Source organism: Malus sylvestris, chromosome 15, assembly GCF_916048215.2.
Source record: "Malus sylvestris chromosome 15, drMalSylv7.2, whole genome shotgun sequence".
Taxonomy (NCBI): domain Eukaryota; kingdom Viridiplantae; phylum Streptophyta; class Magnoliopsida; order Rosales; family Rosaceae; genus Malus; species Malus sylvestris.
This window is the reverse complement of record NC_062274.1, coordinates 36,047,487-36,119,075: the sequence shown is the minus strand read 5'-3', so window position 1 is coordinate 36,119,075 and position 71,589 is coordinate 36,047,487. Positions and strand designations below refer to the sequence as shown.

The 71,589-nt window shown below is 38.4% G+C and overlaps 4 protein-coding genes and 1 long non-coding RNA gene across 9 annotated transcripts; 1 reads left to right on the top strand and 4 right to left on the bottom strand.

Annotated features, from left to right (window-relative positions):
- Window positions 1-33,737: 33,737 nt before the first annotated feature.
- On the bottom strand, window positions 33,738-35,238 carry LOC126601442 (uncharacterized). Its single transcript, XR_007615737.1, has 2 exons — window positions 34,924-35,238; window positions 33,738-33,929 (listed from the first exon to the last, which is right to left on the bottom strand). It is a non-coding gene; the product is annotated as an uncharacterized LOC126601442 (long non-coding RNA).
- Window positions 35,239-39,025: 3,787 nt separating this feature from the next.
- LOC126605379 (uncharacterized) lies at window positions 39,026-44,267 on the top strand. The gene is made up of 2 exons (XM_050272762.1): window positions 39,026-39,406; window positions 43,696-44,267. The coding sequence occupies exons 1-2, from the start codon at window positions 39,026-39,028 to the stop codon at window positions 44,245-44,247; spliced, it is 933 nt and encodes a 310-aa protein (XP_050128719.1). The 3' UTR covers window positions 44,248-44,267.
- Window positions 44,268-44,298: 31 nt separating this feature from the next.
- Window positions 44,299-54,963, bottom strand: LOC126605377 (pentatricopeptide repeat-containing protein At4g19191, mitochondrial-like). Its single transcript, XM_050272759.1, is given in 3 exon segments — window positions 44,299-46,324; window positions 46,326-46,579; window positions 54,848-54,963. Coding segments are annotated over 2 exon segments (2,034 nt in total). The 5' UTR covers window positions 46,388-46,579; window positions 54,848-54,963; the 3' UTR covers window positions 44,299-44,352.
- LOC126605376 (protein ACTIVITY OF BC1 COMPLEX KINASE 8, chloroplastic-like) lies at window positions 53,017-65,151 on the bottom strand. Of its 4 annotated transcripts, none has more exons than XR_007616931.1 (22): window positions 64,503-65,151; window positions 62,339-62,474; window positions 60,892-61,058; window positions 60,618-60,738; window positions 60,361-60,461; window positions 59,741-59,839; window positions 58,499-58,609; window positions 58,336-58,415; window positions 58,166-58,235; window positions 57,595-57,668; window positions 57,426-57,495; window positions 57,168-57,256; window positions 56,662-56,786; window positions 55,720-55,800; window positions 55,501-55,561; window positions 55,331-55,385; window positions 55,143-55,241; window positions 54,970-55,059; window positions 54,286-54,345; window positions 54,060-54,183; window positions 53,686-53,736; window positions 53,017-53,528 (listed from the first exon to the last, which is right to left on the bottom strand). XR_007616931.1 is itself a non-coding variant. In XM_050272757.1 (21 exons), exons 1-20 carry the CDS (start codon window positions 64,968-64,970, stop codon window positions 54,067-54,069), a joined length of 2,274 nt encoding a protein of 757 aa, XP_050128714.1. In that variant the 5' UTR covers window positions 64,971-65,146; the 3' UTR covers window positions 53,017-53,528; window positions 54,060-54,066. The 4 variants fall into 4 exon arrangements, 2 of the variants coding, with proteins under 2 accessions (XP_050128714.1, XP_050128715.1); XR_007616930.1 differs by lacking the exon at window positions 53,686-53,736 and having other exon boundaries at window positions 53,017-53,222; window positions 53,395-53,528; window positions 64,503-65,146; XM_050272757.1 differs by lacking the exon at window positions 53,686-53,736 and having other exon boundaries at window positions 64,503-65,146.
- Window positions 65,152-65,826: 675 nt separating this feature from the next.
- On the bottom strand, window positions 65,827-69,684 carry LOC126605378 (uncharacterized). Of its 2 annotated transcripts, none has more exons than XM_050272760.1 (5): window positions 69,311-69,684; window positions 68,136-68,879; window positions 67,375-67,784; window positions 66,253-66,322; window positions 65,827-66,154 (listed from the first exon to the last, which is right to left on the bottom strand). In XM_050272760.1, the coding sequence occupies exons 2-5, from the start codon at window positions 68,873-68,875 to the stop codon at window positions 66,091-66,093; spliced, it is 1,284 nt and encodes a 427-aa protein (XP_050128717.1). In that variant the 5' UTR covers window positions 68,876-68,879; window positions 69,311-69,684; the 3' UTR covers window positions 65,827-66,090. The 2 variants fall into 2 exon arrangements, with proteins under 2 accessions (XP_050128717.1, XP_050128718.1); XM_050272761.1 differs by having other exon boundaries at window positions 68,136-68,906; window positions 69,311-69,683.
- Window positions 69,685-71,589: the final 1,905 nt, after the last annotated feature.

The following is a 71,589-nucleotide window of genomic DNA, read 5'->3' as shown; positions in this document are numbered from 1 at the left end:
TTCTTATTACGGAATAGAATAGGAGTTGACAAGGGGGTGTGATTTGAATCTGAAAAAACTGCCTATTATCTCCAAGAAGGATAATCAAATCACTGGTGTAGTTCATTAGAAAGACGAGACAATTTAAGTTTGACATTAGAGATCATCTTTGACGGATAACTTGTGGTGAAGCGATAAAGAGATACAACAACATTTAAGACTTCTAGTAATATAGCCTAGGCTTGATGATATTCCATCTTTTGGTAATTAGTGTTTTATCCATGCGCTGCAGATTACAAGTTCCTTTGCCTCCTACCCCTACAACTTTTTATGATCCTTTCTAGTTTGCTCTGAGCTTGCATTCTCATGGTACATTTGTGTTCTTGACGACTTCTCATTAGGACTAGGCCTCCGACTTGAAGGCTTCAAGGCTTAAACCTTTGTTATAATATGACTGGATTTGTTATTGGTAGGCAACAAGCCAGACTTGGCGCACTCCCGACGTTCTTTGGCAAAGTTGAGGTCAAACTTTAAGATTCCAGTGTCTTCTGAGGTAGTTCATTCCTTGGTGTACAAGTTAGGCATTGCGGTAACTTAAACTGGGATGACAATTATGTTCTATTGGCCATGGAGAACAGTGTTTCTCTAGTTGCTTTTCGAGTAGTCATTTGGTATGCCCATAAAACTCCAGGAAATTCTTTTGGCCACTTGGTTTTTCTTCTCTAGCTTCTTCTTTAGGCATTGCAAGACAATTTTGTTCGAATCTTCCACTTGCCCAATGCCTTGCAGAGATCGCGGAGTAGAAGTGAGATGGTGAATGTTGAGCTTCTTGTACTAGCCTATAACTTTGGAGCTGGTGAAATGCAGCCCATTATCTATGAGTATGGTATGAGGAATTCAGAAACGACAAATGATGTTCTTCCAGACAAAGGATTTGACTGTTGTTTTTGTGATTCTAGATAGAGGTTCACCTCGATCTACTTAGAGAAGTAATATGTAGCCACTATTAAGTACTCATTCTTTCCTTGAGCTTTCTTTAGTGGACTGACACGATCAATGCCTCATTGCATGAAAGGTCATGCCTAAGTTAAAATGTTAAGTTCTTCTGCATGTTGATGGTTTATTAGAGCGTTTTTTAGGTGAGCAATCTTTTGCCAGTGTGATTTCCCGTATATGTTAGTGGATGTCGTTGGATTTGTAAGCCCATCTCTTGTGTGAAGAACATAGGTTGAAGTTTGGCATATGAACACCGATAGATCTTTCTATGTGTGATGGTGTATCTTGAAGCCTTTTTGACCAAATTTTTGGTCAAGTGGCGTTCTTCGGACAATCTCTCATCTTGAATGTAGCCGATGATTTCGTCCATCTAGTTTCCCCTTGTATTGACCTTGGCAACCATTTCCGGTTCTAGTTCATCAATGCGTACGGTAGCAAGGTACTCGAAAGTGATTATTCGACAATCGATGCAATATTTACTAATGCATCGGTATGACTGTTTTCATCCCTTAGGATCTGTTGGATATTGTACCTTTTGAATCATTCGAGTAGTGCTTTGGATTTGGCTTAAGTATAGTCTCGTTGTCGGATCGTGAGCTACGTTGTCTCCTTAACTTGGTTAAATATCAGCATTGAGTCATAATGGACTGAGAGCTCTCTAAGTTAGAGTCCCGATTTAATCATATGTCAGCGAACAACGCTTCATACTCTGCCTTAATGTTGCTTGCTTTGAATCCAAGTTTCAAGGCTTACTCAAGTATGGATTCGTCCATCATCATTAAAGACCATTCTGCCATTGCTCTGTTCACATTTGATGATCCATCTATGTAGAGTTTCCAAAGATGATAATTCTTGAGCGCTTTCTGTTGATTTGTGAAGGTTGGGACATCTCGATTTTTTGAGGTAAACTTTGCTATAAAGTTCGTGAGCACCTAGGCCTTGATCAAAGTTTTGGGCCGATAGATGATTTCATGTTATCCCAACTCGATTAGGGGTTGGCAAACGGGTATAGGAATCGCGGGTCGGGGTAGGCAATCAAGGTTCGGGGAGGGTACGAGCCGGTTCCAATTTTTTAATAAGTGAAACGGGGCGGGTAGATGAAATTTTAGTGGTTCCAGATGTATATAAAAAAGGGGCCCTGGACCGGCCTGTTTGTAATTACAATGGACGGACGAGATTAAAGAGATTATCTTTGTTGGGTTTTTACGGCTCAAAATTAGGATGATGCAAAGAATTAGGTTTGTGTTACCTATTTGATTTTGGTGTCCTATTTGGGTTTGGATTTTGACTTCTTAGTTGGTTTCCTTGGTGGAGAGATTTTGTTAATTACCTATTTGATTAGGATTTGGATTTACTTCCTATTAGGATTCTTATTGTAACCTAAGTCCTATGCACTATAAATAGGATCTTAGGGTTAATGTATTTTGTGTGGCTCATTCGTGTGGCAGTTTGGTGAGAGTCAATTTGTGAGTTTGTGAGTTAGAGAGCAATTTGGGAGAATCTTCTCCGTTTGTTTGAGTTCTCTACTCGTTTGGTTTAGGGTTTGTAATTTGTGGGATTTGGGTTATGAGAGTATAAACACTATTTTGTAATCTTCATATGTTTAGTGAAATTCCTTGCCATGCTTCTCCTGTGGAGTAGGCTTTACGCCGAACCACGTAAATCTCTTATGTTAGTTTGAGATTGTTTGTTTTGGCTTTCACCTACGACGTTGATATTTGGTACTTTGTTATAATTCACTTCCGTTTGCACATAAAAGTACAACAATCTTTCCTCCAATCTTAATCGTTAATTTTACCCTAGGTCTCCTCGTCCTCAACCTCAACTCTGTCACTTGAATCCTCGAACTCAATTCTCTCTTGCCGTCCCAAATACATGTCTACCTAGATACTTGTCCTCGACCTCAACTCTGTCACTCGAGTCCTCGAACTCGACCTCAACTCATCTCTCACCTCATGTTTCTTTCTCTTAAAGTTTTTCTCCCTTAGATCCTTAACAAACCTTGTCCTCTTCTGCAACAAGATCACCTCTGTAACTTTTCATATAATTCCACATCTACCATTTGAGAGAATTCAGAGATCCTTCCATTTTTTTTTTGTACAGCCAAAAACCAATAACATAAGAAGAAGGAATATGAGAGAGGGAGACCCACAAATCCCAATTGCTGTGAACGACTTTGAGGGTCTGCTGGCCTCCAATTTCAGCTTCAAGCCCTCCGGCAAATCATCCCCAATCACCGAACCTAGACCATCCTACTCCTCTGCCTCTTCCTTCTCCCCACCGATGTTGTTTTCCTGGTTGTGGGCACTGCCTGATGACCCACTAAAAGGTACTGTTGCGTGGACGAGTGGGCCTCAGCACTCCAACTTGTTGAATTCGAGAATGCTCGAGTGGAAGTAGATCCATACCAAAGCGTCCTGAAATTCTAGGTAGTTGTTGAACAAGTTGATGTCCCCAAGAATAAAGATGATGTGAAGAGGAGAAAGAAAAAAAGAAACTGGTAGTATGCCTAAAAAAACCGAAAAAAAAAAGTAATTAGACCCGTGGACCCGCCCCGAACCGGCCTGTTTGAAACAAGCCTGGTTAGGTTCGATTCCCAAACTCAAAATCCTTCTACCTGACACGGCCCACCCCGTTGCATTTTAAAACGTGTAGGGTTCGGTTCCTCCAAATTTGGGCCCGGCTCTACTTGTGCCCAGCCTTAAACTCGATAACCCATTTGGTCATTCTAGATGATACATTGAGACTATGCATGATAGATCAGAGTAGGTACTATGTCATGTACACCACTCTGAATGACTGGAAGTATGACCAAAGCTTTCTGGCTACCGTTTTTAGTGCAAGGATGAGTTTTTGCATTTTCTGATATAGGGTCTCTAGTTTGAGAAAAGCTTTAGACACAGTGTATCGACTTTTGTGTTGGAAATGTGCCTTAAAACCAATCATAAGATGATATTTTATGGACATTTCACATGTTAGACTAAACTAGTTTAATATGAAGGCAAATAATATTGTTTAAAGCCATCTCATTAAATATTATACGCTTAAACGATAAGTCCAATAAATATGTAATCAAGAGAATGCGATTTAAAGAAATTAGATTCTTGAGGTCTTTCTCTTGCATAAACACTCTGAATAGATTAGTACATACTATGTCTTATCTTCCATAAAGTGACTGATCTCGAGTCATTGGTGTGATGACACCAAGACAAGTTTGTAAGTGCTCAATAGAAAGTGAGTCCACTAAATGTGATCAACGAGAAGTTCTCATACTCATATCACATGATATGATTGGGATAATGCAAAGTAGTCATGTGACTTGAGACATCATAGTTATCTTGTGGTGATGTCCTTACTCTTTGAGTATGTTAAAGGCATTCCATTTGAGGATGTCCACGAAATAATTGGGGCTACTTAATCATTCGAGCATGTGAATGTACAATAAGGGATGTCTAACTTTCAACCTGTTGAGGGAATATACTATATGATATTATTAAGAATCTCTGGCTAAAATATGAATGAGATTTAGGAAGTTATTCTAAATCACATTCAAGGTAATCATATAGATAAGAGAATAACATTAGATAGTAGACATGAATTAACGATCAACCAAACAATGTGATCAGGAATATTAAATTAGCGAAAGGTTGTGTTGCATTGTAACTTCAAACTAAATAGGTTCTCGAACCTTTTCTGATTAGCTTGGGTAGTTATGACATATCACTAGGTGTCACTCATGGTATGTGGAAACCCTGAACATGAATAATCACTAAAGGGAGAATTAAAAGTAAGTTTCAATTCACAATCGATTAGTAAGTGTTCTAAATGCCCATTGCCTAACCTAATGGATGTAATGATTGAAGGATTTAACAGAGTTGATTAAAGATAATTAATAGTTTAATTTTTCATGGTTAGGATTAATTAATTTGCTAATTAATCAAATGAATAGTTCTTTTTAGACCTCGGGTTAGTTTTGGGTGTCAGAGCCCAAATGGGCATTGAATAGTCAAACCTATTAGCTTGAGTTGTATGATAACTCTCTAGCTAGAGAGGTTGGGCATTGAGAAGAAAAGTGAGGTTTAGTCTTTATTACAAGTTATGCCACTCAAAGTAAGGGGCTATATAAGTGACTTTATAACCTCACGCTTCATTAGGGTTTCTAAGAGGCAAAGAGAGAATACCCAAAGCTCTCTCGACCCTCAAAGGGGCCGGCCATCATGGGAGGAAGTAGTTAGTAATCTCTTCCTCCCATGTCACTCATCTTCTTTCTTCCATCATCCTTGGTGTAGGAACATACATGCCTCCAATTTTGGAGGCTTTGGAGAACCATTCAAGCAACCAAATCTAAGAATCCAAAGAGGCATCAAGATGAAGATGAAGGGCATGGAGTTCAACTCAAAGAGAGGAATGAAGGGTTTAGAGGAATCAAGGAGTTCAACTCAACAAGATGAAGATGAAAGGCATGGAGCAAGATAAAGATGATACTTATGCAAAAAGGAACTTCAAAGGTATAAAGGAATCTCAACTCTCTTTGTGATTTAGAGTTGAGTCTTGGTTCATCACCACTATTAGGCTTTGAATTTCATAGTTTAAGTTTGCATACAAGCATACTTCCGTCATTTAATAGTTAAATGCATATAATATGTTCCTCAATGAACTTAGTTTATAAAAACAAATCCCCTTCATTTTGCTCATTCAAGTCTTCTTGAATTAGGGCTACATTGACCACGCAATTTGCGATTCACTACTCGCTCCAGGAGTGGTAGAAGCACTTGGCAGGGGGTTATTCGTTCTTGGAATGAGGGATGCATCAAAAGGTGGGTTGTATCCACTAATAGGGTTAACCAAGCTTTCTTTAGCAAACATGCTTATAGTAGAGTGATCTAGCCGAAAGGAATACGAGGGAAACATTATTCACAAGTAGACCAACGACAAATTCTAACCGAAAACCATCCAAATTCTTCTGGGAAACCGGGTTTCTAGGGTTCTAAACACTCAACTCTAAAATAAATACAAAAACACAAACCAAGCATACCAACTTGAAGATTATGAAGAGTAGATGAAGTTTAATACCTCACTCGAAAGAAATGGTTGCCGAAATCATCGGAAAAATGACAAAAATCGCCAGAAACCCACAGAACTTTGCTGCCTCGAACTGGAAAAATGGATAAGAAAATGAGAAATATAACACTGTAGAGATGTAGGGCTCGTCAAGATCTTTCCATGGACACCAAGATCACCCAAAACGAAGATCGGATGAAGGAGATATGAGCGGATCAAGTTTGCGGGTTAACGGGTCTAATTTGCCCCAAAACGGGTCAGAATCAGACCCCCTCCCTTTTTCTTCTTTTTTTATTTTTTAATTTTTTTAGAAACCTTCCCCCCCCCCCCTTTAATTTGATTGGTCATTCTCTTTCTAGCTGATTGGTCTTCTTATTTTGCTTACATCTGATTAGGCTTCTTCCTATGGAAGTTTAATTGATTTAAAATCTATAGTTTAGTAGAACAACTTCCAATGTCCGTAACTATACCGTTATAATTCGGACTCGCAAACGGCCTTCGCCTATACATTCGTGGTTTCAAGATCTATTCGAAAATATAAATTGTGACCTTGAAAGGTCTACGGATTTTAAATAATTAATTTCCAAACTTCAAACTTCGTAACTAGTTTAATTAAAATCTAAATTCAAACAATTTAAAATAAATTCTCGAAAAATAATATAAAATATCAATAATACAAATACGTAGATTATAACAGTGAAATCCAGGAATGGGATTTCACATTTCTCCCCCTATTGTAACCCAAATATTTCCCAGCCTCTCTCAGCCGCAGATCGCACACCATCCACCATTATTTATCTATTATTTTAAATTATGTTTTGTTTTTTCAAAATTTTATTAATTAAATAGGGGTTTAACAGTCTTCTTTTAAAAGGATAAATCTCAGCAACATTTTTATTAAATGGTGGGTGGGAAAATAAGAAACAGGGATGGGAAAATCAGTACTCTTTATAATTTATTATCTATTTTTTCTTGTCATTAGTAGATTTTTTTTGTTTTGCGGATATTTTTGTTCAAATATTTTGTCGAAACCTATTTCACCCAACCCGGCCCTGGCTTTATAACAACACAAATATAGATATAGAGTTAGCCAAATTGATTAGAGCAATAGTGTAGATGTCTTTAGGCCTCCGGCAAAATTAGACCCGACATTCGTGTCATGTTTTCCGTGTTCGTGTCATTTTCGTGTCATATCTGATATCTTAATGAGTCGTGTCATGTAACACCCGTTATAATAAACGGGTAAAATGACCCGACCCAAAATCGACCCAATAATATTAACAGGTAATATGACCTGACTCGTTACCCGTTAAGGAAAATATATTTTAAACCAATAAATAATCAAATGAAAAACATAATACTAAATAAGTATATACATACCATATTGTCACATCCAAAACATAAAAACACATTTTTCTTTTATGTATATTTTTGCTTACCTAAATTGATTGCTCTAGTCTTTTTCTTTGCAAGACTCGTATTTGTATTGCCTATACTTTCGCTTCCGATATCTCGTTCTGTTCCCATTATAATCTCCACGGACTCCTCATCACTAAGGTTTATTGAATTTGAATCTCTAGCATCCATTGCTTCTGAAACAAAATGGGTATAAATTAATTAATAGCTTAATTAATTAAGTAAAGTCTTTAATAGCTTTTTAATTAATGTAGAAGTGTAAAAAATATAGAAAAAATATATAAATACTCGTAATGACAAGCTTTACAACTTTTATGAAGAGTTTAACTTCGAAATTCGCCACTATAATCATATAAATCATAGATCAAAATTTAACCGTTGATTGTTGTTTACATTTACGCATCATTGTTCTCAATTTTTTTTTTTAAAGATTTTCTTTTTTGAAAACATGATTTATTAGAGGATGCATGAAGATGAACGGTTTGGATCGTTGATATTATATTCAGAGTTTTACAATTAGTGAAAATATTGCTTAATGTTTATAAAGTTTCTACAAACTATATGACATCTACTCATATTTCAGTTAATCGTAAATATTGAAAGGTGATATCAAAGATTTGAATCGTTCATGTTCTTACATCCGCCAAATGATCATGTTTTAATAAAAAAAAATTTAAAATGAAGTTCAGTAAAAAGAATAAAACGTAAATGACAATCGACAATTAAATATAAATTTAAGGTTTATGGATTATAGTGTTGGATTTCGAAGCTGACCCCTTCATGAAAGTTGTAAAACCTATCACTATAATTGATTGTATATTTTTTTTTTTTTACATTTTTTACACTTCTACAATAATTATTATTAATTTTATTATTTTTTCCGTCAAATAAAAAACATTATTCATGAGGGTTTGGAGGATTTTAAAAATCTAAACGATAATGTAAGTGTAACCATTATCTACTCGTGAATGAATAATGATGAATCATGAGTGTTTATAAATTCTTTCACATTTTTCATACTTGTATGTATATCTTCTTAGTTCTTGCCTATACAAATACTATACTGGTTTATTTTAATTTTGGACAATAAGTTAAGTAAAATTTATCCTAGTAATGATAATAAGGAACTCTCATAATAAAAATAAATAATGACTATTTTTTTAAACTTATATAGAATAATAATGCAAACTATATATTTAATATAGAATATATTGTATATATTAGTATGGCTATTGTATTTTATAATAAATCGTTTAGTAATTAAACTTTAAACTTATCAAAATAATTTTTTTCTTAATGGATCGAAACAGGTTACCTATTTGTTACCCGCGTGTATACCCATTAAGAACCCGTTAATAATGAGTTCTTAACGGATCACCCGATAATGACCCGATTAGTTATCGTGTTGACCTGAAACCCGTTATTTTTGTATCGTGTCAAAAACTGCCGGGTCTACGCAAAATCCTCTCAATCAGTCCCTAAAATCTTATAATTTGTCAAGGAAATTATTTTCTTTTTGGGTTATTTCTTCAGCAAGTGCACCAATTTGCATGGGACAACTGATTCCCCAAATAGATTTATTTATTTATTTATTTTAACGAAGTAGTTAGGCCATGGAAATAGCTTCTATGTTTACCAAGTACACTATTCCTTTATATTAAAGAAGCAAAAATTGTATTATGCTCAAAAGTATAATATGCTATGGGTTTTTTTTTAAAGGAAAACTAATGAAAAGGGCTTGAAAACTTTAAATGTTAATAAAAAACCATGTACTAACTTTATTTAATGGTTAGGATAAAGCCCAACACTAAACCAGTCCAATTAAAATGGTCCAAATATTGACTTACCGATTTTGTCCCTGACGGCAAAGACTACGTCCGTCTAATTTCTCCCTTCATTTTTTGATCTCTCTGCTATTCTCTTTCTCCCCCATTTCTTCCTAACATTCAAGACCTTCCATTTTTCTTTCTAATCTTGCATCTCAGCTCCTAAACCCTTATATCCCTGGCATTCAAAACCTTCAACTTTTCTTTCTAATCTCGCATCGTAGCTCCATCTCTGTCTTTGCCACTATGCAAAAACCACATATCTGAAACCCAAACTTAATTTTGAGCCATCTCCATCTTTGTCAAAATCACAGAGGATCTTCGACATGCAAAATGGTATGATTTTGTCATTCCCTCTCCCAAAATTTCTCACTATGTCTCCTTTCTGTGAAGAAGAGAAAGGGACTTGGTGTTTTCACCATCGGCAAAAAAGCCAAGGTTAGGCAATTGTTTTTACTCCCTAACTCTCTTTGTCTCTGTGATCTTTCTACTGTTTTTTCGTCTCTTGATTGAGCATAATTAGCATCTAAAACGATGCATTTTGGCTTTTGTTGCAGATCTTCTGAGCAAGGACAACAACTGCAATCGGAAATTCACCATCTTAATTGTTCAGATTGAAGTTGTTACTCTGTATTTTATTTCTCCCTGTGCATCTCTTTTCTTTGTTTCATGTTATTATAGACTTAGATATTTATGTGCATGCATCTAATATTGGCAAGGATTCGAGCACAAATCTCAGAAAACAAAGGTATAAATCTTTGTCTTTGACTTTTTTTATTCAAATTGTTGTGCTTATTGAGCGACAAAACAACCAAATTCTGATATAATTGTATGTAGTTTATGAATTGGGCATGGAAATTTATTTGGGTGAATTCTTCTGCATATGAATTGTTTGTTTAGATTAATTTGTTGTCTGGAGCTGAAACTTACATTGCCGTGATTTATCTATTTCTACCTTTCGCTTTAGCGAAAATGATAAATGATAGTATTCATTTAATTACCATGCCGTGATTTAGTTGTACCTCTAAATACCTATTTGCCTGATGGAGATATTGATTTGACTGCTTTGGGTAGACCTGTAAACAGGTCGGGTTTATTGGGTTTGGGTCGGGTTCAACCCGACCCGTTAATTTAATGGGTCACCCGAACCCAACCTGTTAAGCTAACAGGTCACCCGAACCCAACCCGTTAAGCCTAATAAGTCACCTGTTTCATCCGTTAACAATTTTTTTTGTTTTTTTGTTTTTTTAACATTTTGCATTCCAATACAAATTACACATCTTTTACCCAAAATTACAAACATTATATATATATATATATATATATATATATATATATATATATATATATATCTGCGGGTATTGAAGTATATATATATATAGAACTTAAGAGCTATTATCTATGGTGAAGTTTGTTTCAACTGTAATATCACCCATTTCATTTGCTTTTTATCTTCTGTAACCTCCTTTTCGTTCTATACTTCGTACCTCATTCGACATCCTGCATGTTCTTTTACAAGTATGGGTTAAATGTCTGGATTGACAGATGAATATATAGATATATATATATATCTATATATATCTGGGGGGATTGATGTGTGTGTGTGTGTGTGTGTGTATGCGGCATCGCCAATTCAAAGTCCTTGCATGTTCTATTCCAACTATAAAATTACACAAAAGTCCTTCTTAACGGGTGTTAATGGGTTTCGCGGGTTGACCCAAAATGACCCGTTACTTAACGGGTGACTAATGGGTTGACCCGTTAACAACCCAACCCGTTAAACACTCACCCAAATACTAGTTTTAACGGGTCGGGTCGAGTCGGGCCGGGTTCAAAATGCCAGCCCTAGCTTTGGGTGGTATGTGTGGATGCAAATTTCTTCCTCCTTGATCTTGGACAAAATTGCACCTACAAAACAATTAACACCTTTGGTTAAGGCCAAAAGCCTCACGTACCCACAATGAATTGAGGGGGGCTTTGGCTGAAGAACCTCCGATACCAAAGTTAGAATTTAGAGAGAAAAGTATTTAGAGAGTTTTTGGAGTTTTGCAAGAGTGTCGACTTAGATTTTTAGAGAAAAATGGGTAGTATTTATAGGGCATGACAGGTCCCCTTTGGAGAAAAGGTGGCCGGCCTTTGGGATGCTTTTTGTGTGCATTTTGTGGTTTAATGTGTGAGTTATTTGGCAATTAATGGATTAATTAGGTAATTAATCCATTAATTAGCCAATTAACACATTTTTGGAATGAATATTTTGGAGGTTATGTAATTTATGTGGAATATTTTGTAAGTTATGGAATGATAGCTAATTGATTAGCTAAAAGAGGGAAAAAGAGGTAAAAAATATATGGAATGAAATAGGTTTTGGGAGTTACCTTGTAAGAGGGATTTGATGAGATAGTTTTTGAATTGTTACATTTTTTGGGCACTTTTGACTTGGTTGAGGGATGACTGCCGGTTGCTTGCACGTAGGAATCTCGTTGTACCTCAAGGGTACTTTTGTCCTCTTTTGTCTTGAAATCCACGTGTCGCTTTGTGATTATTTTTGGCTCCACAAATGCTCCCACACCTATTGGGCTGCTTGCAGAAAAGGGCAACAGGTGTAGAGATTTTCTTGCACCAGGAAACTTTGAATTGTTTCCTATTTTGACGTTGATTCTCTCTTTTAATAGGAAATTAGATCATTCTAGGAAAGGGAAATCAATTTCTCTCAAAGCCTATATAAGTCCACCTTAAGTGGGTTGTTAAATCAACTTTGGAGAGCGATTTATTATACCCTACAAGAGAGAGAAAGCCTAGAGGATATTTGTTCCCCCTCCCCTAGCAATCTTCTACACTTAACCGTGCAAAGGACCGTCTTTCGTTGCTTTCTTCGTCTTCTCAGCGCTGCACCGATGCAAGAAAAACTTATTTCTTCTTGTCTTCTTCTTGGGTGGTGCTGCCACGGGGCAGTCGTCAGGGTAGTGCAGCACGTCGGCTGGCAGGGGCTAGGAGTCGGCTTGTTATGGGTTAAGGAGGTGATGTGGCAGGGGCCATTGCTTGATTAGCTCGGCTTGATTGAAGCCAAGGATTGGTTAGGCATGGGCCGAGGAAGTGGCATGGTAGGGCAATTCTTTGGGCTGCCACGTCTGGACTGCCTGCCAAAAATGAGGAAACTTCTTAAGTTTGATTTCTCAGCTGTCGTAGATGGAGTAGCCAAGGATGAAGCTGCCAAGATCGGAGTTGCTAAAGATAAAGTGTCAGATGAGCGAACTATTGAGTGCAAAAATGGATGCTACCCCCTGACCATTTGCTGCCTAGTTGATCTTCAAGCATTCGATCTTTTGAGCTATGTGGCTTTCTTGCACTGGAGAGCTTTACCCAGATGGGTGTCAGAGAATTAGTTTACCTTATCACACTAAAAAGCAATTAGTTTACCTTCTCATACTGGAGAGCAATTAGTTTATCCTTTCTCACTGGAGAGCAAACCCATATGGGTGTCAAGGAATTATTTTACCCTCTCGCACTAAAGAGCAATTAGTTTATCCTCTCGTACTGGAGAGCAAACCCATATGGGTTTTGGGGAATTAGTTTACCCTCTCGCACTGGAGAGCAGAGCCATATGGGTGTCAGGGAATTGGTTTACCCTCTCGCACTGGAGAGCAATTAATTTATTCTCTCACACTGGAAAGCAAACCCATATGGGTGTCGGGGAATTGGTTTACCCATTCGCACTGGAGAGCAATTCGTTTATCCTCTCACATTGGAGAGCAAACCTAGAAAAGGTTTTGAGCAGTTGTTGTGGACAGCAGTTGAGCCAAGCTTATGAGTAACTTCTTGAATCTTCATTGAGAATAAAGAAATAGATCAATTGTGCTGGAAGGTAGAAACTGCATAACAAACTGGATAATATTTGGCTTGCGAGGCCTTGTTCGTGGAGCTGCTTGAGACTTTGAACTTATTTTGAAAAGCCCAAACGGGGTTCAGAGGGTGATGAAGACTTCCCCTGCTTACGTAGGCTGTTTCATTGACCTGTCAAGATACTCATCGCATCGACCCTTATTTGTCAGCTTCTCAAGGTACTGCTTCCACTTTAGGCAGCCGTTGGTAGTGTGGCCTGGTCCTTGATGGAATGCGCAATACTTTGTATGATCCAGCCTGGTAAGATCGACTTTCATGGGTGGTGGTAGTTTGAACCAAGGTTCGTTCTTAAGCTTACGGAGAATTTGGCCGATTGAAACTGTGAACTTGGTGAATGTTTCAGGCCCTGAGTCTTCTTTGGTCGAGGAACATTCCATGTGCTTCTTTTCCGACTCATTTTTGTTAGATTACTTGGCCTCGTCCCATAATGCATGCTTTTCTACCAAAGCATACGAAGCTGCTAGGGTCAGTTCTTCTCCCATGATCAGTTTTCTGAATAAAAGATGTTTGGTGGGAAGCCCATTTCTGAATGCTGTTGTTGCTATGTCCTTGTTGCAGCCAACAATCTTGGCCTTCTCAGCTTTGAACCTCTTGACATAGTCACAAATTGTCTCCCTAGTGTCTTTTATGATGCTGAAGAGATGGTCGGATGTCCTTTTGATTGAGCGGTTAGACGAATACTCCTTAATGACAACAAAGGAAAGTTCGTTGAAACTCTGGATCGACTGCGGCGGTAGAGTGTGAAACCAATCTTGCGCCTCGCCTTGTAGAGTTGTGGCAAAAATTTTGCACATAAGCGTGTCGTTGTTCCTGTAGAGGATCATGGTATTGCGTAGTGCTTGAGATGTCGATCTGGATCTTCGTCTCCCTTATACGGAGTGAAATGAGGCATACTGAACCCGCGAGGTGGATCTGTCCGTTCAATCTCATTCGTGAATGGTGACATGCTTATGTTGGTCATGTCTCATCGAAGTGCATCGTCAACAGGCTCGTTACATTGGAAATTACGTAATCGTTCAGTTAGAAGCCTCTCAACTTCTTTTTGAATTTGCCTTTGCTGGGGCAGTGGAGCTTATAGCTGCCCCTGGCCGTGACCTATGGGTTTAGGCCACTCTTCCCTATGATTAACTCATCTATGTCGCAGCTGCAGTGCATGTGACATGTTCATGGTAAACAAACAGGCTGCTTATAGGCTGTCGATTGAACTTGAGTCGGATTGAGTGATTGCTTCTCTCCATCTACCGTGCTGCCTACTCCAATGTGAGGTGGAGAATACTCCTTGTGAGCTTAGTTGTGAATGAACACTTCGCCTGGAAGGTTGTCCATATTGATAATCAAAGTACGACTTCAACTGTGAATGTATGCTCGTCCATAGGCTTGATAGGGAATGCACGCTCCTCCGTACGCTAAAACGAGAGTATACACTATCCCAATGACCCAGGCGGGAGCGTAAACTGCCAGAACGCTAGGATTGTGGCTGGTTGATGGGCTGCTTGCCAGGATGCTGGTGGAGAGGTGCATCTACCCTTGTCCTACTTCAAGACACCTCGTCCGAGGCACGTTGGATCTCAGTGCGTTGCAAGAGTTGATTCACCAAGGTTGTCAATTGTGCAAGGATGCTCGTTAACTCTATGACTTGTTGAGACAAGTGTTGTTCGCCATTTAGATTGGAAAAGCTTGGAAGGAATGTGCCTCCTTGAGCAGTGGAAGTGTGGTAGGCTCCGAGCGCGAGATTTGAATTGGGAAATGTCAAATTTGTGAAGAACCTTGATGAAAATGCCCACGGTTCCATCGTAGGCCAATAAATTTGAAGCTGGCACGATTAAACTAATCTTGGACCTATTTGGGCTGCTTGGAATGCCACGGGAGCAGGCTAGGCCATGAAAGTGAGCTTCTAGACGGTAGCAGGCTGGGCGCGGGAGCAAGATAAGCCATGGGAGCAGGCTAGGCCACGGGAGCAGGCTGGGCTGCGGGAGTAGGTTAGGTTGCGGGAGCAAGCTGGGCCAAGAGAATAGGATGCTCAGTGCGTGATGCTGGCGAATGCGAAGCTTGGGCTCGGCTTGGCAACGCGTTGGGCTCACGTTGGGCATGAAGTGACATGGCTAGGGCCGTGGCTTTGGTGGCATGGGCCTTGGATAGCACGGCTTGGGCCATGGTGGTGGAGCCATGGACCTCTCCGCGGGTGATTGCTGTGGTGGCCATCGCGGTGGTTGCCATGATGGAGCCTTGTGGAGGTGGTGCCGCTCTCCCTAAGATTATGGTATGAGCATATTTATGCGACTTAGTTAGCTTATTTTCTTGCATTTACATAGCTAGTTTCTACTTATTAGAATTTTTAAGCTATTTTCGTGTGTTTTCAGGTTCAAATGACAAAGTTGGCAAGAAAGTGAAATTTGGAGCATTTTGGAGCAGTTTTGGGCCAAGAATGGATAGCACATGCATGGAGCAAGGTGGATGGACGTTTTTGAAGTTCAAGAGGCTAGGAATATGTTGAAGAGATGAAGAAAATAAAATCAAGACTTGTAAGATAAGGAATCAGCTAAAATGAAGGAAAATTATCCAAAATCTTATCTTATCCAACATTATCCAAACTAACCTTATCTTATCTTATCCTATCCTAATCATATCCTACCTTAATTCCAGCTGCAAGGGGGACTCATTATCACATTAGAATACCTAATATCTGATTCTAGAAGCCCTGAAACAATGCAAATAACTTGATCCCTTTTTCCCTTAGAAATCTGACGAATTTAATCCCTTCTTTTCTAGAAGCTTTGTGCCGAATTCCCTAGACCTTTTCCCCTAGGATTGTGTAATCCTTCTCCTCCATAACCTTTGTGCCGAAACCCTAGCCTATAAATACCATCTCTCACCCTAATTTCGCAACCCACACCCATCATACACAGAAATCCCTTTAGTGCTGCAACTTTGCAAGGAAGGAGAAGCTTGGAGAGTCGTGCCTGCCATTCAAGACCTTTGGATTGCTGGAACGTTTCTAGGTGTATTCTATCTTTTGTTTTCAATGTTTAAATTAGATTGGTTTTGTTTAATTGCAAACATATGGAACTAATTTCGTTTTAGCCAAAGGAGAATTCAAAGCCATGAACATATATGTGATATGAATTGATTACATCCAGTTATGATTTCATAAATCATGAGTGCAATTTACTTATCCGTTTGATTGATAACTTGTTCTTGTGTGTTGATTAAGGAGGCCTACTTAGTTTGCATGCATGAATTTGATGCTAGAATATAAGAGAATTTCACCTAATCGTTATGAACTTATATTCACAAGTAGTAAAAGTCGCTAGTCATGATTGTGTTAAGTGAATTCTTGGCAGGAGTATCATGCAGTTCATAATTAGGATTGCCTTGTCAATGCTTATGGTTTTCATAGAACTTAATGATCTTTGATATGTATCTCTATTATGCAGTTCATGTAGGGAACTTGATAAGAATAATTTGGTTGTGTTGTTGAGTCCAATTCAATGAAATTAGGAAAATCTGAAAGTTAATTTGTGCTTCTCACGATTAATTTGGGGCATTGTCATTCATGGTTTATTGGAAGAATAACTGGAAATCGATTTGTATACATGTGTGTCATGTGTGGAGAAGGACCCTCTAGCTAGCCATTCATCCACTAAGTCACCATTTTCGTCAAAAGTTATTTAGAGTCTTAAATCTGTTTAGTTTTAGTTTTAAATTCGTCAAAAAACAAACCCCTCTTTACATTTTGTGTTCTTAGGTTAGAATCTGTCCTGATTGGTTGTTTTTAATTGTTTTTTAGTCTTTTGAGTTTAATTTTCGTCCAAATTACATTCTAGTTCTTGTTTTGAGTCAATTTAACTTAGTTTGTGTGTTTTGAGTCAGTTTAGCCTAGTTTGAGTAGTTTAAGTTTAGTTTTCTGTTTTAGAATCTAGTTTTCAGTTTTTAGGTTTAATTTGTGTTGATTAGCATCCCTAACTAATCCCCGACCTAGAACGATCTGTACTTACGCGTACTACAACTATCTCAATATGGTTTAATTTGTGTGCTAGTTTATATCACATCAAATTTTGACGCTGTTGCCGGGGATTAGTAAAATTGCTAATCCCTCTGTTTTTTTTTGTGTTTTTTTCTTTTGATATTTGATTTAATTTTATTTCTTTGATTTCAGGTACTATAGAAGCAAGACATGGAAATTGCTAATATTCAAGCTCAAATGGCGAATCTTACTTCTCTTTTGTCGCGGTATATCAAAATGACTGCAATGCAAAGTGTGGCTACATTTGGTGTGTCCTCTACGCAAGGATATCAAACTAATCAACATCCTCAATTAATTGAGAATGGAGGTTGGGATAGTGTCAATGCTTGGCGTTATCAAGGCCATAATCAATCAAGGAACAACTTGTTTTCCGACACGTACAACCCTGGTGGGAGAGATCATTCAAATTTTATGTGGAGGGAACCTCAACAAGTTCAACAAGAAGGATATTGGCAGCAACCTGAGGAGTTCTATCCAAGACATATGCAACCACCACAATCTTCCACAACAATCCCAACCAAATTCAGGTTCGTTAATGGATAACGATAAAATTCTTCAAGTACTAACTTCATTAACGCAGGGCCTACAAAATCAAGCCAAGGAGATGGGCGAATTAAAAAATCAACTTGGAGAGATCACAGAATTCATGGGGCAAATTCAAGAACAAAGTGAACTTTCCAACTCAACGATTGCAAATTCAACAGAGGTTTTGAAACCGCTAACGCTATCACTTTGAGAAATGGCAAGGAGATTGGAACAAGTTCAAAAAAGTCCAAACCAAGCCAAGAGGAAGACGAAAAGTTGCTGCAACAAGAAAGAGCCACAACAAGGGAAAAACACCCATTGCCGCAGCCTTCTAAGCACCCTATGCCGTCCAACTCAACTAAGGTAGGTCCAAATTCAATTCCTCCTAAAGTTATTGCACCAAATGTGCCTTTCCCTGGCAGGTTTATGCAATCTAGGAATGAAGAGAATGAAAAAGACATTCTAGAGACCTTCAGGAAGGTGCAAGTCAATATCTCGCTCCTTGATGCAATAAAGCAAATTCCGAAGTATGCTAAGTTTTTGAAAAAGCTTTGTACAACAAAGAAATGAATTCGGGAGAAAGAGGTGGTACATGTAAGTGAAAATGTATCTACAATGTTGCAAAGGAAGTTGCCACCTAAATACAAAGATCCAAGTAATTTCACTATCCCTTGTGCAATTGGTAATACAAGGTTCGAACATGCTATGCTAGATTTAGATGCTTCCATTAATGTCATGCCATATTCTATTTATGCATCTATGAATCTAGGAGAGCTTAAAAATGATGGTGTCATTATTCAATTGGCTGATCGATCTAATGCATATCCGAAATGAGTTTTGGAAGATGTTTTGGTGCAGGTAGACCATTTGATTTTTCCAGCAGATTTTTATGTGCTTGAGATGGAGTATTCAACCCACTCTCCACCATTGCCAATCTTACTTGGACGACCATTCATGAAAACAGCCCAAACCAAGATTGATGTGGCCAAATGAGCGTTAACGATGGAGTTTGGTGGTGATATGATTAAATTCAATGTTTCTGACTCTGTTAAGAATCCTAATGATGTTCGTTCTTGTTTTGCCATAGATGTGATTAAAAATTTAGGGCAGGAGCATTCAGCTGCACCAATCAAGAAGGATGTATCTAGAACTACCATTGAAGAGGGAATTGAAGTGGAGCACAAGGAACATGCCACTACCCTCAAAATATCCAATCTGGCCGAAAGCACCCCTAGTGAATTTGTTGATTGTGCTGCTACTTTTGAGTGTTCATCGCAGTATATTGGTGAGCCACCTATTCCAATTCCAATTCCTATTTCAACTAATAAGTTGTTACCTTCTTTGGTTCAGGTGCCCAATCGAATCCAAGCTGGTGGGAGAGTTTACATTGACTTTAGTAAGCTCAACGACACAATCAGGAAGGATCATTATCCCTTTCCGTTCATAGATCCAATGCATGGAAGTTGTAAGGAGCATGTCGTGGAGGAAATACCCCTCCATGCCGTGGACCCTAATGGAGCTTAAAATGAGGTATCGTCCGGCTGAAAGACGTTAAAGCAAGCTCTTCTTAGGAGGCAACCCATGCGTTCAAATAAAGAAAACCTAGGAATCTTCGGCTCCATAACCAAATTTGCGTTCCTTAACCCTACTCTTTATTGCTTTTACTTTGCAATAATTGTCATGTTTGTTAGTTATGTTGTTTGCTTGCTTGTGTGTTAGTCTATGTTTGAAACATTAAGGACAATGTTTGGTTTAAGTGTGGGGGGGGGGGGAGGTAAACAAAGTGTTTTTCATGAATTTTCGTTGGATTTCATCACCTAGCACTTGTAGAGTTGTTTCTCACTGTTTTGAAGTGTTTTAATGTGTTTTGGAAGAAAAATACGAAAATTTGAAAAAAAAAAATTAGAAAATGTTTTGAAAAACCCAAAAAGAGTCGTTTTTGTGTGTTTGTTTATGTCTTAGGGTACCTTCCAACACAATGATGATGATTTGGTTTTTAATTGCATGACTGTTAAAGAAAGTTATAAACATGGGTGGAAGTTACAAATATGTTCTTTGGTTAATACTTGGTTGTAGTTGTCATTAATGAATTCACATGTAATCACAAAAGAAAAAAAAATTAGTTTTTGTAACATGCTTGAAGGAAGGAACTCAAACTAACGCTACAACCCTGAGAGACTTGAGCCTATACTTTATGTGGAGAGTTATTAATCTGTGATTTCTTGTTCTCTAAAGTCGTTGCATGATCTCATTATTTCTTTGCTTGGTTGCTACTTAGAATGCGTTTTCATCATTATAGTTCCAAATACTAGAACTCATGCCCGTTTCATTCAAAGCTTAAAATTGAGTGCATAACATATAAAAAGATGAAGTTGCTTAGTTACCACCAGAGCCAAAAAGCATTAATCCCTTGCATATGTATTGTAGATTTAACCCCTTTGAGCCTTATTTAGCCTGTTTTCTTTGTTAGCCATATTATCCTTACCTATCCTAGAATAGGACTATCCATACCATTGTTCTTAAAGTTAGTGGAGCATGACTTAGAGGGAATTCCTTTTGATCAAACATATTGCAGAAAAACAGGTGTGGGGGAAGGCTATTTCCAATGATAAAAGAAAAAAACAAAAAAAAGAAAAAAAAACGTGGAAAAGGAAAAGAAGAAAAAGAGAAAAAGTTCAAAATAAGTGAGAATGAACTCGTGTTTTGTGAATCTCCTATGGGTGTTTAAAGTTGGTTGCTGCATTCAAAAGTGAATTCTAAGTGTCAATTTCATTATTTTGCTTACTATTGCTTTACAAACCTTTGTTTATCCTTAACCTTTCTTTGTTATCCAATACTCTTAGCCACATTACAACCCTTAAACTTCAATCTTGGTTGTCATATGTTTCAATATGTGGAGTTTGAAATTGGTACGAGCATATGAAATCCTTGGTTCTTGCTTCTAAGTAGTGGCATTTCGTTCATGAGATCATATATATACATGTTATATTAATAATTCCAGAAAGTGCCTTATTTGATTATAACATATGTAAGTGCTAGTCTACATGTTTACATCAATTTTCTCACATATACCTAGTATAGGGAGTTTAGTAAAAAAATCTATGTGAAAATAGAGAGTATATCTAGTGAGGAATTGAGGGAATTCTCTAAGGCATGTTACTACATTCAAAACATTGTTTTAATTGATTAAATGTGAGCTAGTGAGTGGTGACTGCGATTAAGTGTGTGCTAGAGGGTAAGGATAGCTAAAATATGTGGGCGTAATGATTTTTAACATGTTTTGTTTCATTGGAAATCCCTGAGGCAAACGTTGGAAGGTTTAGGTTATGTTTTGTTTGTTTTGTTTTGCTCGAGGACTAGCAAAAGCTAAGTTTGGGGGAATTTGATAAGAGCATATTTATGCGACTTAGTTAGCTTGTTTTCGTGCATTTACATAGCTAGTTTCTACTTATTAGAATTTTTAAGCTATTTTCGTGTGTTTTCAGGTTCAAATGACAAAGTTGGCAAGAAAGTGCAATTTGGAGTATTTTGGAGCAGTTTTGGGCCAAGAATGGATAGCACATGCATGGAGCAAGGTGGATGGACGTTTTTGAAGTTCAAGAGGCTAGGAATATGCTGAAGAGATGAAGAAAATAAAATCAAGACTTGGAAGATAAGGAATCAGGTAAAATGAAGGAACATTATCCACAACCTTATCTTATCCAACATTATCCAAACTAACCTTATCTTATCTTATTTTATCCTAATCCTATCCTACCTTAATTCCAGTTGCAAGGGGGACTCCATATCACATTAGAATGCCCAATATCTGATTCTAGAAGCCCTGAAACAATGCAAATAACCTAATTCCTTTTTCCCCTAGAAATCTGACGAATTTAATCCCTTCTTTTCTAAAAGCTTTGTGCCGAATTCCCTAGTCCTTTTTCCCTAGGATTGTGTAATCCTTCTCCTCCACAACCTTTGTGCATAAACCCTAGCCTATAAATACCATCTCTCATGCTAATTTCGCACCACACACCCATCATACACATAAATCCCTTTAGTGCCGCAGCTTTGCAAGGAAAGAGAAGCTTGGAGAGCCGTGCCTGCCATTCAAGACCTTTGGATTGCTAGAATGTTTCTAGGTGTATTCTATCTTTTGTTTTCAATGTTTAAATTAGATTGGTTTTGTTTAATTGCAAACATGTGGAACTAATTTCGTTTTAGCTAGAGGAGAATTCAAAGCCATGAACATATATGTGATATGAATTGATTACATCTAGTTATGATTTCATAAATCGTGAGTGGAATTTACTTATCTATTTGATTGATAACTTGTTCTTGTGGTGTTGATTAAGGAGGCCTACTTAGTTTGCATGCATGAATTTAATGCTAGAATATAAGAGAATTTCACCTAATTGTTATGAACTTATATTCACAAGTAGTAAAAGTCACTAGTCATGATTGTGTTAAGTGAATTCTTGGCAGGAGTATTATGCAGTTCATAGTTATGAATGCTTTGTCAATGCTTATGGTTTTCATAGAACTTAATGATCTTTTATATGTATCTCTATTATGCAGTTCATGTAGGGAACTTGATAAGAATAATTCGGTTGCGTCGCTAAGTCCAATTCAATGAAATTAGGAAAATCTGAAAATTAATTTGTGCTTCTCACGATTAATTTGAGGCATTGTCATTCATGGTTTATTGGAAGAATAACTGAAAATCGATTTGTATGCATATGTGTCATGTGTGGAGAAGGACCCTCTAGCTATCCATTCATCCATTAAGTCACCAATTTCGTCCAAAGTTATTTAGAGTCTTAAATTTGTTTAGTTTTAGTTTTAAATTAGTCAAAAACAAACCCCCCCCCCTTTTTATTTAGTGTTCTTAGGTTAGAATCTGTCTAAATTGGTTGTTTTTCATTGTTTTGAGTCTTTTGAGTTTAATTTTCGTCCAAATTACATTCTAGTTCTTGTTTTGAGTCAATTTAACTTAGTTTGTGTGTTTTGAGTCAGTTTAGCCTAGTTTGAGTAGTTTAAGTTTAGTTTTCTGTTTTAGAGTCTAGTTTTCAGTTTTTAGGTTTAATTTGTGTTGATTAGCATCCCTAACTAATCCCCGGCCTAGAACGATCCCTACTTACGTGTACTACAACTATCTCAATAGGGTTTAATTTGTGTGCCCATTTAGTCTCGTGGATCGCCGCGGTCTCATTTCTTGAATATTGGAATTTTCACTCGTGGAATTTTTTAAATTTCTAGCCATTGTATTTCTCTTTTACGTTTTATCAAAGAATCTTTGCAAATAAAAAATTCTAATAATAAGAACGTACAAAAAAATGAAAGGGGACTAGAAAATAGAGAAAAACCTTTTTATGTGAGAGTCTTCTACGAGTGTGTGAATCTTCTCTCAACGAAAGCACCAATTTGTGGATGCAAATTTCTTCCTCCTTGATCTTGGACAAAATTGCACTTGCAAAAGAAATATCACCTTCGGTTAAGGCCAAAAGCCTCACGCGCCCACGATGAATTGGGGGGGGGGGCTTTGGCTGAAGAACCTCTGATGTCAAAGTTAGAATTTAGAGAGAAAAGTGTTTAGAGAGTTTTTGGAGTTTTGCAAGAGTGTCGACTTAGGTTTTTAGAGAAAAATGGGTAGTATTTATAGGGCATGGCCGGTCCCCTTTGGAGAAAAGGTGGCCGGCTTTGGGATGCTTTTTGTGTGCATTTTGTGGTTTAATGTGTGAGTTATTTGGTAATTAATGGATTAATTAGGTAATTAATCCATTAATTAGCCAATTAACACATTTTTGGATTGAATATTTTGGAGGTTATGTAATTTATGTGGAATATTTTGTAAGTTATGGAATGATAGCTAATTGATTAGCTAAAAGAGGGAAAAAGAGGTAAAAAAATATATGAAATGAAATAGGTTTTGGGAGTTACCTTGTAAGAGGGATTTGATGAGATGGTTTTTGAATTGTTACCTTTTTTGGGCACTTTTGACTTGGTTGAGAGATGACTGCCCACTGCTCACGCGTAGGAATCTCATTGTACCTCAAGGGTACTTTTGTCCTCTTTTGTCTGGAAATCCATGGGTTGTGTCATGTAACACCCGTTAATAAAACGGGTAAAATGACCCGACCCAAAATCGACCCGATAATATTAACAAGTAATATGACCCAACTCATTACTTGTTAAGGAAAATATATTTTAAACCAATAAATAATCAAATGAAAAACATAATACTAAATAAGTATATACATACCATATTGTCACATCCAAAACATAAAAATGCACTTTTCTTTTAATTATATTTTTGCTTACCTAAATTGATTGCTCTAGTCTTTTTCTTTGCAAGACTCATATTTGTATTGTCTATACTTTCACTTCCGATATCTCATTTTGTTCCCATTATAATCTTCACGGACTCCTTATCACTAAGGTTTATTGAATTTGAATCTCTAGCATCCATTGCTTCTGAAACAAAATGGGTGTAAATTAATTAATAGCTTAATTAATTAAGTAAAGTCTTTAATAGTTTTTTAATTAATGTAGAAGTGTAAAAAATATAGAAAAAATATATAAACGCTCATAATGACAAGTTTTACAACTTTCATGAAGAGCTTAACTTCGAAATTCGCCACTATAATCATATAAATCATAGATCAAAATTTAACCGTTGATTGTTGTTTACATTTACGCTTCATTGTTCTCAAATTTTTTTTTAAGATTTTCTTTTTTGAAAACATGATCTATTAGAGGATGTATGAAGATGAACGGTTTAGATCGTTGATATTATATTCAGAGTTTTACGGTTAGTGAAAATAATGCTTAATGTTTATAAAATTTCTACAAACTATATGACATCTACTTATATTTCAGTTAATCGTAAATATCAAAACATGATATCAAAGATCTGAACTGTTCATCTTCTTATATCCGCCAGATGATCATGTTTTCAAAAAAAAAATTAAAATGAAGTTCAGTAAGAAGAATAAAGCGTAAATGACAATCGACAGTTAAATATAAATTTAAGGTTTATGGATTATAGTGTTGGATTTCAAAGCTGACCCCGTCATGAAAGCTGTAAAGCTTGTCACTACAAGTGATTGTATATATTTTTTTTTTTTTACATTTTTTACACTTCTACAATAATTATTATTAATTTTATTAATTTTGCCGTCAAATAAAAGACATTATTCATGAGGGTTTGGTGGATTTTAAAAATCTAAACGATAATATAAGTGTAACCAGTATCTACTCGTGGAGGAATAGTGATGAATCACGAATGTTTATATATTCTTTCACATTTTTCATACTTGTATGTATATCTTCTTAGTTCTTGCCTATACAAATACTATACTAGTTTATTTTAATTTTGGACAACATGTTAATTAAAATTTATCCTTGTAATGATAATAAGGAACTCTCATAATAAAAATAAATAATGACTAATTTTTTTTTAAACTTATATAGAATAATAATACAAAACTATATATTTAATATAGAATATATTGTATATATTAATATGGCTATTGTATTTTATAATAAATCTTTTGGTAATTAAACTTTAAAATTATAAAAATAATTTTTTTCTTAATGGATCGAAACAAGTTACCCATTTGTTACCCGCTTGTATACCCATTAAGAACCCGTTATTAACGGGTTCTTAACGGATCACCCGATAATAACCCGATTAGTTATCGTGTTGATCCAAAGGGTTTGAAAACTTTAAATGTTAATAAAAAACCATGTACTAACTTTATTTAATGGTTAGGATAAAGCCCAACACCAAACCAGTCCAATTAATATGGTCCAACATTGACTTACCGATTTTGTCCCTGACGACAAAGCCTACGTCCGTCTAATAACTCCCTTCATTTTTTGATCTCTCTGCTATTCTCTTTCTCCCCCATTTCTTCTTGGCATTCAAGACATTCCTTTTTTTCTTTCTAATCTTGCATCTCAGCTCCTAAACCCTTATATCCCTGGCATTCAAAACCTTCCATTTTTCTTTCTAATCTCGCATCGGAGCTCCATCTCTGTCTTTGCCACTATGCAAAAACCACATATCTGTAACCCAAACTTAATTTTGAGACATCTCCATCTCTGTCAAATCGCAGAGGATCTTCGACATGCAAAATGGTATGATTTTGTCATTCCCTATCCCAAAATTTCTCACTATGTCTCCCTTCTGTGAAGAAGAGAAAGGGACCTAGAGTTTTCACCATCGGCAAAAAAGCCAAGGTTAGGCAATTGTTTTCACTCGCTCTCTCTCTCTTCGTCTCTGCGATCTTTCTACTGTTTTTTCGTCTCTTGATTGAGCATAATTATCATCTAAAATGATGCATTTTGGCTTTTGTTGCAGATCTTCTGAGCAAGGACAACAGCTGCGATCGAAAATTCACCGTCTTGATTGTTCAGATTGAAGTTGTTACTTTGTATTTTATTTCTCCCTGTGCATCTCTTTTGTTTGTTTCATGTTATTATAGAGTTAGATATTTATGTGCATGCATCTAATATTGGCAAGGATCCGAGCACAAATCTCAGAAAACAAAGGTATAAATCTTTGTCTTTGACTTTTTTTATTCAAATTGTTGTGCTTATTGAGCGACAAAACAACCAATTTCTGATATATTTGTATGTATAGTTTATGAATTGGGCATGAAAATTTATTTGGGTGAATTTGAATTCTATAAATTGTTTGTTTAGATTAATTTGTTGTCTGGCTGAAACTTACATTGCCGCAATTTATTTATTTGTATTAACCTTTCGCTTTAGCGAAAATGATAAATGATAGTATTCATTTAATTACCTTGCCGTGATTTAGTTGTACCTCTAAATACCTATTTGCCTGATGGAGATATTGATTTGACTGCTTTGGGTGGTATGTGTGGATACAAATTTTTCCTCCTTGATCTTGGACAAAATTGCACCTTCAAAACAATTAACACCTTTAGTTAAGGTCAAAAGCCTCACACGCCCACGATGAATGGGGGGCTTTGGCCGAAGAACCTCCGATGCCAAAGTTAGAATTTAGAGAGAAAAATGTTCAGAGAGTTTTTGGAGTTTTGCAAGAGTGTCGACTTAGGTTTTTAGAGAAAAATGGGTAGTATTTATAAGGCATGGCCGGTCCCCTTTGGAGAAAAGGTGGCCGGCCTTTGGGATGCTTTTTGTGTGCATTTTGTGGTTTAATGTGTGAGTTATTTGGAAATTAATGGATTAATTAGGTAATTAATCCATTAATTAGCCAATTAACACATTTTTGGAATGAATATTTTGGAGGTTATGTAATTTATGTGGAATATTTTTTAAGTTATGGAATGATAGCTAATTGATTAGCTAAAAGAGGGAAAAAAAAGGTAAAAAATATATATGGAATGAAATAGGTTTTGAGAGTTACCTTGTAAGAGGGATTTGATGAGATGGTTTTTAAATTGTTACCTTTTTTGGGCACTTTTGACTTGGTTGAGGGATGACTGCCCGTTGCTCGCACGTAGGAATCTCATTGTACCTTAAGTGTACTTTTGTCCTCTTTTGTCTAGAAATCCACGTGTCGCTTTATGATTATTTTTTGCTCCACAAATGCCCCCACACCTGTTGGGCTGCTAGCAGAAAATGGCAATAGGTGTAGAGATTTTCTTGCACTAGGAAACTTTGAATTGTTTCCTATTTTGATGTTGATTCTCTCTTTTAATAGGAAATTAGATCCTTCTAGGAAAGGGAAATAAATTTCTCTCAAAGCCTATTTAAGTCCACCTTAAGTGGGTTGTTAAATCAATTTTGGAGAGCGATTTATTCTATCCTACAAGAGAGAGAAAGCTTAGAGGATATTTGTTCCCCCTCCCCTAGCAATCTTCTACACTTGCCTGTGCAAAGGACCGTCTTTCATTGCTTAGAGGATATTTGTTTCATAAATAGTGTCTCCTTATTTTAAGGACGATGAGAATGACATACTCTAATATATATATATATATATATATATATATATGATCAAGAAGTTTGACAACATAAGCATCTAGACATCCTACTAGTATACATATTTCCCGGATTTTACTAAATTCGTCATTTTAAATATAGCTATAATATCATTTTAAATATAGCTATAATAACATAGATTTGTAACTTAATTAGTTAAAAGAGTTCACATTTACTCTCAAAATCTCAAGATCGTCCCTCAGCATCTATGGTAGAAGAAAGAAAAAAGATATGGCGATAGGGTGAAAGTTATAATTCATACATGATTGTGTTTACTATTTGCTATAATTATACAAGAGGTTTATGTCTTTGTGGATGGATATCTCATGGTAGCTTACTATCATTGTAAAAATATCGAAACAACTCTCTCTGATCGTTTTTTTTATTCATTTTCTTGAATTATAATTGCAGACTCATCGTCAATGACAAGAAAATCAAATTTAAACTTCCAAGAAGTGGCTCTGAATTCTGATCATCATATTCTTAAGAAGATGCAAAAAGGACCATTATCAGAACAGAAGCTGTCCAAAAAATCATGCACCGCTTGACGCATAAATCCAATGGTGCATATTTCAAGATTTCAATCTCTGTCTATCTCAATATTGACTCTCAATGTCGAGGTTGAGGTGTATCGTTTGCAAACCTAAGTTAGACCGGTTTTTACTGAACAATTGATTCTACGTATAACGTGGATAAATTTGGCATACCTGTGAGAAAAAAAGACCAGTGCCGGAACTAGGTTATCGATATAAGCTCCCGACATGTATGTGGAAATAGCAAATTTGGTCAAACAGAGGGGATTGGATCCCATACATATCCTACAGCTAACATATTTCTAAGGCAACATATTCTTCAAGTTTCACGTGGTTGTGGGAACCACAATTGGGCTCTTCTTGCCGCTTGCTACATATTGGGTTGTTTTGTGCGGGGCAATGAGCATGTTGTCTGCCCAGCAACGCCTCATTTGTTCTTGCTGAGTTTGCTCAAGGCTGGGTTTTCTTTATGTTGGGGTACTTTTGGAAACTTATTTTTGTCTGTGTTAGGCCCTGTAATCCAGCCCATATAGAATTTGGGGGCCCTATGCTTATGGTTAATTTTGAGGTGCTTTTGTTAAAAAAACCTATAGGGTAGTTTTTGGTTAAAATACTTTGGGTCCAAGCTATTTTCAATAAAGCTCCATTTTTTTTAATGATTAGATGCTGCTTTTTTTATTTTGAATAAAGATCTACAACAACAACAACAACAAAGTCTTTTCCCACTAAGTGGGGTCGGCTATATGAATCCTAGAATGCCATTGCGCTCGGTTTTGTGTCATGTTCTCTGTTAGATCCAAGTACTCTAAGTCTTTTCTTAGGGTCTCTTCCAAAATTTTCTTAGGTCTTCCTCTATCCTTTCGGCCCTGAACCTTTATCCCGTAGTCACATTTTCAAACCGAAGCGTCAGTAGGCCTTCTTTGCACATGTCCAAACCCATTTTGTGTACGTGTTTATGTTTCACCGCCCAACATTCTGTGCCATACAACATCACCGGCCTTATTGTCGTCCTATAAAATTTTCCCTTGAGCTTCAGTGGCCTACGACGGTCACATAACACGCCGAATGCACTCTTCCACTTCATCCATCCAGCTTGTTTCTATGTTTGAGATCTCCATCTAATTCTCCATTCTTTTACAAGATAGATCCTAGGTAGCGAAAACAGTCGCTCTTTAGTATTTCCTGATCTCCAATCCTCACCCCTAACTTATTTTGGCCTCCATTTGCACTGAACTTGCACTCTATATATTCTGTCTTTGATCGGCTTAGGCGAAGACCTTTAGATTCCAACACTTCTTTTCAAAGGTTAAGCTTCGCATTTACCCCTCCTAAGTTACATTTATCAACACTATATCGTTTGCGAAAAGCATACACCAAGGAATATCATTTTGAATATGTCCTGTTAACTCATCTATTACCAACGCAAATCGGTAAGGACCTAAGGATTGTTGATGCACAAAATTAATGACGACTTTGGTACAACAGAAAGTATTAAGTTTGTGATCTTCGCTAGATTGCTCCGGTCATTAGAGTGGATAAGTATGTAAATGGATAAAGACAGGAAAGCAAACACAAGATGTACGTGGTTCACCCAAATTGGCTACGTCCACGAAGTAGAGGAGTTCTCATTAATTGTGAAGGGTTTACACAAGTACATAGGTTCAAGCTCTGCTTTAGTGAGTACAAGTGAATGATTTGGTACAAATGACATTAGGAAATATTGTGGGAGAATGATCTCGTAATCACGAAACTTCTAAGTACCGAAGTGTGGTATCGTCTTCACTTGCCTTATCTGTCTCATAGGTAGATGTGGCATCTTCTCTGGAAGTACTCTTCCTCCATCCAGGGGTGGTATCTTTAATTGGTGAAGATGCACAAGGTAATGTATCAATTTCACTTGAAGCTTACTTGTAGTTTCAGGCTTGGTCAAGCGCGATACAAACCATGTAGTAGGAGTCCCCCAAGTCGCCGAGCTAGGGGATCTGCTGAAAGAGGTGACAGACAAGGTAAGCAATCAGAGTTCCAAGCAATCAGTCCCAGATCAGAAGTTTGATTTCGAGTTCCGGCTGATTGTTTTCATTCTCCCTATCTTGCAGGCAGCATGAAGGATAAAGAGAAGAAAAGGAGAATAGATGATATGAGATACTTTTGCTTTTGAAGAAGTAACTTTCCACAGGCTCATTCTTGAACTGGGCTGGAGGATTTTCTAGTTTCCTCCAGAGTATAAGGCCGACTGAAGAATTTGAGGGTTAAAACAAGTCCATCAAATTTAGAATACGTTCGACTCTGCTGATATGGGATACTTTTGCTATTGACAAAGTAGTGGATGTATCGGCACGTGTTCTGTTACGCTTGTCTCCACATGCTTTCTTGTATCCTTATCATTTTCCTTATTTGTTCCTCAGGCAAATGTGGTATCTTCTCTGTAAGCATGAGATGTTGAAGATGAGTACTCGAGAGCAATGCCAGGTAAGTAATCAGGTAAGGGGTTCCAGGCAGTCAGTTCCTGACTGGAAGCTTGATTCCAAGTGCTGACTGATTGCTCTTTCTCCTTGTCTTGCAGGTAAGAACAAGGCCAAAGGAAAAGATAGGGGAAAAGCATGATATGGGATACTCTTGCTTTTAACCCTGATGATATGAGATATTCTTGCTATGGTGTAGCTTGTTTGCAAAGGTATTATCGGGGGGAAAAAAAGCTGAGTATTTCGAGAGGCTTCGTTGGGCGTGCCCTCTCAGATATGAGGAAGGGTTGAGCATTTTTGCAGGTCTGCCTGTCCGTTGAGGATGGAGGTCGACATATATAGGAGTTTCCCTAACAACAAGTAGTAATGTTATTCCTTTACCCTGCTTGGTCATAGCACGATAGTGGGAGTTGCGAGCTTCACGTGTCAGAGCACTTTGAAAAAGTGGTATGTGGTATCTGGAAAACTGATGTTGCGTGTGAAGATTACAGACAAGCTTTATCCAAGGAGATCTGGCTCTTAAAGTTGAGAAAGCGGTGCCTCTTCGGTTTTCGTACAAGCAATCCTATCAGGGATCTAGCTCTCGAGATTCGGAGAACAGTGCCTCTTCGATTTTTGAGAGAGCAATCCTGCTAGGAGTCTGGCTCTCGAGATTCGGAGAGCGGTGTCTTTTCGATTTTTGAGAAAGTAATCATGCTGGGAGTCTGGCTCTCGAGATTCGGAGGACGATGCCTCTTCGATTTTGGAGCAAGCAATCTTATTAGGAGTGTTTTCTCGAATGTGAGTAAAGGTTGGGCATGTTTGTTAGTCTACCTTGCCACGGAGCACAGAGGTTGACACACATGGACTTTCCAATTATCCAGCAGTGGTGCTGTTCCTTTACCTTTGTGGGTAATAATATGGTAGCTAGACCTTCAAAATTTATGTGTCTAAACTTTGTTAGTGCTGTTTCTATGCTATTCTTTTACCCTTCTTGTCATAGCGATGTAATGGGAGCTGCAAGCTTCACGTGTCTAAACTTTGTCAAAGATCTTTGGCAAAGTTATCTGTGGTACCCATGAGCTGATGGTGCGTGTGGAAAGTGGATGATTGAACAGTAAGATTCACGTGCTTTCTACTTCACCAGAAATCTTCAACAGAATGCCCGTAATTTCAGCAAAGCTAAGTGTGCATGTGACAGGTGCTGAAAGGCTGAAAAAAGCAGGTGCCTCTTCGATTTCTGAGATCGGCCCTCGTGGTCTCTGAGCAGCCCAGCTTTTGAGAAAGCAAGTGCCTCTTCAATTTCTGAGATTGGCCTTCGTGGTCTTTGAGTAGCCCAGCTTTTGAGAAAACAAACGCCTCTTCGATTTCTGAGATCGGCCCTCGTGATCTCTGAGCAGCCCAACTTTTGAGAAAGCAAATGCCTCAACGTATTGTATTAAATACACCAAAGCCTTATTCACTGAGTGGGGTCGGCTATATGAATCTTAGAACGTCATTGTGCTCGGTCCTGAGTGGGGTCGGCTATATGAATCTTAGAACGTCATTGTGCTCGGTCCTGTGTCATGTCCTCCGTTAGATCCAAATACTCTAAATCTTTTCTTAGAGTCTCTTCTAAAGTTTTCCTAGGTCTTCCTCTATTAACACTATATCGTCTGCGAAAAGCATACACCAAGGAATATCATCTTGAATATGTCCTGTTAACTTATCCATTACCAACGCAAAAAGGTAAGGACTTAAGGATGAGCCTTGATGTAATCCTACAGTTATGGGGAAGCTTTCGGTTTGTCCTTCATGAGTTCTTACGGCAGTCTTTGCTCCTTCATACATATCCTTTATAACTTGGATATATGCTACTCGTACTCTTTTCTTCTCTAAAATTCTCCAAAGAATGTCTCTTGGGACCCTATCATACGTTTTTTCCAAATCTATAAAGACCATGTATAAATCCTTTTTCCCATCTCTATATCTTTTCATCAATCTTCGTAAGAGATAGATTGCCTCCATGGTTGAGCACCCTGGCATGAACCCGAATTGGTTGTCCGAAACCCGTGTCTCTTGCCTCAATCTATGCTTAATGACTCTCTCCCAGAGCTTCATTGTATGACTCATTAGCTTAATACCCCTATAGTTCATGCAATTTTGTACGTCGCCCTTATTCTTGTAGATAGGCACCAAAATGCTCTTTCGCCATTCATTTGGCATCTTCTTCGTTTTCAAAATCCTATTGAAAAGGTCAGTGAGCCATGCTATACCTATCTCTCCCAAGACTTTCCACACTTCGATCGGTATATCGTCTGGGTCCACTGCTTTTCTATGCTTCATCTTCTTCAAAGTTACAACCACTTCTTCCTTCCTGATTCGACGATAAAATGAGTAGTTTCTACACTCTTCTGAGTTACTTAACTCCCCTAAAGAAGTACTCCCTTCATGTCCTTCATTGAAAAGATTATGAAAATAACCTCTCCATCTGTCTTTGACCGCATTCTCTGTAGCAAGAACCTTTCAATCCTCATCCTTGATGCACCTCACTTGGTTTAGGTCCCTTGTCTTCTTTTCCCTTACTCTAGCTAGTTTATAGATATTCAACTCTCCTTCTTTGGTATCTAGTCGCTTATACATGTCGTCATAAGCCACTAACTTAGCTTCTCTCACAGCTTTCTTCGCTTCTTGCTTCGCTCTTCTATACCTTTCACCATTTTCATCGGTCCTGTCCTTGTATAAGGCTTTACAACATTCATTCTTAGCCTTCACCTTTGTTTGTACCTCCTCATTCCACCACCAAAATTCCTTTTGGTGTGGAGCAAAGCCCTTGGACTCTCCTAATACCTCTTTTGCTACTTTTCGGATACAACTAACCATGGAATCCCACATTTGGCTAGCTTCCCCCTCTCTATCCCACCCACACTGGATGATTACTTTCTCTTTGAAAATGGCTTGTTTTTCTCCTTTTAGATTCCACCATCTAGTCCTTGGGCACTTCCAAGTCTTGTTTTTTTTTCTCACTCTTTTGATATTCTGTGAAACTATGAAAGAACAAAAAAGTGATTGAGGTGAAATCTAAGGTATACGAAAGATCTAAAGGAACAGCTAAATTATGTTTCTAATAAAGAAAAGAAACATTGTACATTGGACAAGGAAGACGTTTGTTTCGCACTGGTATTGATTCTTATCTCAGTCATGTCGTGGTCTGCTAGTACTGGTACCTGGTATCCATTCTTAGACCAAGTAATGTTGCCTTGCTTGTACCTGGCTGAGGCTGAGATATATTCTGTAAACAAGCATGAAAGATGGTTTTATTAATTTACTACAAACTAACCAACTTCAAAAAGAGTGGGAAGAAAGAAGATAAAGTTTGGGGAGATGGTGAAGAGCCAATCCAAGAGCATGACCGCGTATGCTTCCTCTTAAACATGGAAAATGCATAATTTTTGTAAAGTTCAAACATGCAACTAAGTAACAAATAAATTCAATCCAATTCCAATACCCACATTCCACGGTCACTCCATATTTAACAATAATAACCAGGACTGTCCCTCCAAAACATTACAAGTACAACATGATTGCTGATTCTCGTAAGAACACATAACTTACTGAAATAACAAATCAATTCAATTACACTCTCAGACTAGGATTAAAATATCAGACATATTTGTGTGTGTATGTGTGTTTATACTTTATATGCAATATTTTTTTGACAATAACGAGTGATAGTGTATTTATATGTATACATACATACATATATATATATATATGCACCTTTTTAGGTTTGTAAAAGAGAAGACTACAAAGAACAGGAACAAATCAAATTAATCGAGAACACAACACTAGAACGTAGTAAAAAAATTGAAGTAGAAAACTTAAACGTGAGGTCTTGCTATCAGGATGATCCCATTTTAGGAACAGGAATCTATGATGTCAAATAAGCTATACATCAAACATATGAAAAGGACGCCCTAGCTATACATTAAACAATAATGAACCACAAAATGAGAAATCCCAACATCGAACACTAATTCTTCTTTACGATTTTGAAGGTACCTTTGTAGAGACCAAGAACAAAAAAGAACCGAAATAAGACGAATCAGAAGAGAGTAAAAAACAAAAACTAGAGGCATCATTTCCAAAATCGAAAACTTCAATTAGGAGCTACTGTTGCGTTTAGATATCCTGATTTATGGATTATACTGAAGAAAAAAAAAACCCACAATTCATTCCCAAATAAACGAGTATATGCACTGTTTGTAAAGACACAGTGAAATTACCTAAACGCACCAGATGAATTTGGGCTTCGAATTGAATACGAGCTCCAACAAGGACAACTCGTAAACCTAAACGATTTCCTCCGTGCTGGGCGGCGACGACGTCCGTTGAGATTTTGGTGGATGGAGAAGGGGAGCAGCTGTTGCTGCTGCTTTACCAAGGACAAGGCGCGATTGGCGGGATTGGCGGGATTGTTGTGATGCCATAGTCCATGCGAGTCCTGCCAATTGTCGTCAATTGGTAGTCCTTACTCCACCAAACATCGGACACTATCCTGCCTAAACCATTCCCCAGTTAAAAAGAAGTTAAAAAACCAAGCTTTAAATTCTTTGTCCAACGTCACTTTACCGGTTTGGTAGTATTCCTCCTTATTTGTAAGTTAGAGATTTTAAATTTAATCCTCACCAAAAGTAAATTTGAACTACATTATTACTAGTTCATTGAGGCTTAACCCACTCTTCACCCCCTTTAAGCATCTCCGTAGAGTCCCTTACTAGGAATAACCACCGTATAAAATGAGTATAAAACAAATATAAAGACAAAATGAATTTTCAATGGATTGAAAAGTGAGTATCTAAAAATATAGAAACTCACTGCATACATAATGTATATACCCACATATAAGGACTATATAGGGACACAATCTAGAGTGGAAAATGGAATCCACAATCTTGATTGAAGCTTTTAATTAATTCAAAAAAAGTTAACAAAAAAATAAGTGCACCTAATCAAATTATCACATAAAATCATAAAAATTTTAAATTTAGGACTCTACTATAAAGATTCTCCTATTGAAGATAATATTCATTTAGGGACAAAAATTCTCTTTAAAGTCATCTCTAATGGAGATGGCTAAAAGGCCCGATTTGTTAAAAAACTCAACTTCAATTGAGGGCTAGGTCAATACAAGTGGAACCCATAAGGCCAAATGATAGTCTTTTAGCTATCGGGCTGGCTACTTCCACCCCAAAAAAAAAAAAAAAAAAATCAGGCTGCTTGTTGGGATCCAACTTGGCACCTCCAGCTCGCTACTATCAGCAGCAACAATTTTTTGACGTTAACTAGCCGTTGGAATTTATTTATTTTTTTCAAACAAAATTTAAAAACTATTTTTTCCTACAAATACCTATGGCACCCTTACATACTATCTTACTTTATTTTATTCTAATTTTTCAGATTCTATTCACCTTAAGCACTTTTTTCATACACACCCCTCTCTTAATGTCTAAGTAGTATTAAAATATTTAATAAAATATGTAACACCACCAACATGGAACTTAAACAATAGTAACCAATAAGTTAAAGAACAAACTTAACAATAATAAACTATTAAGGGACTATGCTTAAACCCTTTCCGTTAGAGATGATAGCATGATATTGTTCATTTAGAAACAATTTTTTGATAGGCTATAATTCTGGACAGTGCTAGAGTTAGCCCTTTCAGTTGGAGATGGGCGCCTAAGTCCTTGAATGAATACTCAAAGGTGGTGGTGATAGGAGACGATCTCAGTATAAATAATATCGTATGTTAAAAATAAAAAATTGTTTGTCAAACATATGGTTCCTTTTTTAACTCTTTCGTCTAGATTTCGCCCATTTGAAGTGCTTTGGTAAGTCTTTAATTGCTGAATTGTGAATCAAAATTGGGCTTGAATTTGAGAGAATTGTGGCGCAAGAGCATAAATATCTACACATTTTAGCTTTGTAAGGAAGAGGAATTAGTCCTTTATTATTACGGTCTAGTAGCATTTTTCTTAACTAGTAAGTGAGAAGTTCGAACTCCGCCTATGTAAGTTTATCTTACATTGCCGGTCCCAAGCTCGGATAAAGGAGGAGGGGGAGGGCGTCAGGTAGTCGACAGTCGGCACTCCACAGTTACGTCGAATCCTTATGACAATGAATCCAGAACGAAATCGCGCTAAAGCTAGGACGTCACCCATAAGTGGCGCGCTGTGTGGCCCGAGCACAGTGATAAGTGAGCAAGGGTCGCTGTATCTCCATCGGCACCCAGATGCAATGTTAAATGAGCAAAGGGGCCATAGAAACTTCTTTTCGAACGACTCCACTCAAAGTTGTTTGGGAGCATATGCTCCTATCAACTTTACACAGGACACATAAAAGAAGTACTTTGATCATATTAGACGGGGGATGGTGAAGAATCTAGGACAGAAGGGTAGAGTTCAAGAGAGTAGAATGCGTTTAGGAACGTGGAATATAGGAACCTTAATGGGAAAATCTATGGAAGTAGTGGAAGTTATGGTGAGGAGAAGGATAAACATTATGTGCCTACAAGAAACTAAGTGGGTTGGTCTTAAGGCAAAGGATCTAGAAAACTCAGGGTTTAAGCTTTGGTATTCGGGCACAAATAGAACGAGAAACGGTGTTGGCATCATTGTGGACAAGACCTTGACACAAGATGTTGTAGATGTCAAAAGGGTAGGAGATAGAATCATGGCAATCAAGATTGTAATAGGACAAGAACTCATCAATGTGATTAGTGCGTACGCACCTCAAGTAGGGTTGGATACGAGTTCGAAGGAGAAATTTTGGGAAGACCTTGGAGACTTGGTGCAAGGAATTGCTCAGACGGAGAAGTTATTTATAGGAGGAGATTTAAATAGACACGTGGGCAGGGAGACAGGCAACTATGGAGGTTTTCATGGTGGCCATGGTTTTGGGGAGAGAAATGAGGATGGGGAAGCTATCTTGGATTTTGCAATGGCATATGATCTCTTCTTAGCCAACACCTTCTTTAAGAAGAGAGAAGAACATGTGATCACCTACAAGAGTGAGTCGTCAAAAACACAAATAGATTTTCTTCTAATGAGGAAAGGGGATCGTATAACTTGTAAGGATTGCAAAGTTATACCGGGGGAGAGCTTGGCTAATCAACATCGCTTGTTGGTGATGGATGTACATATCAAAAGAGTGAGAAAAAAGAACAAGACTTGGAAGTGCCCAAAGACTAGATGGTGGAATCTAAAAGGAGAAAAACAAGTCATTTTCAAAGAGTAAGTAATCACCCAGTGTGTGTGGGATAGAGATGGGGAAGCTAGCCAAATGTGGGATTCCATGGCTAGCTGTATCCGAAAAGTAGCAAAAGAGGTATTAGGAGAGTCCAAGGGCTTTGCTCCATACCAAAAGGAATCTTGGTGGTGGAATGAAGAGGTACAAACAAAGGTGAAGGCTAAGAAGGAATGTTGTAAAGCCTTATACAAGGATAGGACCGATGAAAATGGTGAAAGGTATAGAAGAGCGAAGCAAGAGGCGAAGAAAGCTGTGAGAGAAGCTAAGTTAGCGGCTTATGACGATATGTATAAGCGACTAGATACCAAAGAAGGAGAGTTGGATATCTATAAACTAGCTAGAGCAAGGGAAAAGAAGACAAGGGACCTAAACCAAGTGAGGTGCATCAAGGATGAGGATGGAAAGGTTCTTGCTACAGAGAACGCGGTTAAAGACAAATGGAGAGGTTATTTTCATAATCTTTTCAATGAAGGACATGAAAGGAGTACTCCTTTAGGGGAGTTGAGTAACTCAGAAGAGTGTAGAAACTACTCATTTTATCGTCGAATCAGGAAGGAAGAAGTGGTTGTAGCTTTGAAGAAGATGAAGCATAGAAAAGCAGTGGGCCGAGACGATATACCGATTGAAGTGTGGAAAGCCTTGGGAGAGACAGGTATAGCATGGCTCACTGACCTTTTCAATAGGATTTTGAAAACAAAGAAGATGCCAAACGAGTGGCGAAAGAGCACCTTGGTGCCTATTTACAAGAATAAGGGCGACGTACAAAATTGCATGAACTATAGGGGTATTAAGCTAATGAGTCATACAATGAAGCTCTGGGAGAGAGTCATTGAGCATAGATTGAGGCAAGAGACACGGGTTTCGGACAACCAATTCGGGTTCATGCCATGGCGCTCAACCATGGAGGCAATCTATCTCTTAATAAGATTGATGGAAAGATATAGAGATGGGAAAAAGGATTTACACATGGTCTTTATAGATTTGGAAAAAGCGTATGATAGGGTCCCAAGAGACATTCTTTGGAGGATTTTAGAGAAGAAATGAGTACGAGTAGCATATATCCAAGCTATAAAGGAAATGTATGAAGGAGCAAAGACTGCCGTAAGAACTCATGAAGGACAAACCGAAAGTTTCCCCATAACTGTAGGATTACATCAAGGCTCATCCGTAAGTCCTTACCTTTTTGCGTTGGTAATAGATGAGTTAACAGGACATATTCAAGATGATATTCCTTTGTGTATGCTTTTCGCAAACGATATAGTGTTGATAGATGAAACTCAGGAAGGGGTAAATGCGAAGCTTAACATTTGGAGAGAAGTGTTGGAATCTAAAGGTCTTCGTCTAAGCCGATCAAAGACAGAATATATGGAATGCAAGTTCAGTGCAAATGGAGGCCAAAATGAGTCAGGGGTGAGGATCAGAGATCAGGAAATACCAAAGAGCGACCGTTTTTGCTACCTAGGATCTATCTTGCAAAAGAACGGAGAATTAGATGGAGATCTCAACCATAGAATACAAGCTGGATGGATGAAGTGGAAGAGTGCATCCGACGTGTTGTGTGATCGTCGTATGCCACTGAAGCTTAAGGGAAAATTTTATAGGACGGCAATAAGGCCGGCGATGCTGTATGGCACAGAATGTTGGGCGGTGAAGCACCAACACGTACACAAAATGGGTGTAGCGGAGATGAGGATGCTTCGTTGGATGTGTGGGCACACGAGAAATGATAAGATTAGGAATGAGAATATCCGAGGTAAAGTAGGAGTAGCCGAAATTGAAGGAAAACTGAGAGAAAATCGGTTACGGTGGTTTGGACATGTGCAAAGAAGGCCTACTGACACTCCGGTTAGAAGAGGCGACTACAGGACAGAGGTTCAGGGCCGAAGGGGTAGAGGAAGACCTAGGAAAACTTTGGAAGAGACTCTAAGAAAAGACTTAGAGTACTTGGATCTAACGGAGGACATGACACAGGATCGAGCACAATGGCGTTCTAAGATTCATATAGCCGACCCGACTCAGTGACTTGGATTTTTCAAGTCTCCAATCGAGAAGTTTTCCCCACTCGGGAAATTAAGGGAACACTACCTCAACCTACATGCTCCATTCACAAAGCTTCAACATACAAGCTTCAACAAAAGAAAAATTCAAAGAACTTAGTGAAGAAGGCTTTGGTGTATTTAACACAATACGTTGAAATGAAACAAAGCTTATTTATTGATATCTCTAAGAAGTTACAAATATGTACATATACACGAGTCAAAATAAACAAACAAGAGGGAGCCTTCACAAAAGTTGCTTAGGAGAAGTCTCAGCAGTCGGCAGAGCCCTAGAAAGAGAAGGCACCAGAGGGGGATCATTCGGAGCCTCAGTATTGGACAGCACCCTAGAAGGAGGAGGCATCGGAGGTTGATCATTTGGAGCTTCATTACACGGTACAGCCCCAGAAGACGAAGGCAATAAATGCCTTTGGAACAAACCCACAAACCTCTGATGATCATGTAAAATCTGACCATCAGATTCCTTCATCTGGTCAAGCTTCCTCTTCATGTTTGTAGCATAGTCATGAGCGAGCCGGTGCAACTGTTTATTCTCATGCTTGAGCCCTCTAATCTCCTGTTTGAGACTCATCACTTCAGCCGCCAATGATTCAACTTGGTGGGTTCGAACAAATAGGCGTTGGGCCATATTAGACACAGAACCTGCACACTGAACACTGAGAGCCAGAGAATCCTTAACAGCCAACTCATCAGACCGTTTGGAAAGTAGTCTATTATCTTTGGGAGTGAGAAGGTTTCTGGCCACCACCGCAGCGGTCATATCATTCTTCATCACGGAACCCCCAACGGTAAGAGGACCAGTAGGGGATAAGAAGGATGGGCACCATATGTTGTCTGGAGAAGGCGTGGCTGCCTCTTCAACAAGGTTCAAGTCAAAACGACGGTCGGAGGGGCCAGACATTTTCAAAGGTGTTGAAGAGAAAAGAGGTCGGACAAATCAAGATCTTAGAAATGCAAGAAGAGAGCTTCTACTGGTGGAGATTCAAGTGTGCTTTGGAACTTAATACCGGCCTCTATAAAAATCCGCACTCGATGGAGCTTCAGAAATCGAAGAGGTGCCTGCTCAGAAATCGAAAAGGCGTTTGCTTTCTCAAAAGCTGGGCTGCTCAGAGACCACGAGGGCCGATCTCAGGAATCGAAGAGGCGTTTGCTTTCTCAAAAGCTGGGCTGCTCAAAGACCACGAAGGTCGATCGCAGAAATCGAAGAGGCGCTTGCTTTCTCAAAAGCTGGGCTGCTCAGAGACCACGAGGGCCGATCTCAGAAATTGAAGAGGCACCTGCTTTTTCAGCCTTGTCAGCACCTGTCACATGCACACTCAACTTTGCGGAAATTACGGGCATTCTGTCGAAGATTTCTAGTGAAGTAGAAAGCACGTGAATGTTACTGTTCAATCATTCACTTTCTACACGCAACATCAGCTCACGGGTACCACAGATAACTTAGCCAAAAATCTCTGACAAAGTTTAGACACGTGAAGCTTGCAGCTCCCATTACATCGCTATGACCAAGAAGGGTAAAAGAATAGCAAAGAAACAGCACTAACAAAGTTTAGACACATAAATTTTGAAGGTCTAGCTACCATATTATTACCCACAAGGGTAAAGGAACAGGACTATTGCTGGATAATTGGAAAGTCCCTGTGGGTCAACCTCTGCGCTCCGTGGCAAGGTAAACTAGCAAACAGGCCTAACCTTTACTCACATTCGAGAAAACACTCCCAACAAGATTGCTTACTTCAAGATCGAAGAGGCACCGTCCTCCGAATCTCGAGAGCCAGACTCCCAACATGATTACTTTCTCAAAAAGCGATGAGACACCGCTCTCCGAATCTCGAGAGCCAGACTCCTAGCAGGATTGATTTCTCAAAAATCGAAGAGGCACCGTTCTCCGAATCTCGAGAGACAGATCCCCGACAGGATTGCTTGTTCGAAAACCGAAGAGGCACCGCTTTCTCAACTTCGAGAGCCCCTTAGATAAAGCTTGTCTGTAAGATCTCCTTGGATAAAGCTTGTCTGTAATCTTCACACGTAACATCAGCTTTCCAGATACCACATACCACTTTTTCAAAGTGCTCTGACAGAGTTAAAACACGTGAAGCTGGCAGCTCCCACTACCGTACTATGACCAAGCAGGGTAAAAGAATAGTATTACTTCTTGTTAGGGAGACTCCTATATATGTCGATCTCCATCCTCAACGGACAGGCAGACATGCAAAAATGCTAAACCCTTCCTCATATTTGAGAGGGCACTCCCAACGAAGCCTCTCGAAATACTCAGCTTTCTTTCCCCCCGAGAATACCTCTACAAACAAGCTACACTAGAGCAAGAATATTTCATATCATCAGGGTTAAAAGCAAGAGTATCCCATATCATGCTTTTTCCCTGTCTTTTCCTTTGGCCTTGTTCTTACCTGCAAGACAAGGAGAAAGAGAGCAATCAGTCAGCACTTGGAATCAAGCTTCTAGTCCGGAACTAACTGCCTAGAACCCCATTGCTCTCGAGTACTCATCTTCAACATTTTATGCTTCCCGAGAAGATACCACATCTGCCTGAGGAACAAATAGGGCAAGTGAGAAGGATACAAGGAAGCATGTGGAGACAAGCGCAACAGAACACGTGCCGATACATCCACTACTTTGTCAACAGCAAAAGTATCCCATATCAGCAGGGTCGAACGTACTCTAGATTTGATGGACTTGTTTTGACCCTCAAATTCTTCAGTCGGCCTTATACTCTGGCGGAAACAAGAAAACCCTCCAGCCCAGTTCAAGAATAAGCCTGTGGAAAGTTACTTCTTCAAAAGCAAAAGTATCTCATATCACATTTTCTCCTTTTCTTCTCTTTATCCTTCATGCTACCTGCAAGATAAGGAGAAGGATAACAATCAGCCGGAACTCGAAATCAAACTTCTGATCTGGGACTGATTGCTTACCTTGTCTGTCACCTCTTTCAGCAGATCCCCTAGCTCGGCGACTTGGGGGACTCCTACTACATGGTTTGTATCGCGCTTGACCAAGCCTTAAACTACAAGTAAGCGTCAAGTGAAATTGATACATTACCTTGTGCATCTCCACCAGTTAAAGATACCACCCCTGGAGGGAGGAAGAGTACTTCCAAAGAAGATGTCACATCTACCTATGAGACAGATAAGGCAAGTGAAGACGATACCACACTTCGGTACTTAAAAGTTTCGTGATTACGAGATCATTCTTCCACAATATTTCCTAATGTCATTTGTACTAAATCATTCACTTGTACTCACTAAAGGAGAGCTTGAACTTATATACTGTGTAAACCCTTCACAATTAATGAGAACTCTTTTACTCCGTGGACGTAGCTAATCTGGGTGAACCACGTACATCTTGTGTTTGCTTCCTGTCTCTATCCATTTACATACTTATCCACACTAATGACCGGAGCAATCTAGCGAAGATCACAAACTTAATATTTAAGATGATATTCTTTGGTGTATACTTTTCGCAAACGATATAGAGTTGATAGATGAAACGCAGGAAGGGGTAAACGCGAAGCTTAACCTTTGGAGAGAAGTGTTGGAATCTAAAGGTCCTCGCCTAAGCCAATCAAAGACAGAATATATGGAGTGCAAGTTCAGTGCAAACGGAGGCCAAAATGAGTTAGGGGTGAGGATTGGAGATCAGGAAATACCAAAGAGCGACCGTTTTCACTACCTAGGATCTATCTTGCAAAAGAACGGAGAATTTGATGGAGATCTCACCCATAGAATACAAGCTGGATGGATGAAGTGGAAGAGTGCATCCGGCGTGTTGTGTGACCGTCGTAGGCCACTGAAGCTCAAGGAAAAATTTTATAGGACGGCAATAAGGCCGGCAATGCTGTATGGCATAGAATGTTGGGCGGTGAAACATCAACACGTAGGTGTAGTGGAGATGAGGATGCTTCGTTGGATGTGTGGGCACACGAGAAAGGATAAGATTAGGAATGAGGATATCCGAGGTAAAGTAGGAGTAGCCGAAATTGAAGGAAAGAGGAGAGAGAATCGGTTACGGTGGTTTGGACATGTGCAAAGAAGGCCTACTGACGCTCCGGTTCGAAGATGTGACTACGGGACAGAGGTTCAGGGCCGAAGGGGTAGAGGAAGACCTAGGAAAACTTTGGAAGAGACCCTAAGAAAAGACTTAGAGTACTTGGATCTAACGGAGGACATGACACAAAACCGAGCGCAACGGCATTCTAGGATTCATATAGCCGACCCCACTTAGTGGGAAAAGGCTTTGTTGTTGTTGTAGTAAGTGAGAAGTTCGAATCTCATGTTTGACGAGTTCATAACCAATTATAATTCAAGAAATTACCAATCCAAATATTAATCATGTCACAAAATCCTCTAAATATGGCCAGTATTCTTCTTCTTTCGACTGCAAACTCAAACTATCTAACGTTGCATATAAAAGTAAGCTGTCAGGATGACCCCGATCTTCGACTGTAAACACGTGAGGCTTCCCATTTACACGAACAAGGCTTTGTCCCGGAAATTTTTTCACTTTGTTAATCTTCATCGCTCTTCTTACTGCAGCCGCTTCATCCCACCTTCTCTCCGATGCATATATGTTAGCCATCTCCACAAATGGAACTGCCCCCTCGAGGTCGGGCTCCAACTCAAATAGACGACCACAAGCGTATTCACCCATCTCTACGTTGCGATGAATCTTGCAAGCACTAAGCAACGCACTCCATATGCCGGCATCTGGTTTCACTGGCATACTTTCAACAAGCTCCACTGCTTCTTTTAACCTCCCTTTACGTCCAAGAAGATCGGCGATACAGGAATAATGATCTACCCCGGGATTTATATTGTAAACTTCTCTCATCATGTGAAAGAGCTCCAATCCTTTCTCAAGAAACCCTGCATGAGTGCAAGCTTGAAGAATGGCAAGAAACGTCAAGTGGTTTGGTTTCAATCCAAACTCCACCATCAGACTGAAAAGGTCCAGAGCTTCTTTGTATTCGCCATTCAAAGCACACCCTGTGATCATCGTTGTCCAGGAAACAACAGTTCTCACTGGCAAGACATTGAAGAGCTCTCGAGCACCAATAATATTTCCACATTTTGCATGCATGTCTATTAATGCATTGCAGACCACTATATTGTCTCTTAACCCATTAGAAAAGGCATATTGATGAATCCATTTTCCAAGCTCAAGTGCTCCTGTTAGGCCGCAGCCTGAAACCAGTGAAAGGACAGTAACCAAATCGGGTTTCACACCAGCAACTTCCATAGCATGAAACAACCTTAGTGCCTCGTCCAAATCCCCTCTCTCAGCATACCCACTGATCATAGCAGTCCATGAAACACAAGTCCTATCAGTCATGCCATCAAATAAAAATCGAGAAGATAAAATATCACTGCATCTGGAATACATAGATATAAGGGCATTGACAACAAAAATATCAGAATCACAGCCCAGTTTAATTCCATGACAATGAATCAGCGCGCCCTGGAACAGTTTATCAGGCTGAATGCACGAAGAAAGGAGGCTTACGATAGTGCTTGTATCGGGCCTATATCCATCGCACAACATCCATTTGTAAAAACTTAGAGCATTGATAAACTTTTCTAAGCTTCCATATCCTGCTATTAATGAGTTCCAAGACACAACAGTCCTCACACCAATCTCAACCCCATTAAATACAGCCATGGCGGAACTCAAGTCCTCGCACTTGGCATAGGCAGAAATCCAAGTGTTGGCCATTGAAACATCTCCATCTATCCCAATTCGAATCCCAAACGCGTGCACGGACTTCACCAATGCCAAATTTTTCGAATCCAAACTTGCCCGAGTCAACCCCACAACTGTAACAGTATCCGGCAGAATTCCGTCAAACCTCATGTCACGGAACAAACCCAACACTTTATCAAGAAACCCGGATTGCGCAAAAGCGAGAACCATCACGTTCCAGGAAGCCACGTCTCTCACGGGAATTCTGTCGAACAGAAGGCAGGCATCAGTGAGTTGTTGGCACTTGACGTACATGTCAAGCATTGCTGTTTGCACATAGAGATCGGACCGGAACGGCGACTTGAGGACATTGGAGTGAATGATTTGGGAGGATCTGAGGCTGCACAGATTGGCAGACGCTTTGGCAAGCAAGGGAAAGGTGAAGTTGTCAGCTTCCAGACCATTTTGTTTCATTTGGCGAAAGAGGAGGAGGGCTTTGTGGGAACAATTTTGCTTCACACATTCTCTTATGGCGGAGTTCCACTCAAACACACCCCCAATATTCTTTGACGGTTTTGAAAGGAGGACCATTAAATCATTGCCTTGGCCCCTTGGCCCCTTGGTCGTCTGAATCGTCTTCTGCTTTCTTATTTTTCTGTTCGATAACAACGTTTTTGAATGCCATTTTTATTTGACATCTAGATATGGTACGGGTACCCCCGTTGTTGACGAGGAAGCGTTAATGTCAGTGTCATACACTTACGAGAAAATGCGTATCAATCATTCAAATAGACCCCTTCCATGCTTGCGGATGTGAGTAGGACACAACCACACCTCTGTATGGCTTTAATATAATTTGTATTATAACTAATGGAACCTACACTGAAACATATTCCAACAAAGATAAGTATCATGTGGACAGTTGCAACTCTAAGCTTCAGATCACCTTGCTCCTATAAATAAACAAGTGGCATCCACAGCTGAGAAAATTTTAACAAGCTATTCAATGTATTCACGCAGATAAAAATCAGTTGGTACCAATTTTGTATAATTTCGGCAAGCTTTTCAACTCTGTCAGCCTGTCTAAATAAGTTATACAACGCACGGATGCTAAGAATTTGCCTTTATAATGACCTCAACTCCAGCTTCACCAAATTTTAGCAATTCCAGTGCATAGCTACAGGGCAGAGAGTCTAAGACTTGTCAAAAACAAGGGCAAGGTATTTATTTTACAACTTTGGGATGATTTTAAAGCTAAATTACACACACGGTTTGGCTATCTCAGTAATGTCAAATCGAGGATCAAGACCCTTCCCAATGCCACCATCTAATGCTGAAAAGAGAGAAAATAAACAAGTCCATTTAGGAGGATATACACATAAATATATGTGTCCCCTTGTGTAACTACAAATAAACACATTACATAAGCAAGGGATTCACCCAAGTGGAGGGCCTTCAAGTCACCTCCTAGGTCCTTAGATCTTCCTTGTGTTTTTCTTCCTTTTGATACTCCTTTGCTCCTTGAGGATGTGAGGAAAGGATCTCCAAGAACACCAAAGATTTAGTGTCTCTAAGTCTCCACACCAAGGATGAGGTGTGAAGAAAGATTGCTAGCTATCCTTCCCCTAAGTGCCGGCCTCTATGGAGAAAAAGAGAGAAAAAATTTCTCTTATTTTCCTCAAGAGTGAGAGAATGGCTATAAAGTTGCCTTTATACCATCTCTCATATGGGGATGCTCGTGGTGTTGAGTAGGCCACGATGATATATTCAAACACCCCAATTGAGCAATGTATGAGAAGTTATTACACAATTTTGGTTATGTACTTAAAATTAACGTTAAAATAGTGCTTTCACATATAGGTGAGACGTTTTCGGAGGAAGAGCCACCCAGGCAAGACTCGGGGATTACGATCCAACTACATACCAATGAGTGGGCTTTTGATTTTCTATATATACGTATATATGCTTTGCGTTTTCCCAGAAATTTGTTTTAATGGAGTTACGACTTTAAATGCCATGTCAAATTCATTATGCTTTAAAGTATGCATATTGTTGCTTGATGTTGCGGATGTCCAAGTAAGTTTCAAGTGATTATATATTGATGATAGTGGATGCATTGTTTGTGGTTATACGTAGATGCATTTAGAGCTCATTATCCTGCACCCCGGTGCTATTGCTCCCGCCCGTGGCTAGGGCACATTCCTTCACGTGATGTTTACCTCCCGCACCGCACGCTCACCTTGGATCCAAGTTTGGTGCACAGCCTTGTCGTAAGACCACATTAGGTGGTTCCGACTCGTAGGTGACCCGTTATTATTCGCACAACCTTCACGTGATCGTAGCACTTGAGCGTACTTATTTGCACCCAACCCTATCGTACAAACCACAATAGGTGGTTCCGACTTGTGTGCAAGCATACATGATGAGCTATAGGTTCAAACGTACAGGTCACGTTAGGTGACTCCAGCTGACATATCATTTTACATTGATTTATTTCACCTGGCTTACTTATTTCCATGCTGAGACACTTGACATGACATATATATATATATTTTTTTTTATTATTTTCACTATTCTTAAGCGTGATTTTTATATACGTATGTATTATTATTTTTTGGGAAACTATAAGGGTTTTACAGTGAAGGGTTATTACTTTTGAAAAGAGAAATGGTTTGAAAAGCTTTGTTTTTGCCCACTCACTTTTTCTGTTTTTGCGCCCTTCCAGGTTCTAGTTAGAAGTTCGTGTTGGTGGCTCACGAGGATTCAACAGCGATTCTGACAGACGTCCATCAATGTAGGGTTTTCTTTCATATCCTGTATACTTAGTATTTAGCCTATTAGACTACACTTTGGTACCTACGCTTTAATTATGTGTATCTACACTCTAACCCTTTCACTCGTACTTATATACTAGTCTAGTGTAAGTTAGTTAGTTTTGATTTTTTTTGTTTATTTACCCATATTATCTTTTCACCTTCACTTCTGCACGGCGCACATGGCTATGTCACCTTCACAAGACGGCCAGCATGCCTCGATTTAGGTCAGGGTGTGTCACTATAACCCTTGTTGGGCATAAATGCTCCCCCAGTTGGGTTGAGTTAAGCTTGTTTATCCCCCTTTTGAGTTGTAAGGCTTGAGGGTTTTTTATTATTTGTGAATGCTAAGAGTTCACATGTACAAGTTGTACCACTCCTCACCTAGTTGGTGGAAAGAATGGTGAGTTGTTGAGGCAAAAATGTTTATTAATAGTACTAGTTGTACTCTTTATTGCCTGTTTGGTGATACGAAGGTGAGTTCCCTCATCACCTAATTGGTGATAAGAGTGGCAAATTGCCGAATGATATTAGAGTACGGGTTATACATTTCATCACCTGGTTAGTGATACAAAGGTGCGTTCCTTCATTACCTGGTTGGTGAGAATAAGGGCAGTGCCAAGGCACATTGTAGCAAGTGCCGAATGATAAAAAATATGTTGATACCCCTTCGAAACTCAGTTGGCTTATATATGAATGTGTTGAAATGTATGATGTTTATGTTGATTGATATGAGTAATGCTTATGAAAGTTTTGCTATGCATAAAGGAATCCATGTTTTGGATATGTGAACCATGTTGGTTGTAACACTTAGTTTCACTTACTTTGTGTCAAAGTACGCATGTTGAAGCTCTGAGTTGGACTATAAAGGTAGGTCGGCATAAACCAAGTGTTCTAGTGCTAGGAATGTAAAAGACTCAGACGAAGTTGTCTGATTCCCTCTTCCTTAAATATTTGTCGAATGGCTTGTGTTACAAAAGATCTCAAACGGCTGAGGGTCAAAACATTTTTATGTGTATGCCTTTTTATAATAGCATTTCCTTCAGCACCTAGTACCCCCACTTTGAAAGAACGAGGCTTAACCCCATGGTCATAATAGTTGAAGGTACATTCACCCTTGGTTGTCTTGATATGAATCTTTATCCCTTTTGTTATAATGAGCTTGCTGAGAGTAAAGATCTTTCCTCTTACCAAGAAAAGAATATATTTGGTGACTTAGTGAGTAGCTAAGTGAGGCAGGATGCAATGGGTGTCTGAATAACCAAAACCTTCTCACTTGGTAGAACTTGACTTCCACTCTGCACTTGTTGATAAGGGTTAACCATATGAGGGTTCCCTTGGTATGTCCTTGCCTCGACAAAGGCATGATTGTAAGCTTGCATCATTACCTCAGAGTAAGTCTTCCAAGTGTTAACATTGATCATGTACTTGAAGAAGCATTCACACATACCTATTGTGAAGGCCCTGAGTGTTGTTTTATCATCTGCCTCAACGCAACGAGAGTACTTATGGCTAAAGCGACCGGCATATTCACGCAATGACTCGTCCGATTTCTGACGAATGGTGTATAACTCATCAATGGAGTGTAAGCGATCAGCTTGGAAGATGTGTTGAGCCATGAAGACTCTTTTTAGCTCAGCGAAAGAATCCACAGTTTTAGGTTGAAGACAACAATACCAATTGAAAGCTCCACCAGAGAGAGTTGAGGAGAATATGAGACATCGTTCCTTATCATTATGTCTTTGGTATGCCATGGTAAATTCGAAGACGTGGATATGCTCAATTGGATCTTCCCTCCCAGTATATGATTGTAACCCAAGCTTTTGTTTGTTTTTCCTTGTAGAGGGGTGCAAATGATCCTTCTTGTTAGAGAGTCTGGCCTTGGCTGATTCCAATCAAGTATTTTAGCCTGACACTCAGCCTTCAGCTTGTTCACTTCTTCGATGAGTTACAAGATAAGGAGGTCTTGAGTGATGTTAGGCACCATTAGAACTTTTCTTCGTATGTTTCTCTCATTCTTTGGAAGTATGGAAGTTTGGTCAAAGGCATGTGGCCTTTCCCTGGATTCACCGTACTCGTTTCTAGGATGTGTCTATTGAAAGTCCCCCAAGTCTCCTACACCTTTTTGTCCCTCAAAGGCTTGTCGTTCCTTTCTTGGATTGGGGGCTGGCCTACGTTGTGGTAGAGGATTGAGCCCTTTGATGACCTTTGGGTCTTTGATCATTGAGTTTATGTGGATGGTGTTTTCTTGACCCTGCCTCAAGAAGTCTCGACAGTCGCAATAAACAGTTTTTAATCCTTCCACTCCTTCTGCAAGGAGGTGTCTCCCTCCACTCCTCCTACTTCGAGTCAAAATAGCTAGGTTGAGAGAAGTCTCATGTTGATCAACACATTGATGAGTAGCTCGCTCCTCATTAAGAATATCCATGTTGAAGACCAGTGAGCCCCCAGGTTAGGGGGTACCCATATGATGGTTGACGTCCATAGAGGCAATGGGCTCGTGTGACTGAGTATGCATAGCCGCATGGAACATTTTGAAGAGCTTATCATACCGCTCTTAGAGGATTTCATTCTTCATTGCTATCTTGTTGTTCTGAGCCTCCAGCTCTTCGACTTTAGCTTTGAGAGAAAACTTATTTCATTCCTTCCTTCGCTGCCTCACACTAAGCACAAGGGGAGTGTCGTTCTTTGTGTTGTGGCTTTCTTCGCTCCTCATGTTGGAGAATGATGCTTAATTGAATGAGAGTGTACAAACAATGGAAACCAGCTTGACAAAGTTGGAGAGAGAATAGGAATAAGTGTCTCTTCCCACAGACAACACCAAATGTTGATGCACAAAATCAATGAAGACTTTGGAACAACGTAAAGTTTCAAGTTTGTGACCTTCGCTCGGTTGCTTCGGTCACCTAGTGAGGATAGTATGTAAAGAGATAGAGATAGAGAAGCAAATGCAAGATGTACGTGGTTCACCCTAAGTTTGGCTACATCCACGAAGTAGAAGAGTTCTCATTAATAGTGAAGGGTTCACACAAATACATAGGTTCAAGCATAATCATCATTAATGAGTTCTAATGACTAGTTTAAGTACAATAATGACATTAGGGATTAACTATAGGAGAATAGTCTTCTTTTATAGTTGAGGAGAGTCTCCAAATTTTGTCTGCGGTTGATGTGGGACTCTATGAGCTTTATTCTGACGTTGACATGTATCATACTATAATTGGCCTCCTGGTTGGAAGGAAACTCTTGTGCTTCGACAAAGGTGCCTCAGCATGAACCCCTCAGTGGGTCCTTGAAGGTATGACATTGATCGGTGCTTGATAGTTTTAGGATTGGTCAAGTATGGTACAAACAACATTGGTGATATTACGTCATACTGAGTTGGTGTCACATGCTAGATCAAAGGGGTCATAATTCATATGGTCCGTAGCATTGGAGTCTATGATCAAGTATTATCATTGTTCACATGTAAAGCATAACCACATTTACCTAAAGACTTCGAGATTGGTAATTGCATCCCACACTTGCTTCACTGTTGGTAGTCAAAGAAGATACCCAATTAAATTGGAGTTCCATAGAATTAATTAGCCAACCTTTCATGATGGCATTCTATGTGCGCCATATGGTGAAAACTGGATTATCGATAGGAGGTTGAGGATTACATTCAAACAAGTATCCCAACTTATCTTCGCTAACAACAACATCTCAACAATTTGAGACCAAACTCCATAATTGGCACCGTTAAGTTTGATGCCAATTGATGCCGTAGATGAATCGTGATGGACGATTTGTGTGACAACTTGTCGGGTTCATGGTAGGACCTTAGGATCTCTGCTCTGATACCATGCTAATTTGGGCTAATTTTGAATTTAATTTTTTGATATTATTCATCCTCAAATGTGTAAAATATATAGAAAATACAAATACACCTCAGTTACTCCTCATACACTGAACAAAAAGTACAAGAGTTAATGAACCTATGTATAAGATTCAATGAATCCAATTGTTCAATAAACCTGATTAACATACCAAAGTCGCTTTAACAACTTTCTATGAAAGATGGCTCAAGCGACTTTTGTAAGAGAATATTCAACTCACACCAACAATTGCTACTAGCACGGATTCATTGGTACACTAGTGTCATATGCCTATGAAATAAAGATGTGTTAAGTTTTTTTGTCCGCTTAGATGTACTTTTGCCATGAAGTTGTTCATGACACTGTTGTAACAAATATTGTCCAAGTGGTATCACCGGTGCAGTAGATGATTGCCATGTGTGCACCCTTGCAAAAGGTAACTTCTTACCAATTTTTCTTCAATCAAATTAAAATGCCCAACCGAAAATGTATGAGAAGAAAGAGTACAGAGACACTATTTTGTTCCTGAAGGGAAAGGCAAGCATAACAAAGTTGTTCTAAGCTTTACAAAAGCAACTGATATTTAAAGTACAAAACTTGTTAAATAATCTACCAGCTATTATTTATATCCCAATTTGGCCACCTTTAAAGTGCAAAACTAATTAAATATATAATTACATATCAGCTCGAAAATTCGAAAATCTGTCTGATACAACATTATACAACAATTATGCACATCCCAGCAGCCCAAATTTTGACCACAGAATGGCATGTCAGGCTCTTGGCTATAAGATAATTACAAAACAAATTACAATGTTATGACTGCAAGCTGCCTTATACAGTCATCGACCTGAAAAATGACGACACATCTTCAATATAACTACATTCGGGACTGTAAATTTGGGACTACTTGAAACAAAGTCGCAATAGCCAACCTAACCGAACAGAGTTACAAATCCAACTCTTATTAAACTTTGGTTGAATAAGCCCCAGTGCTCAGCTTCTAAAAAACCATCACAAACCTGTGAAATGGTAGTTCAGGATCATATTTGTTGCTAGAAGAACCATGATATAGTCTGCATTCCCAAGATCGACCCTAATTCTCTTCGAGGATCAGAAAGTTGACTTGTAAAACCATGAGCTGGATTTCCCTCCACTTGAAAAATGCAACATAATATGTTTATAAGAAAGAGCGGAGTGCAAGTGTCTTTGTAGTTACAAACAGCAATCACATTTGGTATTCTATTCTATTCTTGTACATCAATGGAGCGACTACAAAAAATTTCAAACAGTTAACGGGCAGCTGTAGTCACCCATTTGGTTTCTCTAAGACCCAACTATATCATATGGATCATATCTTTTTCCTGTTAATGATGTGGTAAGATCCATTAACAATATCAAAGACAAGGTTGGTGGGTTTGACCAAGTAATCATCCCGGACAAGCTTTGATTTAAGTTCTCCCTGTTAAAGTCATTCAACTTGTTGCCAAAATTCCCATACATTACAAAACACGAAGAGATAAAACTACTTATTTACTTGAGCAGAAAAGGCATTTTGGAGCCATGACCCTTTAAGGACGTTCAACACTCAGCTCTCTTTTCATTTGAAACCTTGTTTCTCTATCTCAACTCTCATGGATGAAGAACTAAAATGATAGATTGTATAAATAGAATAAGCTTCACTCACCAATTGTTTAAGCAGTTCCTGTTATTAATCTCTCCCGCTCATCGAACTTTTTCACCTTTATGAGGCCAATGAGAACCTGAAGACCAAAAAATGCACAAAAGACATATGCTACAATGGCAGGAACCTGAGAATAAATAGGTAGCATCAGAATCGAGCTTTGAAGAAAATCAGACAACAGGGATTCAAACACAATGCCATAGGTACCAAAAGTAATTTGATAGCTTACTCGAATGGAATTAATATACAAGATTGTTGCGAGATTTATTAGGCTTCCAGCAGCAACTGCCTGCAAATTAGTCAAACAAAAGATCAAGCCAAGTAGACATCATGCCATTATAAGATTTAGCAGACAAGAGAGACGTTCAACTAGTTGAGCTGTAAATAGTACATATCAGTAAAGTAGGAATTTTCATATAAGCTTTAGCAGACGAGAGATACAGAACTATGCACATGCACCTAGTTCAGAACTGAAGATGACTCAGAAAAGCAATCAAAACCTCTACTCTACTTCCCAAACTGTCAATGTGCGTCTTCTGCTTTTTTATTTTTCTGTTCGGTAAGAACTTTTTTAAATGCCATTCAATAATGCTACAGTTAAAACTGATTTATTTGATTTCTAGATATGGTACCCCTGTTGTTGACGAGGAAGCGTTAATGTCAGTGTCATACACTTATGAGAAAATGCATCTAAATCATTCAAATAGACCCCTTCCATGCTTGCGGATGCGAGTAGGACCAACCACACCTCAGTATGGCTTTAATATAATTTGTATTATAACTAATGGAACCTCATAAAGAAAGAAAATTCAACTCACAACTTTCTTGTCAGATTATTAAATACTGAAACAAATTCCAACAAAGATAAGTATCATGTGTGTATGCCATTAGGTCATGAGTAAGTTCAACCCACATTTCCAACAGTCTTCTGGACAGTTGCAACCCGCTGGAATGCCCTCTCAGATTCCAAAGCCCGAACTCTAAGCTTCAGATCACCTTGCTCCTATAAATAAACAAGTGGCATCCACAACTGAGAAAATTATAACAAGCTATTCAATTTATTCACAGATAAAAATCAGTTGGTACCAATCTTTGTATAATTTCAGCAAGCTTTTCAACTCTGTCAGCCTGTCTAAATAAGTTATACAACGCACGAGACTGCCTGTCCCATCTATTTCTGAGGTCCTGGAACATTTATAAGTTTAGTGTAAGAATGGGGTTTGTACTAGAAAGATTGTACAAAATGAAATTTAATATGGATGCTAAGAGTTTGCCTTTATAATGACTTCAACTCCAGCTTCACGAAATTTTAGCAATTCCAGTGCATAGCTACAGGGCAGAGTGTCCAAGATTTGTCAAAAACAAGGGGAAGTAACAGTTACCAAATCTAAGAAGGTATTTATTTTACAACTTTGGAATGGTTTTAAAGCTAAATTACACTCACGGTTTGGCTATCTCAGTAATGTCAAATCGAGGATCAAGACCCTTCCCAATGCCATCTAATACTGAAAAGAGAGAAAATAAAGAAGTCCATTTAAGAGGATATACACATATAAATATATGGGTCTCTTTGTTCAACTACAAATAAACACATTACATCAGCAATGTAAAATGCAAACATATTTACAACAAAAACATGTCCACCATGTTTCTATTACGCTACCTGAAAATGCTCTAACAACAAACGTGAATGTCGCAGGAAATCTGAAGGGTTGATCTGCTGCAATGGCTAATAAATCTTCCCCTGTTAAAAGAATGCAAGGTACTGAGTATCAAACATCAATGCGCAGTGGAAAATTGCAAAAATAGCCTATGGGTTGCATCAATTTAGTATTGACAACAATCCGGGAAATCCAGCCACTGGACAGAAACCAGTTAACCCTTGATTACAGTTGGAGCCCAGACTCAAATTTTACATTGTTTAAAAATGGACATTTTAGCATAATCAAACTTGGTGCATAAACATGTTTAATTTAAGATACCCTTAATCAGACATCAAATTTAAATTGCTCAGGTGGCTGAGCTTACACCAAAGACTTAAAAACAATTTCATGTGTAAGGTAGCCACAAGGGAAACCCAAAATATTATTTGGCCATTATCGAATAAATGATAATAAGAAACATGTTTAACCAGATTAGAAAATACATGGGATATGAATAGTGGACCTGGTGTCGATGATTTACTTGTTCAAGTGTAAACCAAATAAAGTACGAGGGTAACACCACGTACTAACTTATACATCCCTATGGACTGAGAATTTAAATTTTGAGTTGATCCTGTCTAAGCTTGACATGGCATAAATTGGTCCCAGTATAAATGCAGCCAAGAGAAAGCTCACCAGTTCTTATTCTCTAAATTAAACAAGAAGCTGGAGACTGTAAAGGAGTACAAATCATTTCTATCCCACAAAAATGGCTTTCAATATACTCATTTAGCATCAAAATTTGTGCAGGACTTGACTTAAGCTCTAATGCCTGACATAGGTCTGGCAAACTGAAAAGGTCAGCCTCCAACTCTTCCATTAAATACTGAGTTGTAAGAATCTAAAAACTATGTAAGGTAAGAACCTTAACATAGATAGAAGATTTAAACAAGGTGAATTACCAATTGCAGCCAGCCTTTCTTTCTTTTTCATTATCTTTTCCTCCTTGCTCAATGGCTTTTTAAACCCAAGCTCTGCTGTCGCCAATTCTTTCTCCTTTCTCTGTGCAGCAAGTCGCTCTTCAAAACTGCAAAATTTGAGCATTAGAAAAGAACTCCAAGGCAGAATAAAAATTTTGGAACTACCAATCAAAGTTAACATGATATGTTTAACTTAAGACCTTGCTTACAAAACCAAGAAGAGTAGGCTGTCAGTCAATCTAAATTACACCCCAGCCCGTAAAACAATTGACAACTATACGAATAGATCCATTCCAACCATAAATAGTTTCCATCATTCAAACTGGAACAAAAAACTCCATTGGAACCATAGCTGATACAGTGCCTTATCTAGCACCTCGCAAGTTACATATTACTAGTAGACGTGTATATTAAGAAACGAACAATGGAACCATGCAAATTCTATTTAAATTTCCTGTTTTCTTCTCTATCAGAAGATTCAGAAGCACCTGTTAAGAAAAAATAGTGCTGTTCGTCTGACAGCTGTCATATCTCCAGTAGGCACAAGAACACCCATCTGAATCATTGCCTGAAGGACCTGCACCGGTATAATTAATTTCCATCATTTAAAGATCACAACCAGGCATTTGAACCATGGTATAATTAATGTAAACTAACTGTAATTCCAATTGCCTGATCAACATGGTACAATGAACCGTACTTAGAAAATAGCAAACTAAAAAGAAAGGACAAAAAGATGAAAAAACCTTATCTGGATCCTTTTCATAAACTCCATAAAATGTTTCCAGCAAACCTTCTCTAATGTTTGGGCTGATACTGTAAAGTATAAATATGAAGACACATTTAAAAATAAAGAAAAACTTGGAGAGCAGTGATTGGTAGATTGTAGATTAGCAAACAGAGTCAAGGAAATACCTCCCCATCATTCCAAAATCATAAAAAATCAACCTTCCACCATTGACATCATCCACAGCAATATTTCCAGGATGCTGCATTAAGAGGAAAATTGTGGAAACAAATTGGCAGGGGATATTAAAAGCCAGGAATCCAGAAATGTGTAATAAAAAAACACGAGGACTACAGCTTTCTTATGTGCAACAGAAATATTGATCCCTAAGGGGGGAATCAGAAAAGCTCACGATGGGCCATCTTATAGCTATTTGATTAGAGCAAATATATATGTAGAAGTCCCAATCTGACAGCAATGAGGGATTGCTTATAAATCTGAGCAGGACATGTTTCTTTTTACAATTACGGTTTCCGAAATTGCCTTTTGGACTACAGACGCAGCCATGTTTAGTATTTTACTCCAGGACGTGTAAGAGAACCAAACAAGGAGGCCATATTGTCAAATGTGATGACCATGAATGAGGAGTAGGTATTTTCTCATGTACACCCACAGTTCTGAGATTTTCCCAGTTTTCTAAGTTTTGACACCCAAATCATGCTTTAGAACCACAAATTGAATTAAACAACAAAAACTCACAGGATCAGCATGAAAAAATCCATGAGACAGAATTTGTTCCAAGTACGATTCAACAGCATACCGGCCCAGCCTGAGGAAGTCAAATTGATAGTGGAAGCATCAGGAGTGATAAGAAGACGTCAAAAGTTAACAAGTATTTACCCAGGCTAAGAGACAGAAACGGTACTGACCTTTGCCGATCAAGGCCCAATTGATCTATAGCTTGTATCTTGTTAATCTTGATGCCCGGGACATACTCCATTGTCAGAACCTAATAATAATATAACGGAAGTTGGATTTAATGAACAATAACATCTAGAAGATCAAAAGTCATTAGTTGTGAAAGCTCAAAACCTGTGGTGTAGTGTATTCCCATATTATCATTGGGACTTTGACATAATCCATGTTTTTGAAGTTACTTGCAAATAGTTCAGCATTCGCAGCTTCCTTGGTATAATCAATCTCCTGGAAAACTTTATAATAATTAGCTATGATTTACGGAATAGTAAAAAAAAATTGTATAAAAGAAGGCAGCTTTTAAGATTAAAATGTTTTGAAAATAAGTTATCAACAATTTACTAAGCACAGAATGCTGCACGTGAAAGATGAGCATAAACCATCCGTTATTATTATCATTATCTTTACCATTTAATAGAAAACAAAAATCTATGTTTAAAAAGTCTAAGAATACTGTCAAGCTGTGAACAATAAAATTGCTTTCTTTTCAAGAAAAAGAAGTCAGCATTCAATTGCCTTTCTTTATCTTTGTTGGACTGAACCATCTATATTATTGACCTCTTTTCCTGTATGTATCACCTAAGTTCCCTCACATGACTTCATCATTATTACTCCATGACTTCCTACCAATGTTTTAAAAGGCTCGCCTCAGGGCGCGCCTAGGCGCCCTGTGAGGCTGGGCTTGAGGGTTGCCGCCTCTATTTTGAGGAAGTGGGCGGAAGGCGCCAGAAGGCGTCGCCGGAGCCGCCTAGGCATGCCTCAAGGGATCTTTTTTTCTTTTTTACTCCCAAACCCAAATTTCAGGTAGGGTTTTAACCGCCTCATACCTCTTCCTTGCACTATTGTCTCTCTGCCTTTTTTTCTGATTTTTATTTTTTTATATAATGGATGTGCGTGCTGTCTGCGTGCATTGTTATATGTGTGCTCATTGAGCTTTTCATCCTCTATTATATATATATATATATATATATATATATATATGTATGTATGTATATATATGTGTGTATATGTATTTATAATATATGTGTACGCTTAGTGTATATATTAAAAAATTTAGGTCCCGTGAGGCTTCGCCTCATGCCTAGGTTGGGCTATCCCTCGGACGCCTCGCCCATGCCTCACGCTTTTAATACATTGCTTCCTACATCCTTACTCATCCATGTCAATATCCTTTGACTCGACATGGATGACATCTTATTCCTTGAAGCATGGTTCAACTTATTACGTAGTAAGAAAACATAAGCCACTGTGGAGAATGAGACCTTTACCTACACTAAACAAAAAAAGCACGAGTTATGTGCCCTTTGGCTCACTATTTAGTGCCAAAATGGTTAAAACAACGAAAGCGGATCTCAATACCTCATATAAGACATTTGCACACTCATCATAGATAGCAACCCAATCCCTCTTCGCACCATCTGACTTTGGGTCAATTTTTTGAAGATATTCTGCAATTACCTGAAAAGAAAATGACAATATGACAATGCTCATCAGAATTTCCACTGCCCTCACAAGACCAAGAGGAACCAAACTGAATACACAAGAAACAACCAAACTGAATAGAAAGAATATTATGAGATCTAATTATACAGTTAGCATATTACGTGAATTAACATTCAGCACCACTTTTGAAGATCCCACTTAAATTCAATCTTAGTGACAATATCGCTTTTCTTGAGTCCCTTTTGAATGATTTGACCATAAGCGGAGAACATCAAGCGGAAATTCACAACTTTGGCAGGCCAAGGGAAGCAAGAAAAAAAAAAGAAAAGAAGAAACACCAAAAAAGAATTCAACCATGATCAGACAAAACCATGATATCCTAAACTAGCCCAAACATTATCCATGACCTCAGCTCAAGTAGCATGGATCCGTAGGGTGAGGGTAAATGGACGTTCAAATCTTCTAGTGAACATATACCAAAGATCCCAAAATTAATAGTACTAATCAAGAACTGTAAGCCAATATGAGAAACCGACCCTCAGATTCTTAAGATCAATATTGAAAAGATCCTTAAGTCCAGGCCTCTGTACTTTAACAACAACTTCCTGTCCTTTCAATCTTGCACGGTGAACCTGACCTGCATAAAGGAAGATACCATATTCTCACATTTCATCTCTTATCAAACTATACTATAACCCAAAAAAACACAATTATGCTAGATTCATTTTCTGATTTCTCATTCTTTTTGCACAAATTTTGCTATCAGAAACTTGACAAATGCAATCAGGAGTACCAAGACTAGCAGCAGCTATTGGTTCATAATCAAACCGATCAAAGATATCTCCCACAGGAGCACCAAGCTCTTCTTCAACAATAGAAATAGCTGTATCTGAAGGGAAAGGAGGAACTTGATCCTGAAATTAGATTAAGAAAAGATAAGCAACTGCGAGTGATTGAGAAACGGATACGACAGACAAAATTGGCTCTACTTTCAGTAGCTGATTGTATAAAACAGTATACAGTATGAATGTGCATTCTTGTTGACATTAAATTAAAGAATTTCCAACCTGAAGTTCTGACAATTGATCAACATATTCTTGAGCAAGAATGTCCACCCTTGTGGAGAACTGCTGGCCAATTTTAATGAATGTTGGACCTAATCTCAAAATATTCTCCTTAAGCCACTTGGCAAGTGCCTTACGCCTCAAGGTTTTCTTCTCCTCTGTCATTCCCCCTGCACATATCCTTTTAAATTAGATACAAGCACTAAAAAATACAGTCTGCCTGCCTTACGAAAAGAATTCTAGATTCTAAATAAAATTCAAAATATTCCGAGAAGAATTAATTCCTTTGAACCATTTATTTATGAGAAAGACCAATAAATATTAGGCAGTGTGCATACAATGCCCAAACTGCTCAAGCTCATCCACCATTTTTCTCTCACTTAGTATTGTATGGTTGATTCAAGGCACTGCCATGGGGGCAGCATTGCATCCAATTTTTTTATATTCTTTTGCTTGAGAGTTTTCCTATGGAAATTCCCAGATGACATGGATGCTACTGTGGCTCCGCCACCCTCAGTTTTTATAAATGTCTTTTACATACTTTCACAGAATTATAGCTAAGAGAGTTGGGGTAGACACCGTCAATCTGCCTTTGTAAAAAAGGAAGGTACATCGCAAAATTCAGAGAAAGAGGAAACCACAGATCACCAAATGCAAACTATATCCTGCCAACCTCTCCTGTTTCCTCACTGCTGAAAATAGGATATACAATATATACCTCATATTTTTGTTCATAGATACAACCAACAACAGAGCCATCACACTCACTTCGAAGTAATGCTATCAAAATTAGCTTCCAATAACAACTTGTCGCAAAGCTTAAGAAAGAGAGCAATTTCAACCTCCCATTTTGCACATAAACATGACTATTACTAGTACCATTGAATAACATTTTTAGCCCCCCTACTTTAATTATAATGCTACAAGGATTTACCATTCCGGAGCTATAATCCAGATCATAAACTTGTACCATGTACAGTACTATAGCCTTCAAAATCATGTGAGATGGTGATGGAAGCCAAGCATTTGTTCTTAACTATTGAAAAGGGATATAGAATGTCTGGTACCAGGTACCAATTGGGACCTGGTACCAAAACCAAACAATCTTTATCTGTTTTCAAAATTCAAGGAGAAAGGATTGGCTTCCACCACTTTATTAGATTGGTACATTACAAGGCACATCATGATTAAATTTTTAAAATTGTGCTGACTATCTTCAAACCTGACAACAGAGGAAGAAGTTCTGAAGAAGAATGCTTGTTCCTAATAGATTGTAAAATTAGAAGGAATTTCCATGGGAAGTGGGAATCAAGCTCTACACTATTATTACATGGGCTTTGCAAGGGCTTCTTAATATTTCTTCCATTTTTTGGTTTACTCACATGGAAAGCCAAAATGAAAAACTCATGTATTTGACTTTGGAAATTTCATTCTACAGGAAGTGACTAACCTCGATAAGTGAATTTTTGATTGTCTAACCAAGCCTTTATAATGAATTTTAGAACAAATCCCCATATTTCCAAGGTCCTCTGGATTGTCGAGTAAGTTTTAAATCTACTCCAACGGCCACCGGGTGCAACAGAGACCTGTAAAAACCAAAAAGTACCATATTACTTTGGCACGTGTGTGCACATATTCAAACTCAAAATACAAATGAAGCAACCAACAAATTTATAAAAAGAAGCGATTTCAATGTTATACAGCCAACTCAAAGAAATACGGCTATATAGAGTAGATTCTGGCTCCACATACAAGACAATGTTAGCAATAAAGTACGAAATGAATCTATTTGTCACTAATGCATGAATTAGAACCAATGTATTAAAAGCGTAAGGCGTGGGCGAGGCGTCCGAGGGATAGCCCAGCCTAGGCGTGAGGCAAAGCCTCACAGGACCTAAATTTTTTAATATATACACTGAGCGTACACATATATTATATTAAAAAAGAAGAAGATTATTAATCAATAATCACCCTGAGCACACACATATATTATAAATACATATACACACATATATATACATATATTTTATATATATATATATATATATATAATAGAGGATGAAAAGCACAATGAGCACACATATAACAATGCACGTAGAAGGCACACACATCCATTGTATAAAAAATAAAAATCAGAAAACAAGGCAGAGAGATGATAGTGCAAGGAAGAGGTATGAGGTAGTTCAAACCCTACCCAAAATTTGGGTTTGGGAGTAAAAAAATAAAATAAAATAAAATATCCCCTGAGGCGCACCTAGGTGGCTCCGGCGGCGCCTTCCGCCCACTCCCTCAAAACAGAGGCAGCAACCCTCAAGCCCAGCCTCACAAGGCGCCTAGGCGAGCCTTTTAAAAAAACATTGATTAGAACTCAAAGAGATAAATGATCCCCTTTTAAGATTTGCATGAACCATTTTTTATTTTCAGTTTCTATTTTCACTTGTTAAACATCTTTCATCCTATCCTTGTCCCATAAAACTAGGCCAGCTTCAGAGTTACCTAAACCATAAAAGCTATTAAACCCTAAAAACTAAGGCTTGAAATAACCGCAAAACAGTAGCTATAGAAAATGGTAATATTGGTAACCCTAGTGAACACACACACATATATCATGTAAAAAATATGATCTCCAACATTATTAAAAAGAAAATATATCTTTGTCATTGGCCCCACTACCACTATAGGTTGCTCAGTTTTATTTTTCTCCAACAATCTGCACATTATACTTGCTGCATCTCTTAATACTACAACCAATCCACACATCTGTATTTCATGTATACTTTTTCTAGTGTTGTAGTAAAAAAAGGTCGTACCTAGTGCACAAGGCTCCCGCTTTACGCAGGGTCTGGGAGAGGTGAATGTCGGCTAGCCTTACCCCCATTTATGGAGAGGCTGCTCCCAAGTCTCGAACCCGAGACCTACCGCTCATGGACGAAGGCACTTGCCATCGCACCAAGTGCGACCTCTTTTCTGGTGTTGTAGTAGATGAGGAAAAAAACAACTTTTGACCACTTAACATAGCCTACCAACCACATCAATAACATGATCCATTAGACTGCTAATAGTACTTTCTTCACTATGACAAAACCACCTCAATTTTACTGATGTAACAGCGTGTTCAAAACCTCTCTGTGAATTAGAATTCTAGTCCTCAAGTCCAAATGAAGATCAAAAAAAATTTCTGTTTGTGCAAGCAAACCAATTAAGATTTCAACTAAAATTCCAAAAAACCTACATCTACCGTCTACATTCCAAATCAATGTCTTGTTACAAACTGCACCGATATGCATACTCGAATTCAAAAGTTGAGGTTCCACCATAAAACCAATTGGCAATATAGAGAGTAGCCCAACTTACTTATACGCCCATGCAAGGTCCCTCCTCTCATCAATGTGGGATTCATTCTCAACAATACCAACTTGTTACTTGTTATAGTGTGAGCATCCAACCCTAAACCAATTGGAAATGAGTGGAGAGGTCCGCCCAAGATTATTTAAACTACTACATAAGACTTTAATTCCTCAATTTGGAATTCATACTCTCAAAATAACTTAGCACAAACACACAGCGCTCCTTTAAAGACAATTGAATAATAAATCAACATCACGCAATCATACCTCGACTTTTGGTAGCCCGCTTTGCTTAAACCACGCATCTTCCTTTCCAATTTCCTCAATATTCTTCCTCCTTCCTTCCTCCTTCGTCTCCAACACTTGAACTCCTTCCTCCACTTCCGCTGCCACTCCATTGCCATTCACGAACTTCACCAAGCTCCCGTTAGTCGCCCCATTAGCACTGCCATTGGAGTAGCTGTTGACGGAGCCATTGGACCCGTAATCGCTACCACTAGTACTAGCAGCAGCGCCATTACCACCCAACTCGACACCATTGACTTTGTTGATCGTCTCTTCAACTACAAGGCCATCCTCTTTAGTCGCTCTGATTCGGGATCGAACACCGCCCCTAGGGTATCCAATAAGAGAGAATCTAGAGAGAGAAACTCCAGAGGTAGAAAGGCGGCGTTTGGGAGTGGTTTGTGGTGAGAGAAAGGTCAGTTCCAGTAGAGGTAGAGAACAAGCAGCCATTGGGGAGAAAGAATCGAGAATTTGATCAAAACCCTAATCCCCAATTTTCATGCCCGCAAGAGAGAGAGGGGGAGAGAGCGAAGCAGCAGAAGAAGACAGACAGACAGACAGACAGTCTGTTTTGGAGTGAGGAAGGAGATGAAAGTGAGAGAAACGAACGAAGAAGAAAAGGGAGGGAAAGGGTGGAGGTGGGGAGAACACGTGGCAAGTACTCGGATGAGTGTTTTCAAGAAGGAGGCTTCTCATTGGTTGAAAGACTCTCGCGGGCTGTAATCCGCCACGAGATTATTGTCATGGAAGGTTTCTGGCTGACGTATCAGTCCGAGAAATTTGTGACTGCAAACATTCGGGCCTTACAACAACAATATTGGATTTGATCGAGTTTGTGCATACATGGGTTTAGCTAGTTTTGTACTAGTACTATACTTTTGCATTCAAGCTCAAATTCTTTTTTCCGTAACTTAGATGAATATATGATTACTTTGATCTTGGCAGTGCTTGTAGCATGATAGTTTTTTTTTTTTCCCATCGAATTTCGACCCACAAGGCAAAGGCTTTACCATTACCATTGTCGCGTTGGATGAGTTCTGACATTTCTGGAGGAAAACAGATTAAACCGCGCTCATCCGGCGATGATAATCAATGCGGTGACAGTCTTCTCCATCACTTAAGGAGCAAAAGAACTTTCAAATATATATGCCAAAATGAGCCCATGGACTTGGTGCAACCTCATGTAATTGTTCATCCAGCATTTCTCTTCCGGAAAATCCTGAAGACACCGATTCACATTAGCTTTTTAATACCAAGTGATGTTGCAGTTGCTTACTAGTTGCAAATCAATCAAGTTCACAGTTGGTTCTCGGCAATTAAATAAGTCTTCCACGTCTAGAAATGAGATACATTTATTTTAAATTAGCACACGAGCTAGGCTACTAATACAAATCTCTCGCTTCTTAATCGTCCAAAACTAAATCCTTACTCCTAATCATACAAATATGAGATTCCGATATCAAGAGGGAAACTGCCTGATTTATATTCTGGGCATAGAAAGCAAGTGCAGAAGAGCGTTTTGCAACAACATATCCTGCATCATCACTGACTTGGTTACTTGATGAAGCAATCACCTGTGACGGAACTTGGGCCGCACTGTGATTACACCTGGTCTCAACTCCTCAAAACGATACCTGCAATATAACATTTCATCGTTTACACAACAAACTAAACAGTGCCAATGCCAGCTTATTAGACCCGAAAAAAAAAAAACTAAAGAAAGATGCATCACCCATTCTCGTTAAGGAAACTTCTCACAGCTGTTGGAAGTGCAGCCTGTCCTCGGCTATGATTACCTCTACCTACATGTATAAACAGAGAAATCAGGGTTGCATCCTGTAACCATCCTCCCCCACCCCACCCCCGCAACCCCCCCCCACAAGACACGCACGCACTGAGAAGGAAAAAAAAAACAATGTAGTGCCACATTTTTCATTTAATCCTCTAACAAGCATTGTATTGATTCCAGAAAGACTGTTTTCCCATCTTGCCAAGTAATGACCAAGTTCCAGCAAACATATCATTAATGAGTAGATGAATTTAGGGCAAGCAATGTTCATTCCTCTTTGGGATTGTTTCCGTAGGAAGCGGTTTTTTTTTGTTACACTTTTGTTAAAAGCACATAAATTTTGAATAAAACACAACCGCATCCAGCATCGTCACAGAGTGCTTCCTGACGAAAGAACTGAAAGTGATTCTCTAACTTATGTTTTCTGTAACTTATATTTCTAGTCGAACATTACCTAAAGTGGTTTTGGTTATTCAATAGCTTTTTCGCCCTGCACAAGGAACTTTCACACACACACAGTGTTTGGATGAGGAAATTTGCAGGTACCAAGGGGATTTGGAATAATTAGTTCGAAATGAACTACAAACATTAGATAGAGGGATTTAAAATGACTTTAAAACCACACTTATTCTCTACAGTCCTTAACCCAAAATTCAAATAACCTGAAACATTTACCTTGGCCCTTCAAATCAACCTGAAACCATGGAAAAAGCTGATGCCTAGTTATATTCCAACCATCTTTCTGTCAGCCCCTATTTTTTCCCTTAAGTTTAAAACCTATCAATGTACATCCATGATTTTCCAAATCCCTACCCCCAACATACAGCATATGTTTATAAAGATTGTCCTAAATGATATTAAGTTTTAACCTATTTGCTTCCATTTAATGATAATATTTTCCCTAGCAGATAAAAAAAAAAGGCAAACAAATAAGTATGTCCCAATTATCCTATGTCAACATAAAATAGAGATTCTAGAATTTTGATGCATGAAGATAACTTCAAATTCCGACATTATTTACCTATGTCATCTGAAATTATAAATTCAATGAATGAAACAATATACCTGTGATGATCTCTAAGGATGCCGGTCTTTGCGTTGATGATGCCTTCTGTTGATCCAATTTCTCTCTGTCCTTACAACTAAACGACTCAAGTGATGAAGAACGTATAATCCTCTTTTCCATCTTAACTCTGTTTGGTGACACAGAGCAATTAGATAGCTCTTTTGTTTCAATTTGCTGCAGGTGTTCGTGCAAGGCTTGAATTGCTTCTGATGCATGAAGGCCATGTAAATCCAATTTCCATAAATCATTTTTGCTATTCTTGATCCTTAAAATTTCTTTGGCTGCCTTCTTATTGAGGCTTTCAGCAACCAACCGTTCCTCTCGAGCCTTCTTTGAGTGTTGTTGGGCGGAAAAATGGTCACCTCTAACAAAGGCATGAGTGGCTGCCTTAGAGTGCTGTGATGCTGACCTTTTTATTTAAGAAAAGAAAATTTTCAATGCTACGACATAGTATGCAAAATCATAGGTTTTTCAAGAAGCACGACATATCCTGCAGAACCAATGCTATGACATAGTTTAAAAAAGCCGACGAAAACAGCAAGATAAAGTACAAAATTCTGTTGTGAAACCTAAGAAATGTTCATATGAGAAGTGGCAACAAGCACAAGCTGTATAACTTGGGTGGATGACTAAACAACGAGACTGGCAACACGAAAAGAAGGCAGCATAAGAACAAAAAATTATGCCAAACAGGGAGGGAAAAACACAATTGCCACTGCTTAATAGTCATATCCTGCAAGTTCATGAACAGAAAGCATACCTCATCATCCTTAATGCATCTTTTCGATGCTTCAAGTAAACATCATCCTCTTCCCACTCAGGTTCGATGGGTACAGACTCCAAACTCCCCAGAACCAGCTTCCTATTTGCTGCATCATTAGCAAGCTTTTGCACACCGCAATCATCACCAGTTAACAATTCTATCTTATTCTCTTTGAGACATTTTTGAATCGTAGAGTTAAGGTTAGAAATGCCAGAAGGAGATTGAGGAACAGATTCTCTATCACTTAAAGAGACATTTGAGCTGGAGTTGTTTTTTTGAAATGCTAGTTTGGTTATTCTCTCCACAGCTGCCGGAGGAAACCATTGTTTCAATAAAATTGAGGCCTTATCTATATCATTATCCATTGCAACCATAATATCCTCAATCAAGAAATCGTCAGCCCAAGGGTAAAGATCCATGATCTTCCTCATGGAAGATGTATTATCTTCCACGGAAGTGTACTGTTTCCCACTGGAATCGCCATCTAATAAAGGTCTTTTCCCAACCCTATTCTCTGCCGAAGTTGGACAATCTACAGATGGGAGGAGTAGAGTTGAAAAGGGCCTGCCCGGAAGGTCATTAATCCTCGGTACGTTTTCACGAGGATGTAGAGAAGTTAGAGTGGTCGGTATAGTTAGGAAAGGATCCTTGTAAACTTGAGGCTCGAGGTCTTGTTTCTGGCGCTGCTTGAGGTCAAAGGCAGCCCAACCACCAGACTTATCTCGAGCCCTTGACATCCGCCTACATGAACATGTATAGAATTTAATACTTAACAAAAAAAAAAAAAAAAAAAAAAAAGAAGAAGAAGAAGAATATAAGCAACAGTCATCACAAACTAACAGCATGATGTAAAAAGCTTCATCAGTAGAGGTTACTTTGCTACCAACACAAGTCCGTAACTTGCACCGAACATACAAAGAAACTGGAGGGTATTATATCGAAAAACTAGCATGAAAGTGATTATGCAGCTCGAAATTTAACAACTCAAATTCATGTTCATCTCAATACACAATCAAAATTCTGAATACTTGTGTGAAAAAGCCGCAAATGGACGAAAGGTTTCCAAAAGTTATATATAGAAAATAAGAATTTCAAGCGCAAAAGAAAACTAAAAAAAATGAAAAGAGAGATGAAACCCATGAATTGGAATGAACAGAGCATCAAAAAAGTACCTTCCTTTATATATAAATATGAAATCCGAGAATTGAGGCGTTCATCGATCCGACGGCTGATACTTGGAAAGGATTGCAGGAAATACGACGACTTTCTTGGCTGATTCCCGCGGTCCAATTTCGTATCACGTATCCATAAATCCACCTGCGATTTGCAGAAATACAATCCCACAAGGACAGAGAGAGATTCTTCAAGCTGAAAAGCCTTTCTAATTCTTCTTCTCTCAAAAGCTATCAGAGAGAGAGACCAGAAAGCGGCGGCAGAAGTTCGAAGGCACAAAGAAAGTTTCTTTTTTTGTTTAACAGGAATGCCAGCAACTGTGGTATATATGCTTCAGAGGTTAAAAATTGAACTTGAAAGCCAGTAAGGTTTTTGGTTAAAGAGTATTGTTTGGTTGATACTTTATGTATATTTTGTACCCTTTTACTGGTTTTATATTAAAAATTGTTTCATTTCTTCAAAAAGGGGACTCTTTCAGGAATTGAAAAAACTCTGAGGCATTTTAAGTTCCGTTAACCATCATCGTGCGATTTACCAATAGCATGAATCTAATTCGGGACGTATCATGTAAAATACGAGTCTAGAGTTAATCTTCAACCATTAAGCCACCCGGTGATGATTTATATTAAAAATTGTTGAGTTTAATGTGTTTTTGTGCGAGTTTTGTTAAGAAAAAAACTAGCAATCAGCATACACGTTCTACTTGTTCAACTAAATTTGTTTTTTATTTTACTCTTACTTAATGAGTAAGGAATGAGGATTCTCTCTGGATCCTCTTTGTGATGATCCCATGAATCCTCCAATCACATTCGTTCATCGTATATCGTGCGATCAGAAATCATTGTAAATTTTTTTATTTAAAATTAAATATAAACAATATCTGATAAAAACTGACTGTACAATATACGATGAACGGATGTGATTTGAAGATTCTCAAGATCCTCACAAAGAGGATTCGGAGAGGATCATCATTCATGCATAAGGATAACAAATGAAAAAAAAAAGCAAAAGAAAAATAAAAAAAAGGAATAGAAAAAGAGCGGTGCACAAACTCATTCGTGCTTCTCTCTCTTCTCCATATTCGCATTGCACGTTCTTCAATATGAAATCTAGAATTGCAACATGCTAGAATCGAAAACAACGTAACACAAAGAAGATAAAGGGAAAAAACTGCCTACGCCTCCATATTCAATTGAAAGATTGATTTATAAGGGAATTGCAATCTAAACTGACCCTCATCTTGAAGCCCAATAGAGAGAGAAGCAAGTGAGTATTCGTTCATTATGGTAACAATGAATAACAACCCACGATTCTCACACGAAAATTCACACCCATCCAACACTTCAATCTCACAGAGACGATAAAAAAAAAAAAAAAAAAACCTAAAAATTAGGGACTGAAACTCTGAGTAAATGTGCTGAAATAGAAATCCTACACAATATTCTCTCTTTGTTGAAAACAACGCCATGACTGCAGTAGCCCAGGACCTCATTCTTTTCTTTTGTTTTTTTAAAAGCTTCTAGCCCAAAATTATGATAGCCCAACGCCTTTCCCATTTGTTCACACCTTCACACACCACCGCCGCCAGTTTTCCTTCGAGCTTCAAACCCCATCTGCATATGACAAAAACTACACCACATCCTCAACTCATCACCACCATTAGCGACCACCACATCTTTCTTCCGATCTCTCTCGTTCCCATGAAAAATTTACCAAGCCACAAATTCTATTCTCTTTGTCTTGTGTTGAACCATACGCCCCATCCCCACCTAACCCAGCCCTAAATCTGTGACGTTGGCAATGAAAAAGGAAAGGGTAAATTTGCGAGGCTCATGTGAAAAACAATAAAATTTTGTTTGAAGGGTCATAATAGTAATTTCATAGTGTTTTGGTTGAGTAATGCGTAGTATAGATGAAAAACAATTATACTAGGATGTCAAATTTTTATAGAATTTTGCGGAACTCAATTCGGAGCAACATGAAAAACATTACTTCGGTTTTACCACTCACAGTGGAGACTGGAATTCTCTGCGGAATTCCTCAAGTTCTTCCTCCGAACTCATATCAAACGGCATACAACATACTGTAACGACCTATGAGTTTAGGACACACACAGTCATGATCAAGTTAACTGTTAAACTATCTAGCCAATGCAAGTCCCCTCTAACCAACTAAAAACTAAAGTCACTCGCAAAGCATTACATGACAACTTAACATTTGTCCTCCTCCACTACTAGCTTGTAATGGAAAAAGGATAAGGGCATAATGTATGGTGTAA

Bases quoted from the DNA above. Each gene is read 5' to 3' on its own strand.
- LOC126605379 (XM_050272762.1), top strand. From the start codon at position 39,026: ATGTATGAAGGAGCAAAGACTGCCGTAAGAACTCATGAAGGACAAACC. The intron at 39,407-43,695 runs CTAGGATCTATC...CGTTTTCACTAC, and splicing joins AGAGCGACCGTTTTTGCTAC to CTAGGATCTATCTTGCAAAA.
- LOC126605376 (XM_050272758.1), bottom strand. From the start codon at position 64,970: ATGGCTGCTTGTTCTCTACCTCTACTGGAACTGACCTTTCTCTCACCA. The intron at 60,462-60,617 runs GTACTCCTGATT...TCCTTTATGCAG, and splicing joins AATAGCTGCTGCTAGTCTTG to GTCAGGTTCACCGTGCAAGA. The intron at 58,416-58,498 runs GTTTTGAGCTTT...TATTATTATTAG, and splicing joins GGGAATACACTACACCACAG to GTTCTGACAATGGAGTATGT.
- LOC126605378 (XM_050272760.1), bottom strand. From the start codon at position 68,875: ATGTCAAGGGCTCGAGATAAGTCTGGTGGTTGGGCTGCCTTTGACCTC. The intron at 67,785-68,135 runs GTATGCTTTCTG...TTAAATAAAAAG, and splicing joins GATGCATTAAGGATGATGAG to GTCAGCATCACAGCACTCTA. The intron at 66,323-67,374 runs GTATATTGTTTC...TTATACATGTAG, and splicing joins ATCCTTAGAGATCATCACAG to GTAGAGGTAATCATAGCCGA.